Genomic DNA, 72,089 nt, shown 5'->3' with positions numbered 1-72,089 from the left:
GAATGTACGTAATTAAAACGATCAGGGAAGCTAATGAGGAGATGAAAGAGCAAATGCAGGCATTGAAGGAGGAGATGAAAGAGCAAATGCAGGCATTAAATGATCGCACTAATCAACAGTTAAAAGACCAAATACGGGAAGCAAGAGATCATTTCAATAAAGAGTTAGAGATACTGAAAAAAAACCAAACTGAAATCCTTGAAATGAAGGAAACAATAAACCAAGTTAAAAACTCCATAGAAAGCATAACCAATAGGATAGAACACCTGGAAGACAGAACCTCAGACATTGAAGACAAAATATTTAACCTTGAAAACAAAGTGGAACAAACAGAGAAGATAGTAAGAAATCATGAACAGAATCTCCAAGAACTATGGGATATCATGAAAAGGCCAAATTTGAGAATTATTGGGATTGAGGAAGGCTTAGAGAAACAAACCAAAGGAATGAACAATCTATTCAATGAAATAATAACAGAAAATTTCCCAAATCTGAAGAACGAAATGGAAAACCAAGTACAAGAGGCTTATAGAACTCCAAACATACAAAATTACTACAGACCCACACCAAGGCACATTATTATGAAAATACCTAACATACAAAATAAAGACAGAATTTTAAAGGCCGCGAGAGAAAAGAATCAAATTACATTCAGAGGGAAACCAATAAGAATATCAGCAGATTTTTCAATCCAGACCCTAAAAGCTAGAAGGGCCTGGAACAACATATACCAAGCCCTGAAAGAAAATGGATGCCAACCAAGAATCTTATACCCAGCAAAACTTACCTTCAAATTTGACGATGAAATAAGATCCTTCCATGATAAACAAAAGCTAAAGGAATTTACAAAAAGAAAGCCAGCATTACAGAACATTCTCAGCAAAATATTCCATGAGGAAGAGATGAAAAACAACGATGCAAATCAGCAACAGGAGACGCTAGCCTAAAGGAATAGCCAAATAAAGGAGAAACCAAATCATGTCAAAAACAAATATGAGTCAATTGACTGGGAATACAAATCATATCACAATAATAACCCTGAATGTTAATGGCCTGAATTCATCAATCAAAAGACACAGACTGGCAGATTGGATTAAAAAGAAAAATCCAACAATATGCTGCCTGCAAGAGACTCATCTCATAGAAAGAGACACCCATAGACTAAAGGTGAAAGGATGGGGAAAAACATACCATGCACACGGACACAGCAAAAAAGCTGGAGTATCCATCCTCATCTCAGATAATGTGGACTTCAAACCAAAACTAGTCAGAAGGGATAAAGAAGGACATTACATGCTGCTTAAGGGAAGCATAAATCAGCAAGACATAACAATCACAAATATCTATGCCCCGAACATTGGCTCATCCACATACGTCAAACAAATCCTTCTCAATTCCAGAAACCAAATAGACCACAACACAATAATACTAGGCGATTTTAACACACCTCTCTCACCACTGGATAGATCGTCCAAACAAAAATTGAATAAAGAAACTATAGATCTCAACAACACAATCAGCAATTTAGACTTAACGGACATATATAGAATATACCATCCGACACAGAATGAATACACTTTCTTCTCAGCAGCACATGGATCCTTCTCTAAAATAGACCATATTTTATGCCACAAAGCTACTGTTAGTAAATACAAGAAGATAGAGATACTACCTTGTACTCTATCAGATCATAATGGATTGAAATTAGAAATAAATGACAGAATAAAAAACAGAAACTTCTCCAATACCTGGAGACTAAATAATACACTATTATATGATGAATGGATAACAGAAGACATCAGGAGGGAAATAAAAAAATTCTTAGATGTAAACGAGAACAAAGACACATCATATCAAAATCTCTGGGACACTATGAAAGCAGTACTTAGAGGAAGATTTATTTCATGGGGTGCATTCAAAAAAAAAAGTAGAAATCAACAAATAAATGAGTTAACACTACAGCTCAAAGCACTAGAAAAAGAAGAGCAGACCAATACCAAAAGTAGTAGAAGACAGGAAATAGTTAAAATCAGAGCCGAAATCAACGAAATCGAAACAAAAGAAACAATTGGAAAAATTAACAAAATAAATAGTTGGTTCTTTGAAAAAATAAATAAAATTGATAAACCCTTAGCCACACTAACAAAGAGAAAGAGGGAGAAAACTCAAATTACTAAAATTCGGAATGAACAAGGAAACATCACAACAGACACGAGTGAAATACAAAACATAATTAGAAGCTATTTCGAAAATCTATACTCCAACAAAACAGAAAACCTTGAAGACATCAACAAATTTCTAGAGACATATGAACTACCTAAACTGAACGAGGAGGACATACACAACTTAAATAAACCAATTTCAAGCAATGAAATAGAAGAGGTCATCAAAAGCCTACCAACAAAGAAAAGTCCAGGACCAGATGGGTTCTCAGCCGAGTTCTACAAAACCTTTAAAGAAGAGCTCATTCCAATACTCCTCAAACTATTCCATGAAATAGAAGAGGAGGGAACCCTACCAAACTCGTTCTATGAAGCCAATATCACCCTGATACGTAAACCAGACAGAGACACATCAAGGAAAGAAAATTTCAGACCAATATCCTTAATGAACATCGATGCAAAAATTCTCAACAAAATTTTAGCAAATCGCATACAAATATATATTAAAAAGATAGTGCACCACGATCAAGTGGGTTTTATCCCAGGGATGCAAGATTGGTTCAACATTCGGAAATCAATAAATGTCATTCACCATATCAACAGACTTAAAGTTAAGAATCACATGATTATTTCAATAGATGCAGAAAAAGCATTTGATAAAATACAGCATCCCTTCATGCTCAAAACACTAGAAAAAATTGGGGTAATGGGAACATTCCTAAACATTATAAAGGCCATCTACGCTAAGCCCATGGCTAATATCATTCTAAATGGTGAAAAACTGAAAGCGTTCCCCCTAAAAACTGGAACAAGGCAGGGATGCCCTATTTCACCACTTCTATTCAACATCGTCCTTGAGACTCTAGCCAGAGCAATCAGACAAACCAAAGAAATTAAAGGGATATGAATAGGAAAAGAAGAACTCAAACTATCCCTGTTCGCTGATGACATGATTATATATTTAGAGGAACCTAGAAATTGCACCAGAAAACTTTTAGAACTCATAAGTGAATTCAGTAAAGTAGCAGGTTACAAGATCAATGCTCATAAATCCAATGCATTTTTATACATAAGTGATGAATCTTCAGAAAGAGAAATTAGGAAAACTACCCCATTCACAATAGCATCGAAGAAAATAAAATACTTGGGAATCAATCTCACAAAAGAGGTGAAAGACCTCTACAATGAGAACTACAGAACACTAAAGAAAGAAATTCAAGAAAACCTTAGAAGATGGAAAGATCTCCCATGTTCCTGGATAGGCAGAATTAATATCGTCAAAATGGCTATACTACCCAAAGTTCTATACAGATTCAATGCAATTCCAATTAAAATCCCAATGATGTACCTCGCAGAAATAGAGCAAGCATTTATGAAATTCATCTGGAAGAATAAAAAACCTAGAATAGCTAAAGCAATCCTCAGTAGCAAGAGCGAAGCAGGGGGTATTGCAATACCAGATCTTCAACTCTACTACAAAGCAATAGTAACAAAAACGGCATGGTATTGGTACCAAAATAGACAGGTAGATCAATGGTACAGAATAGAGGACATGGACACAAACCCAAATAAATACAATTTTCTCATACTAGACAAAGGTTCCAACAATATGCAATGGAGAAAAGATAGCCTCTTCAACAAATGGTGCTGGGAAAACTGGAAAACTATATGCAATAGAATGAAACTAAACCCCTATCTCTCACCCTACACAAAACTCAACTCAAAATGGATCAAGGACCTCGGAATCAGACCAGAGACCCTGCATCTTATAGAAGAAAAAGTAGGTCCAAATCTTCAACTTGTTGGCTCAGGATCAGATTTCCTTAACAGGACTCCCATAGCACAAGAAATAAAAGCAAGAATAAACAACTGGGATAGATTCAAACTAAAAAGCTTTCTGTCAGCAAAGGAAACTATCAGAAATGTGAAGAGAGAGCCTACAGAGTGGGAGAATATCTTTGCCAACCATACCTCAGATAGAGCGCTAATTTCCAGAATCTATAAAGAACTCAAAAAACTCTACACGAAGAATACAAATAATCCAATCAACAAATGGGCTAAGGAAATGAACAGACACTTCACAGAAGAAGATGTACAAGTAATCACCAGATATATGAAAAAATGTTCAACATCCCTAGTAATAAGGGAAATGCAAATCAAAACTACCCTAAGATTTCATCTCACCCCAATTAGAATGGCGATTATCAAGAATACAAGCAACAATAGGTGTTGGCGAGGATGTGGTGAAAAAGGAACACTCATACATTGCTGGTGGGGTTGCAAATTAGTGCAACCACTCTGGAAAGCAGTGTGGAGATTCCTCAGAAAGCTTGGAATGGAAACACCATTTGACCCAGCTATCCCACTCCTTGGCCTATACCCAAAGGACTTAAAAGCAGCATACTACAGAGATACAGCCACATCAATGTTCATTGCTGCTCAATTCACCATAGCCAGATTGTGGAACCAACCTAGATGTCCTTCGGTTGATGAATGGATAAAGAAACTGTGGCATATTTATACAATGGAATATTACTCCGCAATGAAGAATGATAAAATTATGGCATTTGTAGGCAAATGGTCGAAATTGGAGAATATCATGCTAAGTGAGATAAGCCAATCTCAAAAAACTAAAGGACGAATGATCTCGCTGATAAGCGGATGAGGACATATAATGGGGGGTGGGACGGGCTAGCATTAGGTTTAGGGTTAGGTTTAGAGTTAGGCTAAGGAGAGCAGTAAGAATGAAGGAAAGAAGGACTGTGTAGAGGGAAAAGAGGGGTGGGAGGGGTGGGAGGGGTGGGAGGGGTGGGGGGGAGGGGAAAAATATAATAAACATCATTACCCTATGTAAACGTAAAAAAATAAATAAATAAATAAATAAAAAAATAAAGAGAGTCAAGAAGAAAGTTGGCCCATCACCCAGATAGACCAACTTTAAAATAATTTGCTAACTTTGCTTTATTGTTAGTTACATATATTTGTTGCTGAATCATTTCAAAGTAGATTGCAGACATTATAACATTTTTCTATATAATATTTTGGCAAGCATCTCCTAAGAAAGAGGACTTCTTTCCTAGAGTTACAATGCTAGTATCTCATTCAAGAAACTTAGCATTTCACATTCTATCCATATTCAGGTTTCTCCAATGGTTCCAAAGATGTCCTTTTTTGATTTTTTTTTTTTTTTGGATCCAGGATACAATCAATTGTATTTGGTCATCACACTTATTGTGTTTTTAGTGTCTTTTAACCTCAAACATTCCTTCTGCCTTCTTAATTCATTTGTCACTAAATATTCTCTTCCTTTTGAAATCATGTATAAATAAATTGGCATACTTTTAAATCACCTCCCAAAAATCTATGTACTATGGAAGAGATGGGGTATAAGAAACTCAAATCTTTTCTGTGCTATAAAATGTAGATTAGTAGAGGACTTCTGGCATGCACACAGAAAAAGAACTAAAGTAATAAAGTTGATATATTTCCAGTAACTGGTTCAAGTCACATGGAATAGGAAAGATAAAGCAGAGAATGTACATGAAATGGACTTCCACTTCACTGAAGGAGAGGAAACAAATCCTCCTGAGATAGTATCTCCATGGGCTACCTGCCCAGGTTGGTAAACACCTTCCTGGTTGAGTTGTCACTCCCCTTTCCACTTCTGCATTTGTGGTTCTACATAAAGGCTCACCCTTTGTAGACAAGAAGTCCCACCACCACTGTCATGCTTCTTGTTCCCATAATGGAATGGGACCATGATGTTATCATCTGCCTAATACCCCTTCCCTTTCCATCCCAGAAGGCACTATATCCCCAGTCCTATTTATTTATTTAGAGACAGGGTCTCACTAAGTTGCCAGGTTGGCCTGAAACTTGTGATCCTCCCACCTTAGCTTCTGGAATCCCTAGTTTTACAGTCTTGTGCCCCTGTGCCAGGACACCCTTCCCTTCTTTACCTCATTCTCCCAGCAGCTAACTCCCTCTGAGAAACTCAAGGTTCACCATGAGGTCCACCTTCCTTCCCCTTGCCTCCCTTCAGACTCTCCTCCAACCTAAGACAACCCACATGACAATGGTTGTGCCCCCACCCCTACTCACTACCACGAAATAGAAAGGATTTTTTTAAGACCATGACCATGACTTTTAGTTCTATACCTTCAGTACCTTCAATGTCTGAAACTTTGAAGGTATTTAGTAAAAATTTATTGAATGAAAAAATAAATGAATAAGTGAAAGAATTAATTTACCACCAATAAGTTTTCCAGGCTATCCAGAACTCATATTATGACTGCAAAGAATTTTAAAATACATTTAACAGAGCAATGAGCATTACAAGTGCGTGAGTCAATAACAATTGATCAGACACTTTGTGCAAAACTCTGCATTTTGTATTTTTGTAAAGTTCCAGAGTAAACAGATAAACAGATACTCTTTCCTTACAGTCCTAAAGGGAAGGGGCAGATTTTGGCTTAACTCACAAAAAGCAATAGCAACACATTCAAGTGCATACTCCATGCCATACAGCCTGGCTATTGGTCTTCCCAATTACCAGCTGACCCTGGGTATTGCTGTATCAAGGACCCAGGGAGAGTAGAGTCACTTGGGCTTCCTTGAGGATGCTTTGCAAAGAGCAAGGAAAGTTTGAGTAGTGCTCTGTAAAGAGGAGAAAAGGTATGGTTGAATAAATGGCATGTTTCATGATGGAGAAGTGGCATTTGCAGAATTAGGTGATTCCTGCTTGAGAAGTAGAAAGAGAGCTGCATTGCTGGAATGGAGGTAGATGTATTGTGACAGATAATAACCAGATGGAGGTTCAATAATAAAGAGTATCTGCTTAAAGATGAGAAATCTTGGTTTGATAAGTTTGAGTTAGTTTCCATGGACTTCTAAGTCTGGTAAGCAAAGTTGTGTATTGTTTTCCTTTCTGTTATGGTTTAGATATGAAGTGTCCCCAAAAAGCTCATGTATGAGACATGCGATAAGGTTTAGAGGTGAAATGATTGGGTTCTGAGAGCCATAACCTAATCAGTGACTTAATCCCCTGATGGGGATCATCTGGTTAATAGCTGTAGGCAGTTAGTGTCTGGCTGGAGGAGGTGTGCTTCTGAGGGCATGACTTTGGGGTATGTATTTTGTATCTGGCAAGTGTCTCACTCTTTTTCTCTCTCTCTGCTTCCCCATCTGCATGTAAGCTGCTTCCCTCCACCACACTCTTCTGCCATGGTGTTCTGCCTCACCTTGAGCCCTGAGGAATGGAGCCAGCCTTCTATGAACTGACAACTCTGAAACCATGAACCCTCAAATAAACTTTTCCTCCTCTACAGTTGTTCTTGTTGAGCTAGTTGGAGGGCGCAGATTCTACGGGAAGAAGAAGTAGCTGGAAGACTATTCAATCACTCAGGCAAAAGATAGTTAATGACTTAGACCAGTGATGACTGTGGGGATGCAGAAATGTAAAATCTAAGTGGAGGACCAAACTGGGAAAGGATCTGGGCAGAGAGCAGTGAAGGTGGGAAGAGATCAGGATTGAAAATGCCAGGCATCAGCAGCTCACAGTGCTGTACAATTTACCCACTTGAATCTTCAGTTAGCAACCCCTGTTTTCCAAAGTAAAACAGAAAAAAGAAGAGGAAAATGGAAAGAAAACAAGAGCATCCAGAAAGATTTTCTGAAACCAAGATGGGCCAAGATAATGTTCGTTAGTTTCATCTAACTGATGAAAAGAAAAATTCGCAGGTAGAAGATCACAGCTGGTTGCTGCTACTTTATTGTTTAAGCTTCACTAGCAGTTCCTGCTTGGGTCACCTGGCGATGCACGTGCCCAGGATATGAGGGGAAGGAAAAAGGTAAACATAAACAGATTATGTCTAATTTCACAAAATGGAAAATACCCAACCATCTTCATGCCCTCTGGGTGCCTCAGTCATCTCCTATCTTATCTACCACACCAGTGTTTGTCAGCAGTACCTCAAAGATGGCACCTCCCTTACAGGGGAGCCAGAGAGCAAAGGCTTCCATTCCTCACACATGCTGGGGTTTTTATCAGGTAAAAATTCCAAGAGAAGGAAGTTCTGTGTGGATAAAGTCCATAGCTGGCTGTGTGCTACTGGAAAAGTTCTTAAGTTTTTAGCTCTCTGTTGTCGATCACAGCATCCCTCTGGGACAGATACTGTTCTGGGTGCTGGGGCAACAGGTGGGAACAGGGAAGACAAATGTCTCCCACTTCACAGAGCTTCCATTAAAATGGGGAAACACATAAACTAGACAGATGTCAGAGTGCCTATGAGAAAGCCGACTGCTCGCTGTTAAACAGGTGGTCAGGACAGGCCTCCCTGACAAGGTGACACAACATAGAAATACCTACCTCCTTGGGTTAGTAGGGGAATCAAAGTGGTCTCTGAGTGTAAAGCATCTGACAAAACCCTGACAAAAAGGTCAGAAGAAACGGTTAGCTATTATCTTTAAACAATACATTTACCAAACATAATGAAATCTGAGTTTGGACTGCTGGGACTTGGTTTTTATATGAAAGAAAGAGATAATTTTTATTCATGAGTTCTTGCGTTCCAAGGAAAACAATAATATCACTTACACCACCTGCTCCCAGAGAGAAAAACTTGAAGACAGCGTCTCCAAACTTCTAGCTGCTCTTGTGCTTCTGCCTGCAAACAGGGTTCTGAAGCAGCAGGAGGTTGTGAAGTATCAGGCAAGAACTCAGACCCAGTGCCTGGGCTGGCAGGGCAGGAACCACTGGCTCATGCTGGATCTCAACTCAGCTCTTACCCAATCATTATTTGTTAAATGCAAGAATAAATGTGTCCCTTGATGCCCAATATCACAGCACATTTCAAATTGCAATATAATTTAGCTGTTTCCTAAAGGTCACAGGAGGAAACGTGCCATGCTTGGGTTAATGTACGAAAAAGGCTAATGGTTTAATTGTAGCTAGAAATCCAAATGCATCTCTTTATGCTAGAGCAGTTCCTTTTCTCATTTATCTCCAGCATTTCGACTGGAAATTTGCACAGTCGCTATCCTGGTCTCTTGAGCAGGGCCTTGTATGCAGTTTGAGATACTTGGTTATATCATCTCTAAGAATCAAATACAATGTCCCTCTGCTCCTGGTTCAAGTTTCCAGGTGCCAACATGGGAGTTGTCCAGCTTATGTTATGCACCTGCCCATAAGGATGTATTTGAAAGAGTTGGTGGTCCTCCAAATGGCCCAGGGATGTTGTCACCAGAAGTAAGGACCGTGGTCAAGGGCAGCAAAATCAGGTGATGCCCCTGGTACCACCCCACAAGTTGCAGAAACCCCATGCATGAACTGGGGCAATGGTTTAGGGGCATGCAGGCCACTTCCTGCTTCCATGGCCCTCTGCACCAAGCACTTGTACTTAACAGTCATGCCAAGAGGGTGATCAATGCCCGCTGCCACCAGGGCCCCTCAGAGAACACAGGCAGTGCTCAGCGAGGAAGCACCCTTCTGTAGGAAGGGACCCAAACCCAACACACACCAGGGGCCACCCCAGTCTGGGTCCCTGCTTCTGTTTCTAATTTGCCCCTCAGAACTGCGGGCATGGCTGCTTTGGAAGGCAGAGTATCAGCAGAAACAGAATTGTGTTGATCTCCTAGCAGCTGAAATAAGCGGCAGCCCTTTCTATGCTTAGAATGTCAGCCCTGGAAGATTTCCTGAGTGGTGTCCCATTCCACCACCCCATATAGAAGAAAAGGTCCAGAGAGGGCAAGGCTTACCCAGACGTTGCACAGCATGGGATTGGCAACAGAGCTTAGAAAAGAAAAGAGGCAAAGAACTGATATTGACAGATGACCTACTGTGGGTTGGGCCACGCCAGGGCTGTGGCTGAGTTTCAGCTGCCAGCTCAACCTCAGGGCAGAACTTCAGGGGCAAACACTTGCATGAGGCACAAAATGCCAAGCCCGGGATGTGACCTGAGTGGCCATGTGTCCTGACACGAGCTGCTGTCCCAGGTCTTGGACGCAGTGTCTCCATTTATAAAGTAGAATCAATGGCTCCCAGGGTGCTTCTACCTTAGTCTCCAGCAAAAACCACTGGGGGCTCAGGAGGACTTGTGGGGGCCTTCTTAGCCATAATAACCAGAGTCAGGGCCACCCATGGTTTCTGGGAGCAGGCGAGGCCGTGACAGTGCAGCCTTGACCAGGAGGGTGGGGTTCCCAACAGGTCCACACATCTCCGGATGCAGCTAGCCAACCCCGCCCAGCCCACCTCGCTCTGCACAGCTTGTAGAGATCCTCCTGGAACAAGACTTGACCCCTGACCTCAGTGGGATGGCCCCTGATCCCAGCCAGGGTAACCTTCATTACACAGTGCCAGGTGGAAGAACTCCCAGGGTCAGGGTCTTCCTTCCTCAGGGGGGAAGCTGAACCCCAGACAGGGCCCAGCATGGGGCAGGTCCAGGTCCAAGGACACCGTGGTCAGCACCTTGGAAAGCCCTGAAGCTGGAGGGCCTGTCAGACTGGGTGGGACTGGCAAGGCCCTGGCACCCTGCTGTGGTCAGCCATGGGACATGAGCTGGGTCTTGGATGCTGAACGCTCAGGGCCACAGGCCCACCTCAGTATCTTCCATCACAAAACCAGTGGAGCCTTCCTCCTGAGGAATCCTGACAGTGGTCCCACACCATCTGCCCGAACCCCGACCTCTCTGACCCTAGTTCTCCTCCCTGAGTCCAGCCATCCTGGCCTCGTCTCTCCAGCACACCAGCATGTTCCTATCCCAGGGTCTTTGCTCATGTTGGTCTCTCTGCCTCAAATGCTTTCTTCCTTCCATTCCCACAAGTTCTGAAGACTCCACCCAAATGTGGACTTATGAGAGCTTCCTTCCTTGAAGCCCCCAAAACAGGGAAGCCCCACGTCACCCTAGGCCCCTCGCCCTCTACTAGTGCCGCCATGTAACATCCAGTATAACCCTTGCTTATTTAGTTTCTGCTGCACCCCATTGGAGCTAAGGCCCAGCAAGATCCATCTGATCCAGCACAGAGCCCAGAACCCGTGATGTTGTGCAAACCCGATCACTATCTGAGGACAGACCTGTGGAGCCTCCAGCGCTACTCCCACCATGGAGAAGCTCCGGATAGGAGAAGAGCTGTGTGAAGCAGCCCCCTGATGTGTGGGGCCCCCTAATGTGTGGGGCCCCCTGATGGGTGCCAGCTGAGCTCAGCAGCTCACCTGTGAAGTCGGAGCAGGGACTATTATTTAAATGCTCCTCATCTGGATTTTACAGGGGCTCCATCAAGGCTGAGACCACAGTGACTCGGCCAGGGTCAGGCATCAGGGCCGCTGCCCAGGACCGACCCACTCCACAGCCAGCAGACGCAGCAGGAGTGTGCACCCCACATGGCGGCGGCTCCTGGGTGGGCTTGGGTCCTGCTGCCCCTGCACCCTGGACATCCCTCCATCTCATAGCTGGTCTGCAGTCGCTCTGCTGTGGATGGCCGTGTTGGTGAACTTCCTGTTGACCTCATTACTCAGTGCCTTATCACCCGCCACCGCTTTCAGTGCGGGAGTGATAATTCCTAACCCATAAATAGCCCAGCGCCATCGGCCACCCATCACAGAATCAGAGGCTACCGCCTTGCCCACAGTTCAAGTCCAAAGGCAGAGGGCTGGTGGGGCCCCAGCCTTGGCCACCGCTCTGTAGCTGTAACATGGAGCAGGAGTCCATCTCAGCCACCCAGATTTCTGTGTCCCTTACCTCTCCCTGCTGCAGCTCTGTTTGTCTCCACACTGTGATAAATCCACTGCCATGTGAAACTCAGCCTCTGCCTGGCCAAAGACTTCCCTGGTTGGGAATTTCTGGGACAACATGGCAAAATGTCAGACAAACAATATCTGACATCTGTGCCTGGAGGTCATTCTGTGCTCTGAGGTGAGCCAGCCAGCCTCTCTGAGCTTTGGTTTTGCCATCTCTGCAAAGGGCACAGTTGTCCCCTCTGTGAATGTTTATGCTGTGGTTTACATAAAATAACCAATGCTTGGAGCTTAGAACCATATCCCGTGAAGCCAGGCACAGTGACACATGACTGTGATCCCAGCAACTTCGGAGGCTAAGGCAGGAGGATCACAAGTTTGATGCCAGCCTCAGTCACTTAGTGAGGCTGTAAGTCACTTAGAAAACCCTGTCCCAGAATAAAACAATAAAAGGGACTTAAGGTGTGGCTCAGTGGATAAGCGTCCCTCAGTTCAGTTCCAGGTACCAAAGAAGAGTGTCTAATGAGAGTTCATTTCGTTTCAAATGTAAAGCAGAAAGTGAATATCATCCAATCTGAGTTATATTCCCCTTTATACTAGCAGTTATAAAAATATGTTTTAAAATGTTTTTAATGAAGGAAAGATCCATGAAGCAAAAGTGTCCAGGAACTGCAAAAGCCATAATCCAGCCCTGCAACTGACATTTGTCCTTTCTGCTTGAAAGCTGGTGACAAGGCCTGGCCACAGCCCAGGACTCACCAGAAAACCTGGAGTGGTTTAACTCACAGCGTCATGTCTGATGTGCCTGAGGCTCCGTCACATAGTCACTCCACCATGGAGCCCTTTCCTGACAAAACCCAGTCCTCTCTTCTTGCCACGAGCACCTGCCCTCAGCCAAGTGGGGTCTGGGTTCAAAGATCGGTTGAGGCCCATGCTGGCTGTGTGTGCCTGGGAGACAGACTTGACCTCTCTCTGCCAACTCTAAAATGGGAGAATTAAGCTGGGAGCAGTGATGTATGTCTGTCACACCCTCAGCTCAGGAGGCTGAGGCAGGAGGGTCACGAGTTTAAAGCCAGCCTCAGCAACTTAGCGAGGCCCTAAGCAACTCAGTGAGACCCTGTCTCTAAATAAAATACAAAATAGGGCTGGGGATGTGGCTCAGTGTTCAAGTGCCCCTGAGTTAAATCTCTGGTACCCAAAATAAATAAATAAGAGAATGAACCCAGGGAAAATGATGGGAAGAGCCCCCATCAGAGAACCAGACCTCCAGCAGCTCAACCCAGGGGCCTCCACCCTGCCCTGCCCAGCGCTGGCGAAGCCTGAAGACTGCAGTCCTTGAACCACCATGTGAACACCTGCTGAGGTTCCATGCGATCCCCTCTGTTGGGAAGGCATGTGGAGAAGGAGCAAGGCCAGCCTGGGGGACACTGCGGGAAGGCCCAGTAGCCACACCACCACAGAGTGCCCCTGAGGCAGGCCTGAGATGGCCCCATTTGATGGATGAGGCAACCAAGGCCCAGAGAGGGGACAGGATGCCCCCCAGTGTCCTCCAGAGCCAGACAGAAGGACAGAGACACGTCCAGGAGAGAGGAGACATGGGTCCTTGTCCCCACTGTCCCTAGTGAGATACATGGGTCACCAGGTGTGGTTCCCCAGGCCTTGGAAGCCAGGATGATGAATCTGCCTTCCCACAGGTTCTAGGAGTTTCCTAGCAGGCACCTGGGAGGAAAATCGGGCACTTTCTGCCCTTGTGAGATGTTCTCACTGGGTCTGCATGAAGCTCCCGGGCCCCACCCCAGAGCCTGGGGTTTCTGGGTGAGACCTGCTCACATCTGCCAAGCAGGCTCTCTTGGCCCCTCACCCCTGGCAGTGGGCTCCAAGGCTATCACTCACAGCAGGAGCTCTCTAGAGACTGTGCACCAGCTGGGAAAACGGGACCCTAAACCACCTTCCTGAGAGGCGCAAGGAATGGCTGGAAATGCTTCTTCTCTGCTGTGGGATTCACCACCTGCCACCTGCTCCTTCTGCCCCATCCAAGCCAATCTGGATGACTGTCACTTCTGAACTGAGATCCCCACTCTCTCTGACCCATTCCCTTTGTCTCTGCATCACCACCAAAATAGTATCCTGTCAAGACCAAACCTGACTCTGTCATCCGCTGCCCAAGACTCCTGGATGCTTCTGTCATTCTTGGGATCCAAAGCAATTCCTTGAAGTCATGTGTGATCCTGGATCCATCAGCCTCTCTTCCCTTCTCCTCCCTTCCTGCCCCTGAGCTTCCTCCCAGGCCGGGCTCTCTCAGTGGTCTCACTGCCACAGGGCCTTTGCACAGCTGCTTTCTACCTGAAATATTTTCACCACACTTCAAGTGGTCCCTGATGAAACTTCATCACCTCAGAAAGGTCTTCTCCAACCTATGGCCCACCTAGAGCCCCTGCCCTCTCCAGCTGTCCTCTTCTTTGTTCTTCATAACCCTTATCCCTGCAGAGCATGGTGGTCCCCTTGTTTATTATCTGTGTCCTGGGGGAAGGTGCTCTGTGGCAAGGTCTTTAATCAGTGTGTCCCTGATGACTGGCATATGGTGGGTGCTCGGTAATATTTCCAAATAAATGGAGGGATTTTAGCTAAAAAGCCCTCCCCTGAATGAAGCTTTATTGATCACTTTGCTTGAAAAGCACTCTGGGCAACCTCAGCCTCCAGCAGCCCTGGAGACGGAACCCCACCAGCACCCACCATTTGGCACTGTCTCCATCTCCCTTAGACAACCCAGGGTACAACACCAGCACCTCCTGACCTGGTAGCTGCAGAAGGCAGCCTGGGACAGACCATGTTGGGATCCTGGGACTCTCAAGGAGAAGCCCACCCACTCCCTTGACTGACAAAAACAGCAGACCCCGGGGACCAGGTTAGAGGTGGGGGCACTCGGGAGGGAGCACTCTCTGGAATAATCTCTGGATGCATTAGCCCTACATCTTCAGAGCCTGGGAAGCGGGATGGGGACAGAACATTCCTATGCAAGGGGGGTGGGATGTCAGGGACCAAGGTCCTCCTGGGTTACACCAGCAGGGACACCTCTGCACCTGGGGCAGTGACGGCCAGCAGGCCAGGGCAGCCAGGAGGTGGAGGCTGACAGGAAGGAGCTCGCAGCCTAAAGAACGGCCAGCCTTCACACTGAGTGACTGGGAAAACCCCCAGGGCTCCATCCGCCGCCATTGATTCCATCCTTACACTTAGACCCGTATAGCTTTCTGCGTGGCTCTAGGGTGACCAGCAGCACCTCAGATCCAAAGTGCTCTGGGAACTCGCCAACCTGCCTCTCTGCATAAGACCTGGCCTGATAGATGGGTCCAAGCTCCACTCAGTCACACTGGCTGGCTCATTACCAGCTCTGGGTGAGTCCAGGTCTGCTATGGAATTTGGATATGTTCCCCAAAGTTTCCTGTAGCAGAAACTAGAGCCCCACTGTGGTGGTATTGAGGTGACAGGACCTTTAAGAGACAGGGTCTCAGGGAAGAAGGTTAGATCATGGGGCTCTGCCCCCAGAAGAAACAACGCAGGCCTGTAGACAGATTCCTTTTTGTGAAGAGCAGTCATTGTCTGTCAAGTTCTGCTGTCTCAGCACTTTGTCCTGCTTCTAGTCTCACCATGTGTTCTGTGCAGCACAGGATCCCACCATTGTGATACCACCAGTCATGAGGGAGGCCCTAACCCCCAAAATGTGAGCCAAATAAACCTGTTTCCTGAATAAAGTGCCCAGCCTCAAGCAGTTTGTTGTAGCAACAATAACAACAACAAAAAGAACTCTTCTAAAACATCCACTCATACAATCTCCAGCATTGTTCAGGTCTCTCCACCCTGCTTGTGACCCCGCAAGGGCAGGCACAGCATCTTTTGCCTGAACCACCAGAGCAACCTCTTCAACAGTTTCCTCTCCTCTACTTTTGCCTCCCTAGAGTCTGTTGTCCCCCTGCACCTACAGGGACCCTTCTGAAACACAGCTTTCATCAACTACAACTGCTTCAAACTGTTCCATGACTTCTGTTGCCTTCCAAAAAAACTCTGAATCCCTTGCCGTGACCTGCTGTGGCAACCTGGTCACCATCTGCTTCTCCTGACTCACTCCCTGCACCTCCCAACCTCAAAGGCATGGCCACAATGGACTGTCCCATAGGCCACCGGAGCTGTGTGAACTGAGCTGGGTCCTCCCAATTCAGCAAGAGATGGGAGCAGGCAAAGGGAACCAGGGGTGCTAGTAGCCAGCGAGAGCGAAAGATCCTGGGAGGAAAAGGGTGGTTGGCTCCCCCTCCTCCAGGGGGTGAAAAGCCACACTGAGCTGCCTGGAGAAAGTAGCCCTGTCTCAAACCCCCAGTTGTCCCCTTGGCCCAGATAAGACTCTTCCCAGCCCCGCCACCTGCTCATTTCAAGTTACCTCCCCTGAGTTCCCCATCAAGTTCTTAGCATCCTGTCACCCCTCCGTCAGCCAGTGGACCCAGGGAGCCGGGCACCACTGCATTAAAACTTTCCCAGGGCCCAACACACCCTCTCCTTCCCAAGCTGGGGCTGTGGTTTGAAATGCGGATTCTCTTTTTCCAACCAAATGCAGAGTCGTGAACACTGATTCCCTGAGAACTTTGATACACATCAAAAACTTCATGATACCTTGAACTCAGCTGCAGCGCAACTTCTGAGCCCATCTCACTTTATAGATGAGAAAACAGCAGCATTGTATCTAGCTCAGAGAGGGTGAGTGACTGGTACAAAGCCACTCAGGAAATACAGAAGCAGGGGTTATGCTCCTGGTCATATGTGGTAATTCCTAGGACAGGGTGGAAGGGCAGAGCTCTTTGTGAAATTATCCTGGTTTGATGTCTTGGCCCAATCTTTTCAGTTGCAATAGGTCGAAAAATGGTCCCCAATGATGGTCACATCCTAATCCCCAGAACCTGTGAAGGTGACTTCGCATGCCAAAAGGGACTTTGTAGGTATGATTCAGTTAAGGATCTGGAGATTGGGGTTATCCTGGACTCTCCAGGTGTACTCATGTCATCATAAGGTCCTTATAAGAAGGTGGCAGGGGGTTGGGAGAGAGAGAGATAGGGTCAGAGAGGGAGAGCACAAGGGAGAGAGGAAAGAGGGACAGAGAAAGGTGAAGATTAGAAGTTGATGAGCTGCTGGCTCTGAAGAAAAGGGAGAAGTCAGGAGCCAAGGAATGCAGGGGCTCCAGAAGCTGGAAGAAGCCAGGACATGAACCCACTCCTCGAGCCACCAGAAGGAACATGGTCCAGGTGGCACCTTGAATTTAGGACTTCTGACCTGCATGGGACAAGGCCCAAAAGAGCTGGGTCAGTCCCAAGGAACTCGGTGAGTTTATTTAAGAAAAGCTTCACTTCTCACTGCCTACTGTTCCCCCAAACATCAGGACTTTCCACATCTCTCTGCCTTCACCTGGACTTTCCACCCCTGGGGTTCCTGCCCCATCCCCCACTTGGGCAAAGCCCAGCAGTACAGTGCATAAGGTCAGATTCTGGAGTCCCACCTGCAGGTATCACATCCTCATACTGCCACTTCCAAACTGTCTACACCTGGGAAGCAAACTTACATGACTGAGCCTCTTTTTGTCACCTATAAAATGGGGGAGAATACAAGAACACACCCCACGAAACTCCCACTAGAGCCAAACGGAGCTGAGCCCTTGGTGGTGCAATGAATCATGGTCTGAGGGATGGTTAAGAGCTGTGACCTTTCTCAGGCCAGCCCTGAACTCTGTCTCTACCTGTTAAGATCCACTTTTTCTTTAAGCCACTTTGTAGACTGTCCTGGGGTCCCTAAATGCTTTATTCTGCATCTCCTTCAAAGGTTCTGCTCCATGAAGGGACATGACAGTGGTCACATTTTTTGTTCTTAGCATCAGGTGCACGGTAGGGAGATAGGGGTGAACATGGAATGAATGAATGAAAGAGTGAATGGGTGAATGGAGGAATGAATGAGTTGATGGATGAATACATCAGAGTGTGAATGAATGAGTGAATAAGTGAGTGAGTGAGTTGAGGAATGAGTGAGATGAGTGAGTGAGTGAGTGGATGTGAATGAGTGAGTGAATGAATGAATGAGGCATAATGAATGAAGGTGTTGGTGAGTGAATGAGTTGATGAATGAATCAGTGAGTGTGTGAATGAGGGGATAAGGGAGTGAATGAATGAATGAGTGGATAAGTGGATGAATGAGTTGAGGAATGAATGAGTAAGTGAATGGACAAATCAGGCAATGAATGAATGATCATGTTGGTGAGTGAATAAGTTGATTAATGAATCAGTGAGAGTATGAATGAGGGGATGCGTGAGTGAATGAGTTGAATGAATGAATGAGCGATGAGCAAATGAGTGAATGCTTGGATGGATGAGTGAATGAAAGAATGAATTAGTGAATGAATGAGTGAGTGAAGGAATGAATTACTGAGTGAGGTGATGAGCCAATGAATGAGTTAATGAATGAATCAGTGCACGGATGAGGTGATGAATGAATGAGTAGATGGAGGAGTCATTGAGTGAATGAATGGAAGAGTGCATGAGTGAGTGAATGAATGTGTGAATCAATGAATTCAGTGAGTGAGGCAATGAATTCATGGGGTATGAATGAATGAATGTGCTGATGAGGGAATGAATGATTGAATGAATGAATCAGTGCAGGAAGGAATCAATGAGTGAGTGAATGATGAGGTGGTGAGTGAATCATTGAGTGAGAGAATGAGGTCGAGTGGATGAATGAAAAGTGAATGAGTGAATTAGTGATTGCAGAAGCCCTGGGAGGAGCTCACGAGTGAATGAAGGAAGGCAAGCTCAAGCAGACGTTGCAGCCATCCAAATGGCCAGCTTGCTGCTCTCCATCTGCATGGGTGGCACTCCCTCTGTCCCCACCTGGACTAGTGAACAGGGCACAGGATGACATCCAGCAAAGTCCAGATCAAGGATACAGCAGATGGTGGGGGGCGATGAGGGGGCACCAGGCCAGGAGGGATGGTGGGGAGGACTGAAGGCCAGCTCATTGGCAATGCAGAGAGAATCCCAGAGAGCTGACGGCCCTGGCAGGGAGCAAGGGAAAGAAGAAAAATGAAGCGGTGGCAATCTCATTTTCCGAGCCCTGCAAGTCAGCCAGAAAATAGCTATTATTCCATCACACTGTTGGTATTAAGTTATTGCCCTCACTAAATATGAGAATGTGCATGAATATCTATTGAATCCCAGGTACCGACCCTCCTGGCTCAGAGGCTCAGTCACTGCCTTTACTGCCTTTACACTCCTCCAACAACAAACCTCAATCTTGCTGTGAAGTGAAAGACAATAGTATTTTAAATTGGTTAATAAATCTCCGAATTGATGCTCCTGGAAGGCCTGAGAACTTCATCTCTATTACTTGGAATAAAAGGGATCACATTTTAACCACTGCCAGGCTATGTATTTGGGGGAGCAGGGACACAAATCAGCTGCTCCTTCTTCCTGGTGAAGGGAGGGATGAGGTTCCAGGACCATGGATCAGAGAGAGCTTTCTTGATAACCAGGAAATTCACCAGTTTCTATCCAATTTGGACCTGCTGGACATCTCAGGCCACTTGGGTTTTGATGGCTTTGTTCGGCCATTTCCCCTGGATTCAAATGGAAAAACCTTGGAACTGAAGCTCTAGAGAAAACATAAAAATTGGTTTCTCTCATCCTTTTAAAAAGCACCCAGACAGGGCCAGGGTGCAGCTCAGTAGTAGAGCACTTGCCTAGCATCCATCCTGCTGATGTCCCCAGGTCCCTACCACCTGTGTCTACTCAGCATCCAACCTGAGTCCAGCCCAGGAGTAGAAACTCAGAAAAGAGTGGGATTGGCTGAGGGAAAAACATCCCAATTTACAGACATGCAAACTGAGGCTCAGAAAAGACCAGCAGCTTGCCCTGCACCTTGCAAGGAGCTGCCTGTCTGTGGTTTCAGTCAAGACAGTCTGTGCACCCGCTCTGCCCTGTCCCAGAGTCTCGAGAACCAGAAGTCAAGTTAGGTGTGGTGGTGCACACCTCTAGTTCCAGCAGCTTAGGAGGAGGCTGAGGCAGGAGGACGGCACACTCAAAATCAGCCTCCGCAACAGCGAGGCACTAAGCAGCTCAGAGACCTGTCTCTAAATAAAATAAAATATAAGGCTGGGGAGGTGGCTCAGAGGTGGAGTGTCCCTGAGTTCAATCCCAGGTTCCACCCCTCAAAAAAAAATCAGCAAAAGGGATCACTCTCACTCTGGTGGGACTCACCATCTTGGGGGCACTCAGGGTTGGGAAAAGGAGGATGTAGAGAACACTTAAGTGACCAGAGAGGTCCAGGAGAATGTGACGTATGCCTGATTGACAAGAAGAAGGGAATGAAGTGGGGTGAATGGACCCTCGGGGCTGGGATCAGCCGGGCTGGGGGCAGTGATCAGATGGAGTCTCTAGAACTTTCTTCAGACCCTGGAGAGCAGAGGAGCCGAGCACACTCAGAACTGCAGAGATCTTCGGGAGTAGCGATGATCTTGGATCCACAGCCTCAGTTTGCCGCACACAGCTGGCTGCAGGCTGGTGGCCAGCAGAAGGGGAAGTGCTGAGCAGTGTTTTCATGAGTATTATGACCAGTGAGCTTCTCATGGTTTCCTCTTTCCTGTGTCCCTCAACCCCCTTCCCCAGGCTTGGTAACCGTCTCAAGCCAACAACCCATTAATTCCAGGACACAGTGTGCCCTGAGCTGGCTCACTGCTCCCCAGCCCTGCTCTCTGGTCCCTCTGCCTCTGGTCTCACTCTTGGACCAGGTCTTACCAGCAGCATCAGCAATGCTGCTGACCATGCCATCCTTCCCCCAGGGTCCCCCGTGTCCTCGTCTCATGCACACATTCCCTCTTCTAGGATGGGTGTCCCTTCTCTCACCACCCCACAGTGCACCTCCTTCACCCCACAGGATCCTGCTACCACGTCAAGGGGGAGATCAGAAGTGGCCTCCTCCAGGAAACCCTCCCTGACTCCAAGCTTCCCCCTTGACTGTACTCTCTGGAACACTATCATCTATTTCTTTCTGGTTTGCTTTGTTTGGGGTGCTGGGGTTGATTTTGATAGAAGGAAATCATTACTGCCTCCTAAAACCACCGCAGAACACATGACATTTTCATTGACAGAGGTTACAGCAAGTTATTTGTTGGGTGGTCAACAATAGCTCTGACAACTGCCCATGTCCCCGTCATGCAACACAGCCTTTCCACCTCTGAGATCTAGACCACAGATGATATCCCATTCCTTTCAAACAGCGTATGTCCAAAGGCTTTGAGGGAAGCATTGACTGACATGAAAGATAGGACACAAACTAAACAGCCATCAACAGGGCACTATGGGGTTGAAAAGGAGCCCTTCATGGGTGGCACAGCTAACATAACCAGAATGAGGACAGTCTTCAAGGGTGGAGTCACACCCATCTCTGAGATGCATCCTGAAGTGAGCAGGGTGGGATGTACCTGGTGTCTGCTCAGTAATCTCTGCTGGGAAAGAATCTTAAACATATGCTTGCACCTGTGTGCAGAGGCTGTTCAGGGAAGTGAAGGATATGAAATTGATAAACCTCCAAAACTGTGTGACCCAGGAGGAGTGAGAGAGAGGGAAGCCAAAGCTTTGATCCTTCCAACAAATAATTTCTCAATGACATGACAGTGAAACTACAAATTAATCTTGTCCCTATGTCAATATAATGACCCCTGGAGGTCAGAAGAGCCCTGGAGTCTGAACCCTGAACCCTCTACCAATGCCTTGTAAAAAACACTGTCTAATTTAAAACCATGCTCATTAGAAATATTTCCAGATGTTTGCAACCTTTTGCCCACATCCTGTTGAAGTTTTCAAGGACTAAGACACCCCTCAATGTAACCTATGTAAACCCATAGCTCCCCTGTAATCGGTGCCTTTTTCTACCCAGAAAGTGTGCCTATCTGATACGTGACTCTGCTGCTGAATGAAGGCTTTGCTGAATTTGTGAGGTCTGTACCCATGTCTGTCACTTTTGTACTTACAGGAGGGTTACTGGTCTGAGTCTTTCCAGTCTCTAGGGAAGGGAATTGTGACCAGGACACAGAAAAGGGACAGAAAAAAAGTGGAATCTTTCTCCATCCTGCTTTCTTCTTTCTTTCCCTCCTTCCTTCCCTTTCCTTCCTCCCTCCTGCCACCTCCCTTCCTTCCTGTCCTCATCTTTCTTTCCCTTCAGAATTCTGAACCATGGGACAGTCTCTGATGAAGTGATCAACTCATTTAAAATGAATAAAACGTTGAACTTGTGAATGCATTTGTTAAAAAAAAAGGTTCTTGGCTTTAAGAGACTTTTTAAATAAAATGACTTTCCTTTTATTCCCATATTTTTCCAATCCTAGATACAGTTTTGTGTTTTCTAGTTCCTCCCATGATGAGCACATATGCTTCTGAAGATATACATCTATAGTTCACAAATGCACATAAGTAAAATAAATTTGAAAAACCCAGACAGACCTCTACCCACAGATGCAGAGGACCTTCTCCTGGGTGGATGCAGTGTTCTCCCCTGGTGTCTGCCTCTTAGCCCTGCCCCACTTACTTAACATGTTGCCACCTGATAAAGGTGGTCTGTGTTCCTGCCAGTGTTTTTAATTAATTTTCTGTCATGAAAAGTTCCAGTCTCCCACCTCAGAGACCTAGACAGAGTTCACCTTTCCTTTTGCAGGAAGCAGTTGCTTGGGTGCAATTAGTTTAAAAAAAAAGTGAGGAAAGGGAAGGTCCACTCACACTTTCTCTTGCCCACCCACCTCCATTTACACTCATTTGAATAATAGTAGTTCACATATTAACCAAGGACTTCCAAGGGTGGACAGGCCTCAACTTGAACTCAATTTAACTCATCCATATTCTAATTAATCTGGAGATTGGTGCTCAGTATTCATTGAAATTATTGGAGGAGGCAGACCTAGTGTGGGCCACTTTACCATTAATCCAATTAATCAGCCCTGTGGATTGGCCACCTTGATAAGTGTCCTTTGTTCAGCACTGGAGACTATGGACAATCCCTGGCCTAAGGGATAATATGCAGAGGTAAGGAGGTTTTGACCCCGCCCTGAGTCCTGAGTGGTGTTGGGTAGGAGGGGATGCTGGCTATTTTTTGGAGGAGTGTCCTGGATCATGCAGAGGCAGCTGCTGTCCTTCAATGATCAGTCTGTCATTCAATACTTCAGGCCTTTCCCCAGTTCATGGCTTCCTCCCCACAGTCTTCATCATCTCCATGCCCAGGGAACCTGTGCCCAGGGAGACTGAGCTATACCCAGGGGCTCTGGGACTCTGGCCTCCTAAAACACAAATATTTCACAAAATGTGATTGATAAACTTGGTAAGATAATTTATCATCAACTTAATTTAAAAGGCTTATATGATAATTTATTGAACATACATGTTTTATGAGCATATCTGAGTAACATTTTTCTCCATCAAGAGTAATGTGTGTTAATTTTTACTTTCCAAAGAATTGAATAGTTTTCAAAACTCACTGAATAAAGTTGTTTTTAAATTACTTAAATAGGTATTGTTATTAACATTTTATCCCTTTAATAGTTCCCATAAAATATGTTTAGAAGCATGAAAGAATATTATATATTCTAAAACTTAGGACACACTAAGAAGGTGGCTTTCTATAAACCATTCAGAGAGACAGAAAGAGAAACCAAACCTGCAAACACCTTGATCTGGACTTCTAGGTTCTAGAAGAATGGGAAAATAAATTTCTGCTGCTTAAACCAGCATGTCCATGGTAGTTTGTTAAAGTTGAGCTAGAACAATTATATACCATCAGATTCTGACAAAGTTTTAAAGTCAACATTTGTCCCCTCTGTTAAAGATCAAATTGGTTCTCAGTCTTTGAAGTGCAAATTTAGGACATTCATTATCATAATGGTTTGGGAAGAAACTATCCTTTCAATAGTCATAAATAAACAAAACATCACCAAACCATTTGGCATAGAAATCAAGTCCTTCTGATTGGAACATTCCAAGTACCTGAAGTTTGCCAAAAGTGGAAAAAACCTAGGCTTACTCAAGAAATCCCTTCTGAGTAGTGCAGTGTCACCTCTTCTGTGGAGGGCACACTTGAGGACTGGACCCCAAGTCAGACGTGGAAAACACACAGTCTCATTCCAGAGGCTCAACACAACTATCAGCCTGAGTTTAAATGTAGGCTGTGTGACTGTCAGATGATGGGCTGGTGGTCATGGAGGAGCCTCGGAAACCATGCTTCAGAACCACAGCTCCCATTGTGATGATTTTGAGATGTATGAAAATGTTTAATAAGCAACTACCATGTGTGTAACTGTACCACAAAGTGAAGGATAATGGACTTTTCTTGTCTAACCACTAATAAAAAAGATGTGCCCAAACATTTCCTTCAGGATGTGTTTTAGTGACTAATCTTTATGCCCAGGCTATTGATCTGTGACAGTTTTTTAAGACTTCTTTTGCTTTCTTTCCTATTTTTTAAATGTATTTTTAGTTGTCAATGGATTTTTAATTTTATGTATTTATATGTGGTGCTAAGGATTGAACCGAGGGCCAGGCAAATGCTCTACCACTGAGCCACAACTCCTGCCCCTACCTTAGCTTTCTTGACCTCTTTTTTTCACTTTAAATGCATTTTATTTATTTATTTTTATTTTCATAGACTTCAGATAGAATACCTCTATATTTTTAACTTTTAGCACTTGTTTGATTGCTTTTATTGGTGATTGTTATTTATACAGAATGGTGGATTTCAGTGTGGCATATTCATATACATATAAAAACATAATTTCATTTCACACCTCTTGACTTTAGTAAAACTTTAATAAAGGAGGTCAGACAAAGAAGAGTTCTTAATCTATAGGAACATATATACATCCTGCAAAAAACATGCTATTTGCTTCTTTACAGTAAATCCAAGCTGTGCTTTTTAGAAAGTGGGTACCAATAAAACAAAACAAACCAAAACAAAACAGGGCCCCTGGGACTGAGAAACAGCTGTGAAGGCAAAGCCAAGAGGACCCTTCTCAAGTGATGAACAAACAAGAGAGCTCCCTTCCCTACCAGTGTGAGGCAAATTGAAAAATCATTGATTTATTGTCAAATTTAAGAGAATTATTTGATAAAAAAGAAAAACTACTAAATGTCAAACTTTATAGAAAGATAAAATGAGAGTAAATAAGTCAGTGATCAGTCAGTTAAAGCCTCCTAAATAAATATACAGGATCTAAAAGAGGGATCAGAGGAACAATGAAGTCAGGTAGTGTCTCCTCTAAGGTACCTCATAGAGCAGGTCCCGATAGCTGGGCAAGTTCTCAGCAAATACTCAAGAAGTTGAGTAGACTCAGGGGCATCTCACTTCTCACCACCTGCTGCAAAGGCAGTTTGTGGAGTAGAAGCACACTAGACAAAATTCCTGAGTATGGAGGTAACCAACCCAAAATGACTACCCAAAATAACAACAGAATGCTTTTTGACTGAGGGCACTTCAGTTGATACACAGGTCAGAGCTATGATCCATGGAGTACACATCACACTAGGTGTGGGTCTGGGAGAGGTGAACCCAGAATGTACTGTGGAGGAGACAGGAGCAGCAAGCCAACAGAAAACAATGGGATGGTGAATTCAACCTCACTAAAACTCTTAGGCAGGCCAACTGTGAAAGCTCTGGCCTTGGAATATGAATATGGGTCTAGGTGGCTGAAAAAATGGTACAGTTATGGTTCTAGAATGCTTCTGCTGAGCCACCAGTGCTGAGATGCAGGGAATTCTCACATGTGCAATATGCCTGTGTCACGTGGGCACAAGGAAAGGGCATGTAGCTCCTTGCCACAGCCTCCCTCCTAACTCCTTCCCTATTTTCTCAAAATCTCTGAGTTGGTTTGAAGGAGAGTCAAAGGAAAACAAAAACAATTTGTCCCAAGGCCCACTCAGTCTGGTAGAGCTTAGTTTCTAAAGATAGAATTCTCTAGTGTAAACATGGATTATCATACAGCCTAGCCATAAGATCTGAGGGCAATTGGTTTAATTTTCCAAGTCTCAGTATTTTCACATATGAAATAATGTAGTTACAGAAATGACTTCATGGCATAATTGAGAAGATCAGCCAGGAGTAGTGGTACAAACCTGAAATCCCAGCTACTTGGGAGGCTGAGGCAGGAGGAGTATGAGTTCAAGGCCATTGGCCACTTAGTGACACCTTGTCTCACAACAAAAGAATAAAAAGGGCTGAGGATAAAGCTCTATAGCTTAGTGGGAGAGTGTTCCTGGGTTCAATCCCTAGTACCATGAGAAAAAAAGAAAAGAAAAGAAAAGAAAAAAAGGATCAGATAAGAGAAGGCATGGATAATGATACGTGGCAAAGAGCAAGCATTCATTCAGTATTCATTAAATAATGTCAATAAAAATAAATACCAAATTTAGCTGTTGAGTTCTTCATGTTAGATTTTAGCCCCAAGAAATTTTCTTCCTTATCCCTTCACCTAACCTAAGTACAACTGCAGGTGTCAGATCTTCCACTGAGTCACACAGAAGCTGCTAACTATAAACTATAAACTATATATATAGCAAATTTTCAGAGAGGTATAGTCCTCTTTATGTTCTGAAGGATTCCAATATTGCTTGAATAAACAAGGCCTGGTCATTTGGTGGTAGAAATGACACACTCCTGTTGAAAGTTGAAAGGAAACAAAGGACTGGTCACTAGGTCTGATTTGGAAATCTTGAAAAATTGTCAGAGTTAAATAAACCCATTTTTAGCTCCCCTGTATGACGAATTTCTAGCAAGAGTCATCTGGGTTAAGAAGTGATCTTTCCTTGGTTTTATTCTTCCCATTGTGTCTGAAGCTTAGTATGAGCATGTTCTTGACCCCATTACTCAACTGAAACAGTTCTTGACAAGGTCAAGAATGAACTTCATTTTGCCAAATACAATGATGAATTCTTCATTCTCACAGTAGTTGACCTATTATCAGGACTTGATGCAGCTTTGCACTCCTCCATTCTGGAAACACTTCCTATGTTTGGTTTAAAGGATCCTCACTCTCCTCTCCCTGGCCAGCCTCTGCTTCTCCTCTCAATCTGTGATTGCTTACCTGTGCACTCTCTGTGATACTAGCCCTCTGTCTACTTTTACTCACTTCCTGGAAGGTTCAACTGATTTCATGATTTTAAATGCTGTATGCACCAACAGTTCTCAAATTTACATTCCATGCCCAGACATCTTTGAAATCATGCATCAAAATGCGTACTTGACATCTCTACATGAGTATCTAAGTTCACACTCATCCTGTCAAAAACTAAATTCTTGAGTCTACTTCAACTCTCTTGTCCAATTCAGGAAATAAAAACTCTAATAACTCATATTTTCAGGCCAAAACTTTGAATAATCTTTGAGTTCTTGCTTTCAACCCCAAATTCAATTATTATTTAATATCTCTATTAGTCCCCACCCTGGATCAAGTCACACCATTACTCACTGAAGTACTGCAGTCACCTGTCTAGGGGCTCTTACTACCACTCTAAATAGTCTCTATGTAGTCAGTTCTTTATCAAGCAACTGCAGAGCTCTCTTTAAGATTTAACTGAGATCATATCACTCTTCTTCTTATGTACCTCTAACAGCTTCCCATCCTCAAAGAGTGAAAGCCAAAGTCTTTTCTGCAAGCTACAGAGCCCTACATGAACAGGCTCCTTCACTGACTACAGACCTCATCCACCACCACTCTGGTCATACCAGTTTCCTGGCTGTTTTTATAACTGCTTAAAACTTGCTTCCCAAATCAAACCTTACAATTGCTGTTCACTCTACCTTGTGGCTTGATTCCTCACTTCTACCACAGGTTCTGTGATAGGCAGAATGCTAGGACAACCATAATAGTTCTGCTTCCTGGTATACATGCCCTGTGCAATATAAACAGGATGGGAAAATAAGATGGGATGTCACTTTTGGGTTAAGTTACAATACATGGCAAAATTGTAGGAATTTTGCGGACTTAATCCAGGCTTTTAATCATTTGGTTTTGAGTTCATCAAAGGGGAGGTTACCCTAGGTAAGACTGACTTAATAGGCAAAATCATTACCTGCAGGACTGAGGCTTTGGAGGGGAGGGAAGATGGTCTCCTGCTGCTCTTGAGAAAGCAGTCATATTGTAGAAACTTCTGTGGAAGGGGTGGCCTGCAAGAGCTAAGGGCTTTAGCCCACAACTGCAAAGAACTGAACTTTGCCAATAACCCACATGAGCTTGAAAGACCTTCAGCTCCAGCAGAGCATGGTTTTAGACTCAGCCTTTGAGACAATGAGCAGGTAACCCAGCTGAACTATGCTCACTATTCTGACCCACAGGTACCGTGAAAAAACAAATGGCCACTGTTTGAAGTCACTATGCTTGTGGTAACTTTTTACATACCAACAGGAAACTAATACACCTTCTATAATGTAGATTAATATTCCCCTTAGTTTCTATACTCCTGACATAAACGGACATACATTTTCCTTCAGAGAATTTGATATGACAGAGACAGAATTTGAATACTTCTTTTCCCTGACTTTAGAACATAAGCTCCCTGAGGGTAAGAAATTTGTCTTTTCTGTCTGCCACCACTATATCACAGCACCTAGAACAGGGTCTTGCACTTTGTAGGTGCTCAATATATATAGAATGAATGAATACTTTCAGGTAACATTTACTTTAGCACAGAATGATCACAAAATATAAGAGCAGTTAACTTTTAGTTTTCAAAGGGTACTTCTCAATGAAGTACAAGGATATCCCTCTCAAAAACAGTAGTCATTAGGGATATGCAAGTCAAACTACAGAGATATCATCTCACCCCAGTTATAATGGCTATTATCACAAAGACAAAAGAAAACAAATGCAGGCAAGGATGTGGAAGAAAGGGAAACTAGCTATGCTCTTGGTGTATCTATAAATGATTATAGCCATTTTGGAAAATGGTATGGAGGCCTAAAAAAATAAAAATAGAACACCTGTGAACCAGCAACTCCACTACCAAGTACATATTTAAAGGAAAGGAAGTCAGTGTGTCAAAGGGACACCTGTACTAACTTGTATGTTTACTGCAGCACTGCTCGTGACAGACAAGAAATGGAAACAGCACAAATGCCCATCAGCTAACAAATGCATAAAGAAAATATGAATACCATGGAGTATTATTTGGTCACAAAAATAATGAAATCCTGTCATTTGAAGCAATATAAATGGAATTGAGATTATTATGATAAGGGAAATAAACCACACACAGAAAAACAAGTACCACATGATCTCTTCCTACAGGAAGAAGTTTAAAAAGTGGATCCAACAGAAATAGAGGGTAGAATGGTAGTCTTTAGAGGCTAGAAGGTTAGGAGATAAGGGAGCTAGGGAGAGACTGGTGAACAGGTACCAAAATACAATTAGAAAGGAGGAATAAATTCCAGAGTTTCACAGTATAAAGGGAAATGTACTTTATGACAATTTATGATATATATTAAAATACCTTGAAGAGAGAATTTTGACTGTGACCAACACAAAGAAATGATAAATGTTTAAGATGATAGTAATGCTAATTCCCCTAATCTAAACACTACACATTGAAAATATCAAAATCAATGGTACCCCATAAACATGTACAATCATTCTTTGTCAATTAAAAATAGAATGATATTTTTTAAATAAATGGCTTCAAACAAATGCCAGAGGACCCAGCCCTCCCTTAAATTTCTAAATACACTAAGCAATGTTTTGGGTAGAGAATAAAGGAGAGGCTCATCACATGGGCAAGTGACATTTATCCAAACATTGTAACTAATATGATCATGACTGAAATATGTGGTGGGCAAGACATGAGTCAATTCATACAGGAGGATATTCTAGTGATACCTAAGTCACAAGAATTTCAAAATGAATTACAATTCCTAACTAGGCTTGCGAACAACAAAATGACTGTGTTGGTTGCTGCTGTGTCATGCTGTGTCACCAATATGCAGTGATATTTCAGAAAACAATAAAAACCTGAGCTGATAACAGAGAAAGAGTGCACACTACAAAAACACCACAAGACTTTACTGTTATATTCCACCTGGTTCAGACCACATGGGAGTCCTATTTAAACATGGGTGTGACATTCAAATTGGGCACAATTAAAACTGTGAAATAATTGCATGAAAAAAACTCTGAGTCAAAAGGATTTAGATGATAAAAGGTAAAACAAATGCCTTTCCTATGGAACTTTTTAGAATATTTACACTTATGTGTTCCCATAGTTTCCAAAAAAGGTGTGTGTGTGTGCGTGTGTGTGTGTGTGTGTGTGTGTGTGTGTGTGCATGTGCATGCACATGCTGGTATATGTTGTGTTATGCAAACAGATTAATCAGATGAGTAGTATACATTATTTCTTAATTTATTTAAATGTAGAACCTTTCTTCATGAAGTATCTTGCAGGATAAGTGATCTAAGCTCCAAGCTTATAAACATGACAACCTACACCCATAAAAGAAAAGGTGACCAAAACAGGTATAGACTAAATGTTAACAAAGTTGAGCACACAGGACAACGTAGAAAGTATATTATAAGAAGCGAGACAAAAGATATTTGTGACCTTATTGCCTAGGAAAAGGGAAGAAGAAGCCTTGAAAATATGCAAATGTGTCTCTCAGAAAAGTGAGGAAATGCATTTGTTTATATAGTTTGTATGGAGAGCAAAACGAAAACTGGGCAAGGTTCAGGATCATGCTTTTTTTCATTGACACTTATCCAGAGAGCCTGACATTTAATCTAAGGGGCAGAATTAATGCTCATGGGATCCCAGAATAGAAAGGTCATTTGAACCTTCGGAAGGAAGAGGAAACAAAAAAGTTTTTCAGCATCAAAGGGGCAGTCATGGAGAAAAAGAAAGCTGAAGTATACACAGGAGCTAGACGAGCATCTAACAGGAATATCAGAGAAATTATTCCTGCATATACAAAGCAGGAGACTGGATTATTGGTATCTTAAGGCCACTTCCAACTCTATATACTCAAGGAGAGGGACTGTAACCTCCATAGTTTCACTCACCCCTCCACATCAATGACAAACACTAGGCATGGCACAGAGCAGGTTCCTCATAACTACTGGTCGAATGAATGAATAATCGAACAAATGAAAAATAAAAGAAAGAAATATCTAATTCTAAAGGCAAACAAAAGAGAATGGTCTACTTCATTCTTTGGCAATAGTTAAAATTGCTAATTGTGAATAATAAACAAGGCTGCTTTTAAATATCAGGAAAGTAGTCTTGCAAGTTGCATATCTTGGTTGGGAAATAATCTCTGAATTAAATCACACCCAAGGATCCTGCAAGATTCTCTGGCTAGGTAAGTGAAAATGCTCTGCAGATTAACTGATCATCAAAAGTAAATGTGACTGGTGGTGATCTGCTCTGATGCTCATGACAACTCAGAAAGCAGAAATTAAACATGACCATAAACCCACCTTTTGTAGTTCTGAACAAGAAATCATGTCATTAACTACACAGGCTTTATTTGCATAATTGTCAGAAGGAGAACACACACACACACACACACACACACACACACACATACACACAATTTCTTTTAGAACACCTCCAAAATGTGATAATATTCTGATTGATCTGGTAAATTAAGCTGTGTACAATTAGGGTTAAGCAGTTTTCTTTTCTCTTGAGATACCATGCTTACTTAACAAAGAATATCTGGACAGACCTTTAAATTAAAAACTTCTTAAAATAGAAACAACTTTCATTCACTATGTTATCAACTGTCTGGCACCATATTGTATCCATTTCCTAGAAGAATGAAGGTTCTTTCAAAATGTATCTGTCATTTTTCCACAGTAGCTGATCAAACCTGCCACTGAAAAATGTTCTGAACATGCTACTAGTAGTACAAGCATGGTTTATTTCTGTCAGAGACTGACTTTAGAGTGTGAAAGAAACTCATTAAAAATATTACTGTGATCTTACATTGTTAAAAAGCAAAAGGAAAAAATCCAAGAAGGAAAGAAAGAGAGAAAAAAGCCTAATGATTGATACCCTGAGCCTACAAACTCTCATATGGTGCTTTTCTCTCTTAGTCTTCTTTAGCAAGCAGTTAAAGAACACAATTAGTTCTGGGAATATGGCATACACTGGTTGTTTGGGGAAATCAAGTGCATTAAAACAATTTTATTTTATGCTAATATCATGGAAAGTTAATGAATGAGATCAGAATATTGTACTATAAGAAAATGATGGAAAATAAACAATAATATTATTTACTTTGATCTTAAAATGAGGTTCATGGCACAAGAAACTTCTGTGTAGTCTTTACTATCATTGGGTTGGCCCTTTAAAAACAACACAATGGTGTTGAAAACTTTAATGAAAGAGGAATGAATAAAATCACCATATCCTTTGAACTATACCTCCCTTTCTTTCTGGAAATTTTAAAACTAGGACTTTAGACCTGTAGGTTTTGTTTGGCTTTACAATACCTGAAAGTGCACATTAGAATGATGCTCAATTCCCATCACAAGTGTGGACAGAATGTTTCTAAGAGAGAGCCTCAGTAGTACAGTGGACTCCATGAATGAGTGGCATGAACTGCAGCAAGTCCAAAGTAAGGTCAGCCATCCAAATTGGAGCCATCAAATGTGGCACCCTACAATGCAGCAATGGAATATTAGCCACTGGGCCTTGGTGATACACAAAGGTTGGGGACCTTAAATCTTAAGATGCAGAGGAGGGTGGAACCAGTAGGGTAGACATCCATTTATCTTTCTGGTTTTTCTCACCACAACCTATTTCCTGGAATATAGATTATCAATTTCCAATACCTTTACCACATAGACCCACCCTATTCCTTTGTATCCTTGAACACTAATAGAATTACTTGCTGGAGTAGAAGAAAATAACAAGATTTCAGGTCAAGACTTGGTTCTGCCACTTACTAGCTATGCAACAATGACGAAGACCCATGGAAAAGTCCTGTTTTCCCCTTTACAAAGCAGGGATAATACCAGCCTCAAAAGGTGTTGGGAAAATGATTTATATGACAGTGAGTCATAAACTATAAAATATTAATCAATCCTAGTTATTCTCATCCTTTTACTGTTTCCTTTGCTCCCTTGGCTTTATGACCTATTATTATTATTATTATTATTATTATTATTATTATTTGCCTTTCATCATTCAGGTAATCCCTATTTTTTATCTCTTACAGAGTTGAATGACACAGCACAAAGCCCTAAACTGAATTCTGTTTCTACTTCTGGTGTGACTTCACACAAACAACTCAACCTCTCCAAGTCTTGATTCTTCAACTTCAGGATAAAGACCAATTTCTAGGCTATTAGAACTCAAATATGCTTCCTGCAACCAAGAAACCCCATTGCTCTAGCTTTCTCCAAATAAACTGTTTCCTAAAACAAAGATCAGGCAAAATAGAAATAAACTTAAATGAAATATACAAATTTAGAAAGAAAACACTGTGATTCTAAGGCTGATGATGTTTTATAGTATAATCACTTTTTTGTGGTAGGAATGCCAACTTTTTATTGGTTCTTTTAAGTTATACATGATAGAATTCATTTTGATATAATTATGCAAGCATGGAATATATATTACTCCCTTTTTTTTACAGAAAATCTCAATTATCCTAATAAGTGAATGAATTTTACATTAGATGACTAATTATAAGAGTAATGAATATCTATCCTAAGTCCCCTTGATAGTCTCCACACCCCCTAACACATGTGGACTTGATGTCTTCTAATTACACTTGTCATCTCTTTAGACTCTAGATCCCTAAACCTTACCCTGAGTCAATTCTTATTTTAGTGTTACATTGTCCTTTTGAGTGTTACATGGTCTTGAAATATGTGTCATTGTCTCTACTGAATGCTTTTTTTTTGGTGTTGTTGTTTTATTCTCTGCCTCCTCCCATACACACTGGAGATATTCCTTCTGTTTCCTTAGGAAGATGAAATTAGTATTCTTTTCCAGTGTATTTCAAAAAACATAGCATTAATGACAAAGGTATGAAATTGTGACAATTCATAAAACATGTGAAATTTAATATACAATAGCTAACAGAATGAAAAGAATTATATTTTACAGTGCTTATGTGATTTTGTTTATATGTGTGTACAAATGTTCCCAATAATCAATCTCTCTCCCCCCTCCCATCTTCTCTGTCTCCTTCTCTTCTCCCCTCCTCTCCACTTACCCCTGCTTTCCCTTTCCTTCACCTTATCCTCCCTTCTTCACATTTCTTTCACCCCAGTTCTAAAACTGGGATGAAACAAATTTGCTGTCATGTGTATGTGTGTGATATTTATAAATACTTAACCTATATAATTATAAGTGGGTTAATTCATTGAATGGATATAAGAATTATAAATATATAGGCACCGAACATTAGTACATATAAACATTCAAAACAGATATTAATGGATCTGAAAGCAGATGTGCTGTAATTCAGTAATAGTAGGGGACTTTGATATACCACTTTCAATGATGGACAGGTGACCCAGAGAGAAACATAAAGTGTACTTTATAGAGAACAATTAACATAACAGCAGTGGAATATACATTCAAGTGCCCCTAGAACATTCTGAAGTACAGATTATATGTTAGAACACAAAATAAGTATTAATCAATTTAAGAAAATCAAAATGACATTGAGTAACTTTTCTGAATAAATGATATTGAAACTAGAGATTGATAAAAGAAGGATTCTTAGAAAATTCATAAGTACAAGGAAATTAAACAACACAAATTGGAAAATTAAAAAAAATAAAATGAAAAAATTAAAGTGGAAAATTGAAAATATGTTTAAACAAGCAAAACTCAAAACACAATATTTGAAAACTTTATATATAGTACAATCACTTTGTAAACAACAATTACTAGCAAGAAACACCTATATCAAAAACAAAGGTCAGAAGTGGTGGGACAGTGGTGCACTCCTATAATTCCAGAAGATCAGGAGGCTGAGGTAGGATAATCACAAGTTCAAAGCCAGCCCTAAGCAATTTAGTGATGTCCTGTTTCAAAAAAAAAAAAAAGAAAGAAAACAAAAAAACAAAAAGGGCTTCAGATGTCACTCAGTAGCTAAATGTCCTGGGTTCAATTCCTCATACCAGAAAAAATAAATAAAAAGGAAAATCCCAAATAACCCAATGTTATACTTCAAGGAACAAGATATACACAAACAAATCAAATATAAAAGAAAGTGATAAATATCAGAGTAGAAATTAATGACATATACTAGAAGAAAACAAAATATAAATTAAATTTAATTGGTTTTGTGAAAACTGACAAAGCTTCAGCAAAACTTATAAAAAAGAGGACACAAATAAATGAAATTATACAAAAAATGGAGACTTTACAACTCTTTCTACAGACATAAAAAAGAATTGCAAGATACTACTATGAATATTACACTGAAACAAATAAGAAAACCTAGAAGAAATTGATAAATGCCCTGACAAATATAATCTGAGAGAATTGAGTTAATAAAAATATAAGGAAATTGATTTAGTCATAAATATTCTCCCATCAAAAAAGCACAAGGTATTATGACTATTACTTAACTGTACTAAACACTCTAGGAATTATTAATTCTAATGGTTGCAAACTCATCCAAAAACTGAAGAAAAGGCCATACTTCAAAACTCATTTGATCAATTCAGCATTACCCTGATGCCAAAGACAATGAAAAAAAGAAATGAAAATTAAAATTCAATATCCCTCACAAATGTAGGTGAAAATTTTTCAATAAGGTATTAGGAAACCAAATTTAACATGATATTAATGGAATTATTCTCCATGATTAAGTGGGATTTTTCCCAGTGAAATGAGAATGGTTCAACATATGTGACTGACAAATGTGATATACCAAAATGAATGACAAAACTGTGCAATCATTTCTTGATAAACACAGAAAAACGTTTAACGAAATTCAACATCATTTCTTTATAAAACTTGACAAAAGAAATAGAAAAGAAAAGTATTTCCATATAATAAAGGACAAATAAGACAAACCCAAAGAAAATATCAAATTCTAAGTGGGGGGCAATTTAAGTGTTTTCTAAGATCAGGAATGAGATAATTATATCCACTGTCACCACTTCTATTCAATTACAAGAAGTCTGAGTCAAGTGACCTTTCAAGAAAGGAAAGAAGGGAGACTCACATCAAAAAAGGAAGGAAGAAGGCAAAATGTTCCTTGACAGAAAACATAATCTTGTATAGACAAAACACAAATCCTTACTAACAAAACTGACAGAAATAATAAATGAACTCAGTAAAGTTGTAGTATATAAAAATCACTAGCATTTGTATACCCTAAAAACAAACTACCAGAAAAAAATAAAGGAAACAACCCTGCTTTCAACAATACCAACAAAATAATAAGGGTAATTAGAAATAAAATTAACCAAGGTGGTGACACATCTGAGCATTGAAAACTATAAAACATTTTAGAAAGCAGTTATAAGAAAATACAAAAAGGAAAAACATACTGTGGTCATGAATTAGAAGAACTAGTAATATTTAAAGATCTGCATTTCCCAAAGTGTTCTAAAAAGTCAATGCAATTTCTGCCAAAAGTCAAATAACATTTTTTTAGGAAAACAGAAAATTCAATCTTAAAACGTATATGAAACGAGACCACAAGTAGCCAAAATAGCCTTGAACAAAATATACAGTTGCAGGCATCATACTCCCTGACTTCAAAATACACCACAGTGATATAGTAACCAAAACAGCATGGTACTGGCATAAAAACAGATATCTAGACAAATGGAACAGAAAGCCCAGAAATAAGTCAAGTTATTTACTGTCATTTGATTTTTCAGTCAAGTACCAAAAACACAACAGGGAAAGAACAGTCTCTTCAATAAATGGTGTTGGGACACTTGGATAGGTAAACTGTGAAGAATGAATTTAGGCCTTGTCTATCACAATATGTGAAAAGAATTTACAGTGGAATAGAATTTTAAATAAAAGATCTGAAACTATGAAACTACTAAAGAATAAGATAGTGGAAATTCTCCATGATGTTGGTTTTGGCAATAAGTTTTTTGATAAGACCTGGAATTATGAAACAACTAGAAGGGAACATAGGGAAAACACTTCAGGACACTGGAATGGGCAAGATATAGGCCAGGAAAGCAAAAGTATAAATAGATGAATGAGATTCCATCAAACTGAAAAGCTTCCGCTCTGGAAAGAAAACAATTGACAGAATAAAGAGAAATCTCATAGAATGGAAGTGAATATGTGAAGAATATACATTTAGTAAGATGTTAATATAAATTATTTCTTATAAAGTATATAAGAAAATCTAATAACAATTTCATATGAAAAATTATTTTACTAAGAGCAAAGAATAAGAACAGATACATCACCAAAAAAGAGATTAAAAATAAAAAAATTTGATATAAAAAATGATCAATATCCCTAATCATAAAAAATAATAAAAATTAAAACTACAAGATATGCTCTTACACCTTTAAATGGCTGTTATATAAAAGATAAGTTTCAGAGAGGAAATGGAGAAAAGAGAACTCTTATATGCTATAGATAGAAGTGTAAGTTAGTACAGTCATATGAAAAACATTGTGGACCTTTCTTGTAAAATTAAAATTAAAGAGGCCATATGATCTTGATCATATGATCCAGCAATACCCCATGGAATCAATTGATCCATGTATCTATCTACCTACCTATCAATATCTCATGTATTTTCAAGAGATGTGTATTTCCATGTTTACTACACCATGATTCAAAATACTCAAGACTTGGATGAAACCAAATTATCCACCAACAGAAAAATGAATAGAGAAAATGTGGTGCATATACAAAATGGATTTCTACTTGACATTTTTGTTTTCCTTTTACAGAAGTCTTGCCATTTGTGACAACATGGATGAATCAGGAGGGCCTATGTTATGTGAAGCAAGACTTGCACAAATATACAAATATTCACAATCTTATTTACATATGAAATCTAAAAATTTGAACTCAGAAGTAGAAAATGGAATGGTGGTTCCCAAGGCCTGGGGTCGGGGAGTGGGAGGATTAATTAGATGTTAGTCAAAGGATACAACTTTGCAATTATACAAGAGGAATAATTTGAAGAGGTAGGTCTATTCTACAACATAGTGACTAAATAAAATGTATTACATTCTTGTAAATTGCTAACAGGGGATTTTCCAGAAAATTGGGCTTTGTTAGCTTCATGGTTCATTTGTCTCTTTTATGAAATTAACTTATTCATTTTATTATGGTTCATCTTCTTTACCAGAATGTAAACCACAAATGATAAGGAGAATTTAATTTCCCCCCACTTTCATATTCTCAAAGACTAGAACAGTGTATTGTACAGAACAGATACTCATAAATGTTAGTTGGAATGATGAATGAAGGTAGTAAACAATGAAAAGTATGTGGAGGAAGAGAAAGAATTCATTGAGGGTAGAGATTAGCATGATTCAGGATTTTGTATCCAAAGCAGATCATACAGAAACTCATTATACTTTTTATGTTCTTTGATAATTTTATTTTACTTTCTGAGCCTTGCCTTTTACTTTTGTAAAAATAAGGAAATTGCACTAATTCCTAAGCTCACTTTTAGTACTGTCATTTCTCAATTGTTTGTTCTACCACCTGACAGTTATAATTCTTCATTTGGTGAAATGATTCTCCAGTGGTAAATCACTTTAAAATACACTGAAATAGTTTTAGGGCATTGCAATAAAATTAGAAGCTATGCATGCAGTTAAGTTTATCTAAAAGATAACAATAAATTCCCAGAACTTATGGAGTCTTCAACAAGTGGTAGTTAATTGCAAATCTTACTGACTTAACACATGAGTCAAGTACATTCCAGCAGTGTTTGATGCTAATCTTATAATGAAGTTTAAAATCAGTGATAGGGTTTAAAGCCCATTCATGCAAAATAGAATTGCAGGAAGGTTTTCCTAAAAGAAAGGGAGGAAATAAGAGGAAGATCAGTTTGCTTCAAGTATGATAACTCATTTCGTTTCCTGAAGGAGACAATTATATAGGAAAAGTTAATTTTATACACTTTGATTTATTTTCATGCAGGAAGACTCAATTCATTGAAAAGTATACAGGAAGAGAAAAAATGATCAGAACAACTTATCTTTCCTTTCTGCCAGAAGCATTGAATTTCAGGAAAACTTCAGAGCATTTTGTTGTTGTTGTTGTTTGCATATGAAATAGTGTGGAAAAAACTTAGGAGTAGGGAAATTCAGAAAATATTTAGGCGGCCTGGGAGCGCCGCATCCCACAGGCCCTTGTCAGGTCTCCTGGTCTGCTACGCTGGCGCGGTGCTGCGTTCCAGGACCTACAGTCTCCGCGTGTCCCAGCGAAGGCCTTAAGGCATGAGCCGAAATGAAGCAGACCCCGGAGGCTTCAGGAAGAGGAAGCACGACACCTTCCCGCATGGCCAGAGGAGAGAAGGCAAGGATGTGAGCTCGTCTTCTCCCGTGATGGTGGCCTTCAAGGCGCAGTAGCTGGACGTGAGGCACGACAAGTATTAGAGGCTGGTGAAGCTTAGCCGCGACATAACCGTGGAGAGTAAGAGGACCATCTTTCTCCTGCACAGGATCACGAGTGCTGCTGATATGGAAGAAATACTGACTGAACCAGAAGTTAAATTGGATTGTGTCAGACAAAAAATGTTGCAGGTATCTCTGGAGCTGTCAGTAGAAGATGTGCATCCATCAAGCCATCATCAAAGCACTGCAGGAATACGTGGAAGCTGTCTCTTTTCAACACTTCATCAAAAACACGGACCATCATCAGTATGGATGAAATTAATAAACAGTTGGTATTTACAACAGAAGACAGTGAGAAAGAAAACAAGACTCCCTCCTCAGATGCAGAAGATAAGCAGCTTGTCACCTGGAAGCTGAAAGTAACACCTGTGGATTACATTCTGGGAGTGGCTGATTTCATTGGAGAATTGATGCAACTGTGCATTAACAATGTGGGGAATGGGGACATCGACACCCCCTTTGAAGTAAGCCAGTTTTTGCACCAGGTTTACAACAGGTTCACCTTCATTGGCAACACCAGGCCTCACGAGGTCTCCAAGAAGCTGTACACCCTGAAACAGAGTCTGGTCAAAGTGGTGAACGCTTGTTACGCCCTGAAAGTCCAGGGCTCCAAGATCCCAAAGCACATGCTGGCAGGTGTGTTCTGGGTTAAGACAGAAATGCCTGATCAGGAAGAGGGCATTTCCTAGAGCAGCATCCGTGGCTGTCATCGGGGAGAAACCAGTTTGTGAGACTGTCACCTGGCATTTCATTTGACTTTGTTGTGGCATTTACGTAGAAGTTTTTTCAGTTCTACATCTTCTAAGTTGTATGCAAACTGTACATAAAGTTATCAGACTAGCAGCTCTTTTTATTTGCCAAAGTGGGCTACATGTGTACCATGCCTCTGTGCCTGTTTGAGGTCTCTTCTGTTTAACCTTTACCCTTTATCTGTGCTATGTGAACATGCTTTGTATTGCTTTTTTTGCTATACCTCTTTTAATTTGCTTGGTGTGAATTTTGCAGTGATAATTTTTAGCAGGATTTCCCCCTTGCCATTATATTAGGCATGCTTGAAGGCTTTGCAGTTCTAGCATCAATTAGAAATTACATTTAAGTAATTGCAATGAAATATTGAAATACTGAGTTAATCCAAACCTTTATAGTTCTCCTGTAGCACTGCTAAAGTTGCCAAAGAAGATGCATTGTGTAAGTTGGGTATAAGACAGCTGTGGATGCAGGTCAGAATAGCGGTGAGGCCTCTGGTGCTCCTTGAGTTGGAACTGCCCCTGTGGGTGAAGTGATGGAGCACAAAGTCAGCCTTCCCAGGCCCATTGGCTTGAGATCCAGATTCTGGATTTTGTTTTTGGAAAGGTTATCTCTGCTGGTAAGAGCTGATCCTTTGACAGTGTGACCTTTCAAACAGTATTAGCTAAGAGAAGTGAACCATGACCCGTGCGGACAGTGGGTGTGTGTGGCGGTTGGTCCCTGCACTGAGGCTCTGCTGGATTGGAATCAGTCCCACTACACACTGCTTGTTACTTCTATCACTTGAATTTGAACAAAAGTACAATAGTAATGGATTGATGAATGTTTTACAGATGTTTGAAACAAGTCTTTTGAATAAAAGAAGTTAAGCTAAAAAAAAAAAGAAAATATTCAGTAGGAGATTTACTGCAACATGACATTAGCCCTAACCACAAATTAAGTACTGTTTTGATGTTTCATTAGGACATGAATTCTAGATTAAAACCATCGTTCATGAATTTCATTCAGACATTCAGTTTTAAATAATGTCAACTCTTCAGAATTTGTCTTTTTGGGACAAATAAACATTTCTATAATAAATTCAATAATTTTCATTGACTTCATTTAAATAATAATTATTTAGTTAAAATAAGTATAAAGTTGAGGTACTCTCTTATTGATATAATATTTCTGATATCTAATGAATAGAGTGGTCAATATATTTTCTTTAGGCTCCATAAATGTGTTGGTAAAAGCTGAGGTACTGGCATAAAATAAGAGACTATATAAAGAGTATTATGTCCAGATACACTGTTCATATGCCAAAAATAAAGACAGAGACATTATACATCTATCCAAGACCTTCACTGGAATTTCTGTAGTGCCCATGATCACTCTCAAACATTATTAGCTTTTGATTTTGTTTTGTTTTAAACTATAAGTTATTTGTTTTTTCCTTGTTTTCATTGCTAGCGATCAAAGCCTGGAATCATATTTTAAGTAGGCATCCCTCCACTGAGCTACATCCCCAGCCCTAATTAAAAAAAAAAAAAAACACTTTTTTTTCTAACCAACGAGTAGCATCATATATGATGGGGTTACTCACTAAACACAGAAAAATAAATGTTTAACAAATACAAAAAAATAAGATCTGAAAGCAAGGAGCAATAGAACACTATATCTGACAAAACAGACTTTAAGGCAAAAATCAGATAAGATAAAGGTCACTATATATTGAGCAAAGGAATAGTTTACTATGAAGATATAATGACAATTAGTACATATGCATCAAAGCCTGGAACATCAAATTTTTAAAAACAAATAGTATTGGACATAAAGGGATATATAAGTCATTATAAAATAATAGTGTGTGACTTCAAAACTCCACTCTTGCAAACAGATCAATCATCTGGGCAAAATGTCAATGAAGAAACATCAGAGTTAAATTATACTACAGATCAAGAGTACTTAATATATATATCTACACAATATTCCATTCTCAAACTGAATATATATTCTTTCCATCATCACATGGAATTTTTTCTACATATTAGGGCATAAGTAATTGAAATAATGTTTGCATCTTATCAGATCACAGTAACATGAAACTAAAACTCAACAGCCAGATAAACTTCAGAAATTATACAAATACATGGATATCCAACAATATGTTTTTGGTTGAACATGGAGTCATCCAAGAAATTATGGGGGAAATTTTAAAAATCCTAGAATCAAATGAAAATGGAAACAACATACCAGAATATATTGGATAGAGCAAAAACAACACTAAAGGGGAAGTTCAGAGCAATAAGTGCTAACTTTCAAAAGAGAGATTAGAGAGTGAGAGATATCAAATAATCTAATAATTTATCTCAATCTCTTAGAATAATAAGAACAGGGCTGGGGATTTAGCTCAGTTGGTGGAGTGCTTGCCTTGCAAACAGGAGGCCCTGGGTTCAATCCACAGCGCCACACACACACACACACACAAAATAATAAGAAGAACAAAATAAATCCACTATTTTAGTCAGCTTTAACTATCATGATGAAAAGACCTGAAAGGAACAATTTAAGGAAGAAAAGCTCATGGTTTCAGAGGCTTTAGCATAAGTGGCTGACTCCTTTGCTCTTGTCCAAGGTGAGACAGAACATCATGCAAAACAATGTGGTGGAAGAAAGTGGCTGAGAGCACTGCACCAGGAAGGGAAGAAAGGGAGAGAGGGAGAAAGGAAGAGAGGGGAGGGGAGTGGGGAGAGGGAGAGACAGACATGCACACACACAGAAGAAGGGAGGAAGGACACTTACTTCACCATAGACAAAATATATATCCCAAAGGCATGCCCCAGTGACCCACCTCCTCCAGCCACACCCTACCTGGCTACAGTTACCACCCAGTTGATCCCTCTCAGAGGATTAATGCACTGATTAGGTTAAGGCATTCATAAGCTCATCCTATCACACATAAGCTTTCTTGTGTTGTCTCACTCATGATATTTGGAGGTATATCTCATATGTAAAGCATAACACAATATCAGAAGCAAAGAAAATAAAAATAATGATGTAATTAAAAATAATAGACTAAAAGAATAATTTAAAAAATCAATTAAACAAAGAGTTGTTTCTATGGAAAGATAATATTTGCAAACCTTTAGCTAAGCTAACCAAAAGAAAAAAAGTGAAGATCCAAATAATTAAGACATGAAAAATAAGGTAAAACAGATACCACTGAAATTCCCAGTATTGTTAGAAAATATTCTAAAAATTGCATGACAACCAGACATGGTGACAAACATCTGTAATCCCTGAGGCTTGGGTAGGACACTCACAAGTACAAAGACAGCCTAAGCAAAAGTGAGGTGCTAAGCAACTCAGTAAGACCCTTCTCTAAATAAAATATTAAATAGGGCTGGGGATGTGGCTCATTGATCGAGTACCCCTGAGTTCATGGATGGATGTGGAAATTAATATTTGTGGACACACATGACCTATAAAACTTAAACCAAGAGGAGATACGAAACACAAATAGATCAATAAAATGTAATGAGATTGAAGCAGTAACAAAAAGTGTCCCAACAGAGAAAAGCACAGAACCAGATGGATTCACTGTTAAGTTTTACTAGACTTTTAAAGCATTGAAATCAGTGCTCTTCAAACTAATCCATATAATTGAAAATGAAGGAGATATCCCAAAATCATTTAGTGAAGCCACCTAACAAAACCTGATAATGCATAACAATGAAAAGAGAAAAAAAACAAAAGAAAATAAAAACAATAAAACTACAAATCAATATTCCTGATAAAGTTAGGTGTAAGTCCTCAATAAAATACTTACAGATTGAATTCAACAGCACATTAAAAAGAGGCTGTACCATAATCCAGTTGGTTTCATTACACAGATGCAAGCATGGTTCAACTTAAGCAAACTGATAAAGGTCATACAACTCCTAAGCAGAATCAAGTATGAAAGAGATCACATGATCATTTCAATAGATGCAGAAAAAGCCTTTGGTAAAATTTAACATCTCCCATAAAAAAAGCACAGAATAAATGTCATAAAAGGTTCATAACACAACATAATGAAAACTATTTGTAACTAACCCTTAGGCAGCATCATACTGAATTGGGAAAAACTGAAAGAATTTCCTTTCCAATCAGAAAAAAATTCAAAGGTGAGCACTCTCACCATTCTCTTTCAATATATTTCTTAAAAATTTAGCCAGAGCACTTAGTCAAGAGAAATACTTAAAGTAGATACAAATAGAAATGGAGAAAGTTAATTTACCCCTCTTGGTGGTGATGTGGTTATACTTAGAGAATTTTAAAGGCTGCACAAAAGACTTTTAGAACTAATTTTCTACAAATCAATAAATTTGCTAAGAATAAAATCAGCAAATCAACCTCATTCATGATAGTCTCAAAAATAAAATAAAATACCTAAGAACAAACCATACTAAAAAGGTGAAAGACCCCTAAAATAAAATTCCAAAACAGTGAAGAAGATAGGAAGATCTTCATGGATGAATGTGGAAAATTAATATTGCTAAATTGTACTACTACACAAGGTGATCCACAGATTCAGTGCAAGTTTCATCAAAATGTCAATGAATTTCTTCACAGCACTAAAAAAAATACTAAAATCCTAAATTTCACAAAAGGTCATACAATACTTTTTTCTTCATTTTGTTTTAGTTGTAGGTGGACACAATACATTTATTTTATTTTTATATTATGATTAGAATTTAACCCAGGGCCTCATGCACGCTAGTCAAACTCTCTAACATTGAGCCACAACCCCATGCCTAAAATACTTAAGTAACCAAGCAATACCAAGGATAAACAGGCAAAGTTGGAGGCATCACCTCACCTGATGTGAAAACATTCTACAGAGCCATTTTAACAACTTAGCATGCTAATGACATAAAAATAGGCAACAAGATCAGTGGAACAGAATAGAGAGACAATCATCACCAGTTATTCATCCATTGGGTTAGTATCTGGAATGTAAAAAAAGAACTAAAAATGATAACAACAACAACAAATAAAACAAGTACCCAACAAAAACACCAATACATTTCTCAAAAGAAGAAATATAAATGGCCAAGAAACATAAAAATAATCTTCAAATCTTTAGTCATCAAGGAAATTCAAATAAAAATTACCAGGAGATTCCATCTGTGAAATCAAAGGAGATAATATATATAAAGCATGAGTGCATAATAACTATTAGAGTTTGATTCCACTTAATAGAGAGTGCATTGCTTTATGGTCTCATGAAATAGTCTCTTTCTCCCCTTCCAATTCTGGGAGTTCCAGCAGTTGTCCAGGATTTACCTCTGTGGCATAAGCGGGAGCTGTTAATAATGAGCGGAGGTTTGAAATGTTTCTTTCAGTCTTTTTTCATACATAGGAGAGTGCTACTTCTATTATAATATGCTCAAAAGGAGACAATAGCTAATTTATATTTTTATAGCCCAGCAATTCTCAACCTGAATAAATCAAATGGGAAATTTTAAAAATGCCTGTCACTGGGCTTTATCCCAGACCATATGATTTCTGAGGGTGTGGCCCTGGCATCTGTCATTTGAAAAGCATTCTGGTGGTTTCTAATGTCCGTCAGAGGCTGAGAATGACCAAGGAATGCTTTCTATTAGAAATTTTACTGCTTAACTAGAGAATTATTCCAAATACTTCTAATAAATTATAAATTTACTCATTTCAGATAGAAGGACTCTCTCTCTCTCTCTGTCTTTAATGAGGTATTTTAGAAAACTTAATATCAATGAATTATTATACTAATTTCACTAGTTTTTGAACCACTATTTTTCATTCCAATAAAATTGTCTTTTCCTGACATGTTCTGCTCTATATTGACTCTGTAAGTTACTGAAGTGTTCTAGAGAGAAAATAGGTATTGAACATCAGATCACTTTTAGACAATATGTATTAAACCATTTATCAAATGTATTAAACTGTTCTTACTATGAGTATATCAAGTCCCCAACCAAAATTAAATCAAGAGGAATCAAACCAGGGTACAGGGTACTGGTAGCAGAAGCCAGCCATTCTAATAAATTATCTGACAGCATATTCAGAGAGAAACCATATCCAAGGCAACAAAACATAAAAGGGCACCAAGATTAGACTTTATTTGCTATGATCTGAATGTTGCCTCCACCCAATTTATAGGTTAAAACACTAACCCCAAAGTGATGGTATTAGGAGACAGGGTTTCCTAGAGGTAATTAAATTATGAGGATGGAGTTCCCGTGAATAAGATGAGTGACCTTATCACTCATTCATTGGTGGTGGAGTTGCAAATTGGTGCAGTCGCTCTGGAAAGCAGTATGGAGATTCCTCAGAAAGCTTGAAATGGAACCACCATTCGACCCAGCTATCTTACTCCTTGGTCTATACCCAAAGGACTTAAAATCAGCACACTACAGCAACACAGCCACGTCAATGTTCAGAGGTGCTCAATTCACAAGAGCTAGATTGTGGAATCATCCTCAATACCCTTCAATGATGAATGGATAAAGAAACTGTGGTATATATACACAATGGAATATTACTCAGCCATAAAGAAGAATAAAATTATGGCATTTGCTGGTAAATGGATGGAGCTGGAGAATATCATGTTAAGTGAAAGAAGCCAAGTCCAGAAAATCAAAGGCCAAATGTTTTCTCTGATAAGTGGATGATGATACATAAAGAGGGGGCATAGGGAGCAAGAGAAGAATGGAGAAACTTTGGATGGTGTAGAGGAAAATGGGGCAAGAGGGTGGAGGAAGGAAAGAGAGTAGACTGAGACAGATATTATTACCCTATGTACATATATGATTATGTGAATGGTGTCAATCTACATTGTGTAAAACCATAGAAATGAAAAGTTGTACCCCATTTGTGTACAATTAATCAAAATGCAGTCTGAAAAAAAAATAGCACCCTTATTAAATGGCCCAAGAAAACAAGCTGGGTGTTTCTGCCACATAAGGACACATTTAGAAGGTCCCATCCATGAACCAGAAAGAGGACTTGCACCAAAAAAAATGAAGCTGCCAGTTCACTGATCTTGCACTCTTCAGCCTCCAGAAGTGTGAGAAACAAATTTCTCACTTTATAGACTACCCAACATGTGATATTTTGGTATTTAGTCCAAAATAAAATAATACAATGTGCACTAGAGTCAACACTGTGAATTGCATAGTGAAGAAAAAAAGCAAAAGCAAAAGGGAATTAATTCCAAGAAGCAAGTTAGTGTAGATTACTGAAGTCATGTTAACAATAAAAATCTATATAAATTACCATGAGTGTGCTGAGACAATCTCAGATCAAAGTCAGGGATTAGGAAATTAACAGACTCAATTTTACTTAAGATGTTAAAAAAAAAACAGATGTACATGTGTGTGTGTAGCATTTTGCATACATTGGAGCTATTCCTATTATTAATTTACACATCTAACCTAAAGATGTGGCCAAAAGATGTTGTCATTACCCCACTGACCATAAAGTTGTAATGAAATGATTTAGTTTAAGCACTCCTGGGATATAACATAAATGACTGCTTTCAAAAATAAGGAGCACTGTAATTATTCCCTATAAAGATGTAAAATCAAGAAAAGTATGTACTATTAATTATATTTCTCAAGCAGTAGTTCATAAGAATATAGCTGTGAATTGCAAAGGAAGGGTTATAAGGAGACACCAATTATTTTTCACAGTCTAACTTCATTAGAGTAGTCTTAGAAGACAGGTCATCATTAATATTTCAGTCATAAATTTGTTGATAACATTGTTTCCTTTGTCATTGCCAGAATGTCTCATACATCCCATCTTCTTTTACCACTGTCAGTACAGTGTTTTTTTCTCTCCATAGGAGTAACTCTACAAGTGAGCACATTTTTATTTCTGCTTTTCTGTCATGGTTTATTATCTCAGTGTTCCTATGGCCATATACAGGATTTTATATAATTATTTGCATAAAGGAACTATCAGTATGTCTATGTGTATATCATTTGTGCATATATTTGTTCATTGTGTATGCAAAAGTGACATCTGATAAATAACTCAGTCAAGACTGATTGTTTGGGATCGTGGAGAATTTCAAATGATGGCATTACTCACAAGGGCATTTACAAATTCTATGGTGACAGAGTACTTTGAAGTCTGTGACCACTTGTGGGTGGATCATGTAGTTGAATACACAGTTGGGCTCTCTCCCTCTAGTGCTAAAGCATCTCCTTAGCTCAGTTGGGACACTTGACTATCAAAAGTTTTTGATAATTTTATTTAGTTTTTAAAATATTAAGATAGCTAGTAGGAAAAAAATTCTAGGGCTCATTAGATTTGTGTTCTATTGTCGCTTTCCCATTTTCTCAGCAACTCTGAGCAGTTTATCAGATGTCTGTGAAACAATACCTCACATAAAACAATTGTGTTAGATGACCTATAAATACATGCATATAGTTCTGTAAGATGCTAATACCACCAGTGACTATAAATGTGACATTGAGAAAATTATAGGGTATCCCTAAACCTCAATTTCCTCATCTGTGTAATGACTAGAGTCAGTAATATAATAACTACTGATCAGAATATGTAAAAGTAGTGCAAACTAAAATAATGTAAGGCTTGCAATAAATGATCAAACTCATATAGACAACATAGTCCTTGGTATGTAAAAGGTACTAAATAAATATTGTTAATTCCATTTCCTTATAAGGAAAACAACAGGAATAAAATGCATATATCCTTAAAGAAAGAGTATATATAACAATAAAACCAAAATCTTGCTATCGAATTCTAAGAAATTAGGGACATTTTATTGCACAAATTTCATCATCAAAATTACAGAGAAGTGAAAGCAAGAATAATAAAGAATTATAAATGATTAATCATATACAACTTGTATATCAAAAACAATATGAATTTTTAAGGTGTGAGTGCATTTCTTATTCAATCAAAACTTCAGAATCAGAGTTATGAAAAAAAAGAGCCCATTATTCATGAATATTTGCAGGAATCATTCCTTGGGATCCTCAGATCCATCATAAGGATTATTACTGCAATATTTTTTATTATCATTTGCTACTACCACAGGTGAAAAATGTCCTTCCTGACACTCCACCTCTAATGAGGACACTCTCCCCATCTCTGTCAATGAATTGACAGTAATAAGTTCCAAAGTCTAAGAAATCTATGCATTGAAACACTAATATCTTAGAAGAATGCATCTGCTATTGGACAAGAATATAGGATTTTATTTTATTTTAATATCAAATAAATAATACATGCAGGCATATTGGATTAATTCAAAGTGGACAGCCAACTTGACCTTCTCCTCTTCCTAGCATCTTAAAACAGATCTTAAGAAATTACTAATATTTATTTTCTTTCATTTATACTGTCATCCTTGAGGGTCCATTTATTTTTCAGCTACATTTTTTTAACAAAAAAGTTAATTTGCACATCAAAAAACAAGACCTAATTTTATGAATTGCTTATGCCACTCCATCTTATGTTCTCATATTCCTTAATGCAGTACCATAGCGACTATTGTTTGGCATAGTAAACAACATTCCTAATGCTAAAAAGAAGTGAGCATGGGCTGAGGAGATAGCTCAGTCAGTAGAGTGTCTGCATTGCAAGCTCAAGTCCCAGGGTTCATATCCCCAGCACTGCAAAGAAAAGAAGAAAAGTGAGCACAAGGAAAACAAAACCAAAATTGAATTCCTTCTTAAATATCACTTTAAGTACTTTATCCAATAAACATAAAAAATACTTCTAGAGGATGCAGATTAAAATACATTATTGCATTTCACTGTAAGGAATATGATTAGATTTTCCAAAACTAGTCTTTTCTTTGTATGCTTAATTCTATTTTCTAAACACTTTGAGATTTTCCCTTATTGACATAGGATAGAATTATAAGGCTAAACCTTGAGAGAGATCTTTGTTCCTCTATATCAATGGAGCAAGTGAGACAAGAGCTTTCATGCTTTTTAGAGAAACTCTTGTGTTTGGAGATAAAAAGGGGATTGACCATTTAATAAATTATAAGATGTCTGTCTTATTTTGCTTAACATACTTCCAATTTTTGTTCATTTTTTCTGCAAATAACAAAATTTTATTCTTTTTTATGGCTAAATAAAATTCCATTGTGTATATATACCTCATTTTCTTTATACATTCATTTCTCTGTGGTATTTATGCTGGTTAAATAGCTTGACTAATGTGAATTTCACTGTTATAAAATGTATGTATACATATATGGCTATAATAGGCTAATTATTTTGAACAGAGTTCATGTTTTTTCTCAAGTATGAAAACCAGAGAGAAAAGAGTAAAATTGGGGTGGGGGAGATTCTCATGTTCTTGTTACAGCCTACACTCATCTGCAACAAAATGGTCCTTACTTGTTTTAAGGCCCATACATTCAATTTGAAATTCTTCACTTACTAAAGGATTAATCTTCAATTTACTTTATCCTTAAATATAATCTACCTTATGCTGGGTGCCTCCTATAAATAATAACAACTAAAAAAGTTGTGATTAATTTCAGTTTACCAGTTCAAAACAAGATGATTCAAAATATTAGCCACTAATAGGTGGAGGACTTTTGCTATATAAGGTAAATTACATTCAAAATAAACCAAAACATTTGAAATTAGAGTAGTCTATATTATAAGGTGGGTCCCACTTTTAACTCTGCTTTGAAACCTGGGGTGGGCGAGCAGCAAGTGCAAAATAAGAAAAAATAGAGATGAAAAAGTTTACAGTATCTTGAGAACTACATTTCAAACATTCACTAAGGAAAGCAGACATTTCCCCTATTGCAAACTTACATGATTCATATGAATAGCACACTGCGCAGCACTCAAAGATTCAAGAGATATGGAATTTCTTTTTCATTAAACCTGTAGCTACCCATAAATCGCCAATACTTCTTCAACCTTGACAAATATTCCCAGTCCTGAAAAATACATGAAGAGTGATAAGAGGTGCTGTTTATTTTTTCATGAACTCAGAGCCTCCTTTAATTTAAATATTTCAAAATAGGGTCCTGAAAAATTGCACATTCATGCTCACACACACACACACACACACACACACACACTTACATATAAATACTAACATGTTTCAGACCTTTTACTAATGACGTATAAAATTGTAAACGCAGAAATTCTAACATGGAAGGCAAACAAGGTACATAACAATTAATTCCTTCTACTTTAATTAATTGAATATCATTTTTCAGTCAGTCTTTGCATTTATAAACTCTATCTTAAAAATAGTGATAATGGATTTGCCAAGTAATTAAACATACCATAAAGGGTAATGACTGCTATTTAGATAAATTCATTAGTTAAAAGAAGCCAAGAAGACTACAGGATGAATTCACAGGCTATATTCTGAACTGATTTCTTCTACTTAAAATAAGATCAGAAAAAAAATATAGTCCTATGTTTAAATTATGAAGAATATAATGAAAATACAGAACATTCTTCTTCAGTATCTTCACTGCATATATTTTTTCTCAAAACTTCCTGTCTACATTACTGTAAGTGACACATTCAATATAGAAATACTCGTAAAATTTAATAAAAAGTTAAGAAAAATCAAAACAATAAATTAACTTTTTAACTTGATCCTTGTATGATTTATGAAGCATATTTTTGAAAGAACATTCCAGATTTTCTTTACTTTTATTTATTTATATGTGGTGCTGAAAATTGAACCCAGTACTTCACACATGCTATGGAAGTGCTCTACCATGTAGCTACAACCACAGTCCTGCCTGTGTTTATTTTTCACATCATTTTATTTTGAATAACTAACACGTATGACATTGTATATAATGATAATATAATTTCATCTATATTGATATATATGAATACATATACATACCTTGCTAAAAGGTTCTTGTAGTGAAAGTAGTTTCCTGCTTGTACTGGTGGGTGGGTTCCTAGTAAGTGGCAGTTTCTGCCTGCTGATGTTCCAGCAGAAGGCAGAAGCTCATGACCAATTTTCTTTTGCAGGGTTCTTGCTCTCTGAATCCAAAAGACAAAACCTCCTATAGAACATTGGACAGCAGCTTGCAGCTTCAACCGGCAGCAGCTAGCACGATATATATACCTTTTGGGTAAATGCTATTGGTTCACATTTATGTTAATAAGGGTTTGGAAAAGTAGCAACGCCATTGGTTCAAATTTCTCTGCCACCACGCCCCCTTAGGGGAAAGCAGAACTGAGGGAAGAGCAGGAGCACGTGACCTAACCAATAGCGCATTTCCTTTTTACATGCCGCCATTAGCAGAGGAGGAGAAGCCAGAGCAAGGAAGTCAAAGCTGCTGCCTTCGCCACAGTGGCGGCCGCAGCCACCGCCTTCTCCAGGGATGCTGCTGCCTCTGGGACTCCGCTGCCTCTGGGACTCCGCTGCCTCTGGGATGCCACCGCCACACTCTCTTCTTCCAGGACACTGCTGCTGGAGCACAGGAGCTGCTACCACCGCGTCCGGGGTACTGGAGTCTCCGCTGGTGCAGCTGCTTCCAGAGCACAAGAGCCTCAGCAGCCACCGTGGTGAGGTCCCACCTGAAGGAACCAACTCCACCGCTGACGCTGCCTCCTGCGCACAGGATCCTCCACTGCCTCCTAGCACTTCGAAGAAGGAGGTAGGTGCTAGGAAACTCTCGGGTAGGGTTCACGCACCTTGGGTGGGCGACAGCAGCATGTAGAGAGTGTCTCTTTGTTGACGAGAGCCAGCACTTTAGAGGCAGGTTCACCCAGGTTGGTGGTCTACTGCCTCAGGGCTAGAGGTGTGACCCTTGAGTTTGGGGTTTGTGGGGCTGGAGGTAACGGGGTATTTCTGGTGTCTTTAAGCTGTTTGCAGGGCTGGATTTGGTGTGAGGATCCTCCCTGTGTGCAGCCTACCTTGAGGTGTCTGTGTGGGTGGGACCCCAGTGGGTGGTACCTCATTTTGTGGAGGAACAGGTGTGTGGGTCTAAGTGAGGGGATCTTAAAGGAGTGACAAGGTCCTGGTTTGAGGCAGGTCTGTTGGGTGGGGACAGTTTTGAAAGGGGCTTCTAAAGGGGGTCCACTTGTCAGTAAGGGGAGAGGTTCAGTTTTGGTACATAATGACTCCCTCCTGTACCCCCCCCCCCACATTCTCAGTCATTGGAGTCATCTCCAGGAGCCAGGAGACTCCTTCAGTGAGGGTCCTTGGTTAGAGTTTGTGGACTACTCCCTTGGCAGGCAGTCTCCTCACACTTCCCCTCCCCGCACAGGAGGATGACAGACAGGTTGTGTGTCAAAACAAGTTTTATTCTGTGAGGCAGGGGATGAGGAGATGAGGCCAGTCTTGCAGGGGAAGCTGATTTTAGTTCTGTGAACTGGGGCTGTTGGGAGTGATCTGCACAGCTGCCCAGTGGAGTGTGTTTTGGGAAATGAGCCTTCCAGCCCAGGCTGGAGAGGTGCGGCAGTCCAAGAAGGCTGGAGTTACATGCTGTTTCCATGGGAACTGCATGGTTTGACTCTAACCCAGTCTTTCTTCATGAACCAGGGTGATAGCTTTGCCCATCCCCCAAAGTCATGTTGCCAGATAATATACAGGCCACCAATTAAATTTGAATTTCAGAAAAAGTGAATACTTTTTTAGTATGTGTTGCTAAATGTAGCAACCCTACCCCAGGACACATTTGGCAATGTCTGGAACATTTTCGTTGCCACAGTTGGGATTGCCTCTGGCATCCAGCAGGAAGAGACCAGGCATGGGGCTCACAACATCCTGTACTGCCCAAGACTTTTCCTCCCTGAACCACATTATCAACAAGGAGTATCCAGATGAGAATGGCAATACTGTCTCTTTTCCAAAATGCTGGGGACCAAAAGTATTTTGGATACTTTGTAGAATTTGGAATACTTTCCTAGCAGAAAATGAGATATCTTAGGGATGGGGCCCAGATCTACATTTGAAATTCATTTTATGATTCATTTGCACTTCAGTACCATAGCCCAAAGGTTACTTTATAAGTTATCTTAGTGAACCTACATTTTGATGTGAACTATCACATGAGGTCAGATATGGAATAGTCCACACATGGCATCACAGTGACTTCAGAAAGATTCAGAATTTAAATTTTTGGATTAGAAATGCTCAAACTGCACTGGTAAAGTTGGAAAGGTTGCTATCACCTGATGCTGATGTACCCCACGCCCACCATGCTAGTCTGATATGAACATTGTCTTCTTGACTAACTCAGTCTCACTGCTTTTAAATAGTTTCATATGCATGTTTGGGGTTCAGAGTAAAAGTGGGGGCTGTGATTGCTTAGCTGTGTTGTCTGGGACAAACTTCATGATCTTACCTCAGTCTTACCTATAAAGTGACTTGGCCATCCATGAGGATGGACTCTGTGCTAATGTTAGCATTGCCTAATTCCTTCCAGCTCATGGAAGGGTCACATGGTGTTGGGCTCTGCAACAGGAGATTCCAAGCCAGATCTCCTTCATTCCCCACCACAGCCCCATGAGGAGAATCATCATCTCCTTTATTTGATATGTGAGGAACCAAAGGGACAGAGATATTAAGCAACCTGCTTTGAGGTCACACATGGAGCAGTTAGGATTCAAGCACCATTTTTCCAGGCTCATGTGACCCTGGCATACAGAGGGCAGCAGGAGGGAGCTTTGAACTTTGGAATTGCACCAGGAACATGGCTTGTGGTAAGGTATGTACAGAGAAACAAATGAGGCAGAAAGGTCCATTTATCACAGTATGCAGGACTGTGAAAACCAGGCTGCAGCATTTGTACTCACCTCAAAAGGGGGTTATAGAAGGTGTGTGAGCATGGTAGGATTTGCTTAGAGCTATACTTCAGGATGTCTCAGCTGATAGCAGGAACAGGGTGGACATTGGCTGCTGGATGTCTGAGGGGATGTCATTTGAGCAGAGACATGAAGGAATGGAGGATGTAGTCATCTGCATTTAGGGTGTTCCTGGCAGAAGGATCAACATATGTGAAGCCCTTGAGTTGGAATCAGAGAATAGCAAGAAGGCCCATGAAACCAGAGCAGAGTGATGGAGAGTGATGATGAGGTCAGAGAAAGGATGGGGTCTATCATGCAGAGCCTTGTGACTACTGAAGTCTTTGGCTCTGGAGGAGTTTGGGGCAGGAGAGGAAATGCAAGTATTAGGGATGAGTGGGGAGTAAACAAGGAAGCCATGTCATCAGGCAAGAGAAGAAACTTGTGCCTTTTCTTTGCAGAGATTTTATTCTGGGCTGAAAATCCCTGGGTCCCCCACTCACCACCATGTAGAGGAGGTACTGCAGAATGCTTATCCATTGAATGGGTGAAGAACTTCCAACTGGGACATTTCTGACCCCCCTTATGCCTGTAGGATTGATGTGTGTGTGCATTGTGTTTGTGGGCTCATGAGGGCAGAAATTCTCGTGAATAATGCAGACCCATGTGCTTAATGCATGTTAAGGCTTTTTTTGGGTTCTGGCAGCACAGGTCCTGGGAGCTTCAGATAGTGATGTGCATCTGTGGCAGACTTGATTGTCATGGTTCTCAGTGGTGAGGGTGGCAAGAGGGGCCTGGCTTTCTTGCTTGCTTTTGTCTCCTCTTCATCCAGCTGAGTATCCTTGCAGTAGGCCCATGGGGTGCTGTAGGAACTGGTGGGAGGATTTTGTCAGGGGTTAGCAAATAGGAAAGGACATATTTGTTGCCCCTGTAGCTCGCAATGACTAAGGCTGCAGAAGAGTGATGGGACTTGAATGGGCCTGAGTCCTTTATCCCAGGTCTGTCCCTAAGTACTATGTGACTCAGCAGCTCCCTGCTCAGCCTCCTCTTTCTGCTTTCTAAGCAGAGGAGGTTGCAGAACTGCCGGAGTCTGAGTGCCTCAGCTCATCTGATTGGCTGGCACCATCTTCTGTGACCAGGCCCTTCCTTTTTCCTCTACTTGGAATTTGCCAGGTATGTATTTAAGACTTAATAAATCTCAGTAGCAGATAAGACTTTGAGAGTCTTACTCCCAGCCAGGTAAACCAGGGCTCAGCTAAAACTTCTTAAGGGAATAAAGGCTTTTAAAAAAAGACACACCATCAGATACCAAGCTTGTTATGCAGACGATTTCATTTAACTATGCCTATGCCCTGTGAAGTGAATAAAAACTCTTTCTCTTGTGGATTAGGACATTCAGGCACAGAGATGGCAGGTACCTAGGCTGGGGTTGTAACTCAGTGGTGGAGTGCTTGCCTCACATATATGAGTCACTGGGTTTCATCCTCAGCACCACATAAAAATTAATAAAATACAGGTATTATATCCATCTACACAAAAAATATTTTTAAAAATTACTCTCCAATTCCATTGCAGTTCTAGCCTTTCTATATTTGTAATTTCTTCAACATTGACAAACCTAGCTCCCATTATTTACAAGTATTAGCTTATTTGTTCAATTGTATGTATATGTTGTGTAATGACTAGATCAAAGTAATTGACATACCCATTAACTCACATACTTCCTATTTTTTTGTGGTAAGACCCCTTAAAATTTCTCCTAGCAATTTTCAAGTGTACAATATATTGTCATTAACTGTAGTTACCCTGATATGCAATAGGTTTCCTTAACTTATTTCTCTGCATTGCAAAACATCTTCCAACCCCTCCTAACCTCCTATTTCCTAGAAATGATCATTTTATTTTCTACTTCTGAGTTCAACTTTTTTATGCACATATATATATAACTTTTTAATATACTATATATATAAATTGTATATTTTAAGATATAGTTGTTTCCTTGCTCATGAGTTGTTTGAATTCCTTATATGTGTCTGTCTCTTCATTGTATTGATTGCTTCTTTTGCTATTCTGAAGAGCCGATTAATTTGATGCAATTTCATTTGAGTTTTTTTTGCTTTTGTTATTTATGCTTTGAGGTTCATATTCCAAAGAAATCTTTGCCCAGATCAGTGTCATACTCCTTTATCCTTTCTTTTTCTTATAATGGTTTTTACACTTTAAAGTCTTATATTTAACTTTTCAATGTATATTGAGATGATTTTTGTATATGGTCTTAATTTCATACTTTTGCATGCCCAATTTTCCTAGCACTATTTATTGAAGAGACTATGCTCTCCCTATTGTGGCATCTTTGTTGAAGATCAGTGGATCATAAATATATTCATATTGGGGCTCTTTATTCTGTTCCATGTGTCTGTTTCTACAGCAGTTCTGTGCACCGATCTTGGTTATAATATTCCTTCTTTTGACACTTTTCCAATCTAAATTGCCATCCTCCAATCTAGAGGTTGCCCTCTGCTTGATGGACATTTTGTATCCTGGGGTTTCCTTTCTCTGTCCTGTCATCTTGGGAAATTCCTTACACTTCTTTTGTGCTGGTTCTCCTTATCATATCCATGTCATCCTCTTTCTTAGTTTACTGTATTGTCTTGTCAAAGCACATACATTAGTAGCTATTGACAAAAAACACATGAAATTTTCATTTTTGCTCCAATTTCATTTCCATTTAGCCTGAAAAGCTCCTTTTGGTGTTTCTTGTCATTTCTGCTGGTGATGAATTTTCTTCTTTACATGAAGGTGTTTCCAGTTTGCCTTTGGTCCTGAAGGATATTTTTGTTGGATATAGAATTCAGTGTCCTCTGATTGGAGGAGATCATTTTCCTTCGATGCTTTAGATTTTTGTTATTGATAATGATGCATTTAGTTTTTATTTGAAATTTGTCTTTTTGTGTTCACTCAGCTTCTTGAATCTATGTTTATGTGTATTACATGGGTTGTTTTCAGTTAACATTTCATTAATTTGGAGGGACCTATTCACTTCTTACGTTTTGCAACTCCAGTTAGCCTTATGTTTGACCTTTTGATATTGACTACAGATCCATTGTGCTCAGTCCATTTGTTCAATCTTTTTTCTGTTTCTCAGTTTGTATAGTTTGCGCTGATTAAGTTCAACTCACTGACACTTTAATCTTTTATGTCTATTTAGCTATGAAGATTACCAACTGACTCTTAAATTTCATATAATGTATTTATTGCTTTAAATTTATCATTTTTAAAGTAAATTTTTCTTTGACATTTCTTATCTTTTCAGTTGTTTCAAGTTTCTTGTCTTTCTCCTCAGTGAGTGTAGTTGTCATAGATGATTTAAAGTCTTTTCTCTGATAATTCTAATATCAGAGATATTTTGAGGTTGGGAGGTTGGGATGTATTAATTTTTCCCTTTAGAATGAGTAACATTTTTAGGATTCTTTTTTGTATTTCAAATTATTTTAGATTTTGTCTGTTTTTTTCATTTTTTTAAGAGGGCCTTGCTGTGTTGCCCAAGATGACTTCAAACTTCTGGACTCAAGTGAGTCTTTTGTGTAGAAATAAATTCTTCTGAGGAATCTTGAACTTTTTTATTGCACTGGCAATTGTCTTTAGACCATCCCTGATACTCAGAATGGAAGTTTTATTCTCTGTAAAAGAGAGCTGAACTCTCACTTCAGAGTTTTGAGCCATTATGATGCTGCTCTGTGTCTATCTTACACAGCAAAAGAGTTAAGGTTCAGACTGAGATTTGTACAATGTTCATAGGAATTAGGGGATACCTTTTTCCAGCATTCTCCTGTCCTTAATTGCCACTAGCAGTCATCTATGTTTGATCAAACTCTTTCCTCCTTTTCTGTCCAGGGAATCTGTGGAATTTATATGGATGTTTTAGCTGCCTTCCTTCATCACTCCTATGATGATGGCCAGTTCTTGGGGCAAAATATCCACTTCTCTCCCATTCCCCAAACAAAAACACAAACAGTTGAAATCCATCCCAGTAATAGTCACTTTGGTTTTTTCCTCCCAACGCTCTGTCTTCCATTTGTTTACTCTTCAGGACCTACATGTAGTTATTTCTGTTTCTTCCAAAGTTTATACTTGTAACCCAATGTATTTTTAAGTCATTTTTCAGACTTTGAAACCATGCATGGGCTCTCCCAACCTAATATTTTCATCAGAAATTCAACTAGTATGGTACTGAAAACACTTTTAGTAAAAAATGAGAATAAAAATGTAGGTTATTTTACAAAGTTGCAGTGAGGAATCCTGCAGGGTTTTGAAAAGGTACTTCCTAAAATATCTTCTGTGTTTTGGGTGAAACATGGATGGAATGAGGTACTTATTAAACTTTTTAAACTTTTGTCATCTCTATGCTGTACTGTTGCAACAACCTGAATTCAGATAGTGCTAATCAAGTTGGAAATGGAGGAATCTATTTAGAAACATTATGAAAATAGAAGAATCCCAATTTGGCCATAGGTTTATTAATGGAGGAAAGAGATAAGATGATTACTGCTTACTGCCCAGGAATGATAATGATGTCATTAATCTGGATACAGTGCATAGATGGACAGTACAGTTTGAGGAAAATTATAAATTGAATTAGAAACATGTTGCACTCAAAATTCTGGACAGTATTACTCAGCCTGAAGTTTGAAAGTTAAAGAGGAGCTTTGGAGAACAGGTCTATAAATGTAGATTTAACTCTTTAGCAGAGAAGTGATATGAGTCTTATGAATAGACCCTTGAAAATAGTAGAAACCTCAGAGGTAAACCTATGAAAGAGGGTGAATCAGCAGGAAATCTGAGAATTTCAGAGAAATTTAGAAGAGCCATGAGACTGAGGTATACCAGAGGCCAAAAGTGAGAAGTTTGTAGTCTGAAGAATTTGTCAGTGGTGTCTTGCATAGCCATAAAAAAAATCCAAAAAACAAAGAGATGTAATCCTCCATCTAAGATCATGCTTGCTTTAGTAATGAGGGACTTCCTCCCAAGCAGCAGTATCAAAAATTTAATTTTGTTATAGATATTAATGCAAAAGTCATATTCCAAGGCAGAGTAAAGAGGATGTAATGGAGGAAATAGAGGTGTTGAGTCTAGACCACATTTTAAAACTTCCTCAGGGAGGGGAATGAGAGGAGTGGAATTGTAGGTGATGGCTTAAAGGCATAAAAGGAGCAGGGTCAGGATCTTAGTTTGGTTGGGTATTATTAGAAAGGCAACTCTGGAGAGAATAATGAGTTTGGTGGTAAAGTTTTAGAGTAGATAGATAAAATAAAATTGAGAATGTGGGGTTGTAAATATTTAAGAGTATTTCTGTCTGTAATATAAGAAGGAAAGAAGATAAGTATGGAGAAGTTTTTCAGGGAGAAAAGTGAGTCTATATTGAAGGAAATTGGGGAATTAAGATACTTAGAGTGAATGTAGAGTGAGATTGCTACTTCTGCACTCATTTATTGGATAGTAAATAGTTGGAAATAAATCTTGCATCAAACAACAAATAGAAAAGCCATCTCCCCCTCACCTATCAAATTATTACAAGATGTTTGAGAAGCAACAAGAGGATGAATTTCTAGAAGAAAATAAAAGTTTAGGGAAATAAGAACAGTATTTGCAGCTGTTTTTCTCTAGTGAATCTCTGCCAATTTTTGGAAGATCTTCTGAAAAACTGAGCAATGCATTTGATAACCTCTTAGGGTTAGAGTGATAGTGGGTAGAACTCAGGGACCTGTACTGTGGGGTGTGTGTGGTGTTTATGAATTACTCCAGTTTAGAACTAGGACCCTGAAGGGCACATCTAGAAGCAAGGGTGAATTTGATGTAGAGGTCAAAAGTGTGTAATTGTATCCCAGGCAGGATTGAGGGAGAAGTAGTATTTGTGAAGAGAATGACTGAAAACATTTCTAAACTGATGAAAATTATCAAGCAACAGATTAAAGAAGCCTTCTTACCACCACACAGGAGAAAAAGCTACCCATACTTTCATACTGTGGTACATCTATAGAAAACCAAGGATAAAGAGAAAAATCTCTAAAGCTGCCAGGGAAGAGGAAAAAGTACTTTCAGGGAATTAACAATTAGACTAATGACTGACTTCTCATCAGAAACAGTGGAGGTTGTAAGACAATGGAATGAAAACTTCAAAGTACTGAGAAAATATAATCCACAGACTAGAATTCTAAAACCTGTGAAAATATCCTATTAGAATGAGAATGTCCTTTTTCCTAGGCCCTTCTCTGTTGCACTCTATACCCCCTTAGCAATTTCATCTGTTCTTGAACACTCTGAATATCTGTATGCAAATGACAGGTTAATTTCTGTCTGTCAGTTATGTCCAAGTATTTGGTGGATTGCTCCATGTGGAAGTAAGCATCGCTCTACCTAGATTATCATCTTCCCAGGATACAGATGTTTCTGTCTCCTGGCCTCCTAGGTGGAAACCTACCCAGTTTCCATGTGCTGGCTTTCTCCATACCTTCCTGGTTTCCAGATCTGCCAGTCCATGCTGTGGGGTACCAAACAAGGGCCCCTTCTTTTCAGTGTCTGTTTACATAATTCCAGTGCAGCCCTCTTTTCCTTTGCCCATATCTTTTATTCTTTCCTAAGGGGCAGCTGCTACTCCCCTTTCTCACCTCCATCAGAAAGCCTTTGACCAGGTTGATTTTTTTCCCTGAAGCAACTTTAAACGGTTGTCCTTCTCCTCTGCTCATTAGTGCTTCAGAAATCCACAGTGCCTCTGAAAAACCGAGCTGTTTTCCTGATCTCCAATTGGCCACTACCTCCTTTCATATAGGCAGGACTCTAAACAAGTAATTCATTCTGTATTAGGGAATTCATGTAAGAATCCACTTGTGATTTCTGTCTGTGTCTCTCTTTGTATTTTTTCATTTTGCCAGGAGTAGGCATCTCTCACACTCAGTTCTGCCTTGAAATCCTTCCTCAAATTTTTTTAGATTCCATGACCTGGAGATATCCTTCCCCTCCCATTATATGTATATTTGTCCATACTTAAATAATTATGGTACTGTATTTTCATCAGTATGATTTTAAAAGCTTGATGACCTCTAAAATGTGACATGTACACCCAATGGAGTTTTATTCAGTCATAAAAAAATACCCTTATGTCATTTTCTAAAAAATGGATGGAATGTAAAACATTCTTTGAAGCAAAAAAAAAAAAGTAGAATTCAGAAAGTCAGGGGACATCTGTTTTCTCTTATATGTGGAAGCTAGAGAGAGAAAAAAATGATGTGAGTGTTATGAATATGGATGGGAGACCAGTAAATTAGAGAAATGGGCCAGGGGAAGGAAAGAGGGATAGTAAAGTGGAAATATTGTGCAACAAAATCGACCAAAATATATTGTTATATTGCATACATGTACAAGTATGTAACAGTCCCACTATATGTATAATTGTAATGCACCAAAGTACTAAATTTCTGGGAGGGCAGAGGAGGATGCAGGTTGACTGTTTTGCACTCATTGATCTCTTTGGTTTCAGCTGGTGACAACTGAAGTATGTCAGACAGGATGAACTCTGAGCTCAGCAGTGGAGGTTCCCCTGGAACCAGTAATGAGCAATTCTGTCTACAGACTGAACCTCTGGCCCCTGAGTAACCCACAAGAGGTAGCTAAGGAAATAGTCTTGTCCTGGCAGCAGGAGAACTGAGGTACCAGTGGAGTGGTTGTGGAGGTGGAGGCAGCTCTTAGGATGAGGGGACTAATTCTTCCGGTGAACTGTTCACTGTTCTCCCATGTTTATTCTAGAATTAGGTTTGATTTCTTTTTGTCTTAATTCATTAATGTATTGTGCACAGCTGTTTCATTTTCTCCAGAAAATTGACCATCTTTTAATAATTCTTATTTTTAAAATTTTGTACCTTTAAACAGCAAGGAATATCAAACCAATTGTTCAGATTTTGTTCCACGCATGTTCTTGTGCTTACTTAAAGCTCAGTTCTCAACTGTACATTTTTTTGTTTGTTTTCTTACCCATTCTTTCCTCTTTGTGATTGAATTAATCATCAAAGAATTTCATTTTTTTATTGATCTTTCTAAATAATAATGGTAATAACAATAAGCATACTGTCTCCAGTTTTAAAATACAGAGCTGTTTGAGGACAGAAATGATTGCTGCCTCATGTTTCTAGGTGTGTCCCCCGTGGTTGGTTCACATGGTTTCAGCACTTCACCAGGTGACAAAAGGTCAAACAACAAGTTCACACAAGAGAAGAAAAGGAGCATATTTGAAACCGACATGTCCCAGGAGGCTGTTTCAGAATGCTTGAAGAGAGGAGTGCATATCCAGGTGCTTAAAATTATTGGCAAGTTATTCCCTGAATGTGGGAAACTGAAGCAATCTCTTGATCTTTCAACTCTTTCCTGTGCGTGTTGCATGTTTGAGATGATCATCTAATTGGTGCAAGGCTTACTGCTTCTTAGACATTTCAGTGCATTTAGAAGTGATAAGTACCACAAGACAGTGGTAGTCAAAGTGCTCTGATTTGAGTGGAGGGAGCCCTTACTTCCAGTATTGCTGGCTAGGGATGTTTTATTGGAAGGGATAAAGACTGCCCATGGGCAGACAGGTCATGGGTAGTTTGTGCAAATTCAGAGAGGATTTGAGTAAGCAAGAGAACTTTCCAAGTGGAGGTACTGGTACCAGTTTGAGATACTAAGACAAAAGTGGGAAGTAGGGTTTGAATTTGTCAAACATTGAATTGATAAGTTTGCCTGAAGCACAAAAATGCTGACCACTTTGCTGAGTGTTTAGATTGCCCTAGATTCCTTTCTATTTCTTCTGTGGATTCTTATTATCCATTTAGAAAAAAAATTCTTCCTGATGGATAAGACAAATCTTCTGGCATCAAAATAAAAAGTTGAACTCTTTGGCCTTAAAAGCCAGTTAAGATCAATGATTCAAAGTTTAATATTGAATAGTTAACTAAGTTTAGTAACTTTATAATAAAAGATTTGGAAATAGATACAACATTCTGAATAAATTAAGGAAGAATCAAATAGTGTGGAATAGGTGGAGGTGTGTGAGTTTTTCCTGGGGTTCAACTTAGCCCCTCTTTCCTTGGTTTCTTGGAATAGGAAGATGACACTACCATCTTCCTGGCATTTAGATCTCTGAGCTGCCAACAGGTTCTTATAAGCTGCTTATGAAGTAGGCATTTCATTGTATGTGTTTTGACATTCAGTGACCTCCAAATAGCTTTCTTCATTCCAGGGAGGACCATGAGATCATGTCACTCTGTAAATTACAGAAGGCAGCAGGATGGTGATGGGTGACACTTGAGTTGTTCACTCTCTATTTCCTAGTGTCTCAATTTCTGGTGAAGCTATCATGAGGTCAGCTGCAATAATTCCTTGTCACTAACTTTATAGTTGTTGCTCAGGGAGTAGGGTGGGGTCAGGTTTGGCAGATCATAGGCCATAGTTGTCAACCCCTAGCTAGATTTGAAATTGAACAGAAAATCTGTTTGAAGAGATATCTGATAGTTTTGTAATTGGAAACTACAAAAATTCAGAGCAACTAAAATCCAACCCTTTTGCATGGTGATTTGGAAATGCCAAATTTAGCTAATTACAGAATTTCATGGTAATCACATTTTGTCCTTTTATTTATTTATTTATTTATTTATTTATTATTTTGATTCATTGTACATGAATGGGGCACAACTACCATTTCTCTGGTTGTACACAAAGTAGATTCACACCATTTTTATAATCAAATATGAATATAGGGTGATTCCTTCCCCCCACCCGCTCTTCATCTTTTCTCCTTTTAGTGTTGAATCTTATCTGTATGCATCCAGCATCTCAGAAAAGTTTGAGTGGTGACTTTCTAGACCCTTTGCTGTCACATTGTATAAGAAAAATTAGCATTTGATTTCTTATCCTCTGAAAAGGCATAACTACTTTCTGGAAGAATGAAAGACTGAATTCCCCTTATATGTGTGTGTGGCTGTGGACTATTGTTTCTGTTAAGTCAGTGGAAAGATTATGGAGTCTAACATTCTTCAACTAAGGAAGTGTTTTTGGTGCCAAACCCTGGTGAACTGACTGTGCCTTTATTTCTCTCTTTGACCTAGGGCAGTGATGGAGTCATTTTTATCAATGGGATTATTGCTTGTAATAGAGCCTTAAATGGGGATCTGGTGGTCGTGAAACTGCTTCCCATGGAGCCATGGAAGGTGGGTTTAATTTTCTTTTTCTAAAGATATTCTGCTTTGGGCCTTATGTATTCCATGGAACACCAATGCTGCATCAGAAACCCAGGGAGTCACAAGCCTCTCAGGCCTCATGCCTCTGAAAGAGGCTGTGTAGTGGTCAGGACTTACAGGCAACTGCTGGGAAGAAATCTAATAATTCAGATTTTCTTCTTGCTCCCTCTCCAGTCCATCTTCCCTGTCAAATGCCTTGCATTGGTTTTTGGTATTGGTTTGCATAGAAGAAAATCTTGCAGGATCCAGTCAAACTTGACGCATGTTATTTCCCTACACCCTGTGCTGTAAGATATGGAAAGACAAAACCATGGAGATCTGCATTCTTCACACTTTTATGCTTCCTGTACTGGAAAATCTGGGCAATACATGTCATTTCTGTTAGGTCCAGTTTGGTGATTTGGCATCCCTTGGCAGAGAAAGATCACCTTTATGCATTTTTATGACAGGGAATTAGTAGCAGAAGAAAACATTTTTAATATGAGAATGTTTTGGGTTTCAGCATCCCATTAGTGTCAGTCATTTGAAAAGTAAGGGTGGTTTTAGTTTTGACTTGTTTAAAATAACAGTAAGAGTCAGACATTTGAATGATTCAGATATTTTTTTCTTTTTGAGTTGTCATGAGGAACTTGTGACTAGTATATAATAGTCTGAATTTATCTTCATATCATTTATTTAATTTTGGCTTAGTTCATTGGCATTTAAGAATTTGGATTCTTTTCAGGAAGGGGAGATATACCGTAAGTGATGGGAAGTGTGGGATTTTAGGTGAGCTACCTGGACTTGAATCATATCTCTGTCATTCCTCTGTATAACCTCTTATTAATTATACAAGCTCTCTGTCTTAAATGTCACATCTATAAAATGGGAATAATCAAAATATCTACTCTGTAGCTTTTTAATGAGGTTTAATTGAGGATACATGTAGAAAACAGAGGAAACCTTTAAAAAAATCTTAGAATGGTCAGAGCTTAAGAACTATTAGGTCTTATTATAAACTGTTCCAGAAAAGATGTAATATGTATCACAAGGGGAGCACCTTATAAAAGCTTTTCTGAAGCATAAATTAAATTAATTTTTTAACCAATGGAGCTAAAGTAATTAATTATAGCTATGTGCCAGATACTCATAGGGATTTTACCAATAATCAGGTTAGGTATGGTTCTTGCTCTCATGGATCTTGCAGTTTAGTGGAGAGTGCAGGGAGAGAGAGACAGATACTAATAATACTGATGTAAATTTAATTATAATTTTAGTTAGTGTGAAGTTACATGCAGGGTTTTATATGGGAGTGGATTTTCCTAGTTAAGGTCCACCTCCTCACCCCACTGACTCCTCCACTCACTGCCCAATGTAGTCCCCTTCCTTAATTCCTTGAAAGTACAGCTAAGGGTTGGCTCCAGGTCCTGGAAACACAGGTGGATTTGGTCACTACTTGTTTTCTGAAAAGCATCACCTTGCCTAGTGTTGTCCAGGTACAACAAAAGAGGAAGACATTAGGGCCTGTTTAAACCAAAGGATGTAGTCCTAGAAGTAATTTAGGGATAATAATGAGGATGTGCCAAATAAATAACAAAAGAAATAGTGACTTACTTTGACTTAGGGAATGACAGTGGTAGACTAGAAAGATAGTAGTTAGTAGTTAGGGTGACCTCATTAGTCTATTTTCCTTTGTTATAACTGAATATCACAGACTGAATAATTTTATAAAGAAAACCATTTATTTTTACAGTTCTGGAGGCAAGGAGCTTTGTGGTTGAGTGTCTGCTTGTAGTGAAAGACTTCTTTCTTGGGTGGGGAAAGCTTTGTAGAGTCCCAAGGTGGCCCTGGGTGAGAGAACAAGTTTACTTACTTGGGTCTTTCCCTCTTACTCTTTTTGTAAATCTACTAATGCAGTCACATGGGTCCCATCTTCATTACTTCATCTAATTACCTCCTGAGAACATCACCACCACATACCATTAACAGATGAAATTTGTGATTTTGTTTTAATATGAGTTTTAGAGGGGACAGACACTCAGGCCAAAGCAGTGCATCCAGAGCAGACCAGAGTATGAATTGAAGTGTTGATTGGTGGAAATGTCAGAAGGGAGAACATATTAGACTATTACTTGAGTTCTTCTGAAGTGGATAAAGTAGCTAACAGAGCAAGGCCAATTTGCTCTTTCCTGCTTTTGACCCTGGGCAGAAGATGTCTGAAATAAGTGAACATTAGTAAATAGGTCTGTTGTATTATTTCCCTGTTCCTTACCTACTTCGTTGATAAGAACTGGAAGCATAGCCTTTTTGGACAGTCAGGAGTTCTGTCAGTTTGAGCAAGAAGCCTAAGAAGATAGGCTTATCTTAGAAGATGACTTCCTAGGTCTCTGGGCTAGCTATGCAGTTGAGAGTTTATAAGAATAGGTAGTATTCCCATAGTTGGTACATTCAGATTTCACAGAAGACTTGTTCTTTTTCTGTTTTGAAGTTAATATCTAAAGGTGGAAGAAATTAAAGTTCAGATGAAGGTTTTAAGCCAGAAGAGTGGACTGTAGTAGGGGTGGTCATACATGGGGATGATGAATTAGGAAGCATGAACTGTGAAACCTGACACTTAAGATAGAAAGAAGCAGAGATATATTTTGAAGTTAGAGCCAGTAGGAATTGAGGATGGTTTGGAGACTGAGGGAGAATGACCTGAATGCTGCCAAGAGGTAGAAGCCAAGAGATGGTGGACCACAGGACCCCAGCATTCTGTGTAGACATGGAGGACCTGCGTGAGATGGCCGCATGGAGCTCAACTGCCAGGTAAGAACTGCACTTGCCACCTGGCACTCACCTGAGTATCAGTAGTGGGTGACCTGGTTTATTGGTTTACCATCTTGCTAAAGGAGTAAAGTATTTTCTGCTCCAGTAAGAAATGTTTTTGCTAGAGGACTTAATCAAAGGAACTGTGGAGGGAACAAAAGAGGTGATTCTTTCAGTTTGGTGCTGGGGTGGGGTTTGAACCTCAAGAAGGTGGTCTGATGTGGAGTTGCAGCTCCCGGACTGAGGGTGAGAAATGTCAAGGTGCCTGTAATGGGACATGAATAAGGTCAGAGGTGACCAGGGGAAATCTGGGGTTGCCCCATCCAGCTTATTTGCTTTGATTTTTTATCCCTCTGAGTGGGGTCCAAGGTACCAAGTGTCAGAGTTGGTGGAGCTGCTAGACTGTGTGTGTGTGTGTAGTCATGTGCACATGTGTATGCAGAGTTCTGGGTGGAGTCCTCATTTGATTTCATATGGTGTTTCAAACATCACCTGCATCAACCTCCTAGAAGAGCCTCTTGCTTGAATTACATTTAAGGAATCCAAGAGTAAATGTTTCTCTTAGAGTAACACAGGTGAAGTTACTTAGTTGGGGCATGGTTCGTTGCTCTTCCAGCCAGTCTAAACTCCAGTAGTGGTGGTTGCTGAATTGCTCCAGATTTCCTCAGTGGAACCCTCTTCAGGCACAGCCTCCTTACAGCAGGGCTAAATTCTGCTTGTATTAAAGGGTAGAAGCTTGGAGGGGAAAATTCACTGGAGCAGTAGATTTCACTTGTCTACTTGGCTGGGTGATGTTGGAATTGTAATCTTGACCTTTGTGCTTGTGCATTTGTGTGACTTCTTGCATGCAGGTTGGAAGTGAAGAGAAAGCAGGAGTTTGGTGTTGCATTCATATGGACAGATACAAGTGTTGTATTAATCTGTTGTAAATCTGTGAGGATATGTGCCCCCTATCCCACACCACGGATCATGTGTACAGTGTGAATGAATGGATCTCCTGGAGAGAAAAATGTGTTCATCAGAGCAGTTGTGTTGTTAAGGACCCTGATTATTTCATTATGCATTTTGCACCATTCTTTTGTTTTACCCTTGACTTCTGAGTTCCAACAAGACAAATAACCTACACCCCAGTCTGTTTTTGCTTGTTTTCAGGGTTACTATTTGAAAAAAAGTAAGTTATGGTTCATAATTATGTAGTCCAAATAATTATATATTGTGAGATCATTATATTCCACAAACCATTCATTACTATTTTCTGTGTTTAAAACATTGCCCATGGGTTTGCTTTAGAGAGAGATCATGCATCAGTATGTACTTTTTAGAAGGGAGAATGAGGAACCTAGAACAGATAACATATGTGTACTCTCTGTTTCAAATACCATGGGATAGATGTTGTGTTGTGTGCACTGTCTTGAAATGGAAGCCTTTATTTCGAGATGCACATAGAAATTGATCATGACTTCCCCTTCAGTGTGTGTTCCAACACATGTGGTTTCCCATTTCATGCTTTCAACCATAAATAGCCTGTCCTTATATTTCTTTACATGGTTTGTCTGAATTAGCTGAATATATAATTAGTGATTGTACTTTTTTGTTATTAGTGATTGTGGAGCTACAGGGCATATTGTTTTTGAGGGAGTTTCCATATGGAGATATAACTTTATCTTACATTACTAATTGAAAAATAATTATGTTGTAGATCTGATCTAGATGTTTTCTGTAGGCTGGATGCTATGAGATTGAACATACCATGAAACTTGTCATGGTGCAATTCTGTTTTTTTTTTTTAATTTTTAGTAATTGTGGATAATAATTCAAATGAATTGGATAGGTGTAGTGGATTCTGGGATGAAAAGTAGATTTGAAAAGTCTCTGGCATGGAAAATTACTATGAGGCAAAAGTGTAATTTGGGAACAGGAATGTGTGAAATTGTTTAATATTTAGAGAAAGTAGACCAGTTATAATAATTTTTATTAATTCCACATTAAAACTTATTTAGAAAACTGTGCCTTAAAGTTTAGAGGAATGTATGAATATTTATTACCTTCATTTTTCCTGGAGAGGAGGAATAATAAAATATCTTTTTATTTCTTAAGATTATTTAAGGCTGCCTAAACATTCTTTAGAGTGTTACCTTCCCATTAGTTTCTAAGGATGAAGAGTGATTATTTGCTTTTTAAATTTTTTATTTGTTCTAATTAGTTATACATGACAGCAGAGCACATTTCAACACAGAATACACAAAAGGAGCACAAATTCTCATTTATCTTGCTGTGCATGATACAGAGTCACATTCTTCCTGTAATCATACATGTACATTGGGTAATAGTGTCCATCTCATTACACCATATTTTCTACCCCCCACCTTTTCCCTCCACTGACTCCCCTCTGCCCAATCCAAAGTTCCTCTTTTCTTCCCTAGCCCACTCCCCATTAAGAATCAGCATCTGTATATCAGAGATAATATATGGCATTTGGTTTTTTTGTGTTGGATTATTTGGTTTAGCATGATATTCTCCTGCTCCATCCATTTACCTGCAAATGCCATGATTTCTTTTATCTTTAAGATTAGTATTCCATTGTGTATATATACCACATTTTCTTTATCCATTTATCTGATGAAGGGCATCTGGGTTGTTTCCATAGTTCAGGTATTATGAATTGAGCTGCTATAATCTTTGATTTGACCCATGTCACTGTAGTATGATAATTTTATCTCCTCTGGGTATAAACCAAGGAGTGGGTTAGCTGGGTCAAATGGGGGTTCCATTCCAAATTTTCCAAGGAATCTCCATATTGCTTTGCAGATTGTCTGCACCAGTTTGCAGTCCCACTAGCAGTGTATGTGTATGAGTGTACCTTTTACCCCATATCCTTGCCAACTCTTGTTTGTGTTCTTGATAATTGCCATTCTGACTGGAATGAGATGAACTCTTAGTTTTGTTTAGCATTTCTCTAACTTCTAGGTGTTGAATACTTTTCCATATATGTGTTGATTTGTATGTCTTCTGTGAAGTGTCTCTTCATTTCCTTAACTCCTTTACTGATTAGGTTATTTGCTGTTTTGGTGTTCAGTTTTTTGAGTTCTTATATATCCTGGAGATGAGTGCTTTATCTGATGTGTGTGTGGTAAAAATTTTCTCCCATTTTCTAAGTACTGTCTTCACATTGTTTCCTTTGCTGAGAAAAGGAGTTTAGGTTGATATTTTCATGAAAATAAATGTTTAAACTTCAACAAATAGGGAAAAAATGGCAAACCTATCTTTATACTCCTGTATTTACTCATTCTGAGTGGGAAGGTGTAATGGAATAAGACAAGAGCATTCCCCAGTTTGTTGGTCGCCTGTCATTGTTGAGCTGCCTGGCATGTAAAGAGATTCTAGCAGGATCTTTGTCAGGGAATAATAGTCCCCATATACTTTGGTTCTCAGCTAAGCAATGCCTCTTGCAACTGGTCTGAGAACGCATCTGATGATAGAAGGAAGGTTGAAAATAATTTGAAATATCATGTCTTTGGGTATAAAGGGAATACAGAAAACTTTCTTCTCATTAGCAAGACAAGATTGCAGAGATATGACAGTACAGAAAATAATGTGAGCCTCCCATAGGCATTACATTCTCAGAATTATAAGATGTTCCTATTTTCTGTGCCTTGGCAAGTCAGCTTCCCTTCTGAGAAGGGTTTGATTGATATAGTCATGAAAGAGAGAGAGTCACAGCACACAGCATTCATGAGGTACACAGGGCTCACCTCCTAATACTGTAATGTCTGCTCTGCCTGGATTTGTCTTCCACATCTGTGTTTTACCATCTGCAGATAATAAATAATAGTGGGAATAGGTGGTAGGCTATACCATGGGCAGAGAAAAGATGGAAACCAACTTGCTTCTCTGCTAGTTCCCCTCATTCTGATATCAGCTTACTTTAGGCCCATCATCACCAATCCGTAGTCATCTAAGAATCATTCTGGTATTTCAGGATGATTCTTA

At 39.7% G+C, this 72,089-nt stretch overlaps 1 long non-coding RNA gene and 1 pseudogene across 1 annotated transcript; one reads left to right on the top strand and one right to left on the bottom strand.

The window, feature by feature from the left end:
• The first annotated feature begins 39,349 nt into the window (after window positions 1-39,349).
• On the top strand, window positions 39,350-40,215 carry LOC124974586 (translin-associated protein X-like; annotated as a pseudogene).
• Window positions 40,216-49,121: 8,906 nt separating this feature from the next.
• LOC124974582 (uncharacterized) lies at window positions 49,122-52,287 on the bottom strand. The gene is made up of 3 exons (XR_007106801.1): window positions 52,157-52,287; window positions 51,094-51,221; window positions 49,122-49,926 (listed from the first exon to the last, which is right to left on the bottom strand). It is a non-coding gene; the product is annotated as an uncharacterized LOC124974582 (long non-coding RNA).
• Window positions 52,288-72,089: the final 19,802 nt, after the last annotated feature.

The sequence above is a fragment of the Sciurus carolinensis genome, unplaced genomic scaffold, assembly GCF_902686445.1.
Source record: "Sciurus carolinensis unplaced genomic scaffold, mSciCar1.2, whole genome shotgun sequence".
NCBI lineage: Eukaryota > Metazoa > Chordata > Mammalia > Rodentia > Sciuridae > Sciurus > Sciurus carolinensis.
Note: the sequence above shows the minus strand (reverse complement) of the source record. Positions and strands in the feature narration are given on the sequence as shown.